This window comes from Hemibagrus wyckioides, linkage group LG28 (genome assembly GCF_019097595.1).
Source record: "Hemibagrus wyckioides isolate EC202008001 linkage group LG28, SWU_Hwy_1.0, whole genome shotgun sequence".
Taxonomy (NCBI): Eukaryota; Metazoa; Chordata; class Actinopteri; order Siluriformes; family Bagridae; genus Hemibagrus; species Hemibagrus wyckioides.
In genome coordinates this window covers 6,499,403-6,569,889 of record NC_080737.1, presented here as the reverse complement: position 1 = coordinate 6,569,889, position 70,487 = coordinate 6,499,403, and the positions used below count along the sequence as shown (strand labels likewise).

At 40.1% G+C, this 70,487-nt stretch overlaps 5 protein-coding genes and 2 long non-coding RNA genes across 13 annotated transcripts in view; 4 read left to right on the top strand and 3 right to left on the bottom strand.

Annotated features, from left to right (window-relative positions):
* The window catches only part of LOC131348349 (uncharacterized), a 5,432-nt gene extending 4,981 nt beyond the window's left edge, over positions 1–451 (top strand). For all 4 annotated transcript variants that reach the window (XR_009203929.1, XR_009203927.1, XR_009203928.1 and 1 more), the window contains exon 3: positions 1–451. This exon is cut by the window's left edge and continues 2,166 nt beyond it. This is a non-coding gene — a long non-coding RNA (uncharacterized LOC131348349).
* An 8,257-nt stretch (positions 452–8,708) lies between these two features.
* btg4 (B-cell translocation gene 4) lies at positions 8,709–13,097 on the bottom strand. The gene is made up of 5 exons (XM_058383708.1): positions 12,575–13,097; positions 10,112–10,619; positions 9,888–10,025; positions 9,474–9,717; positions 8,709–9,025 (listed from the first exon to the last, which is right to left on the bottom strand). The coding sequence occupies exons 2-5, from the start codon at positions 10,282–10,284 to the stop codon at positions 8,855–8,857; spliced, it is 726 nt and encodes a 241-aa protein (XP_058239691.1). The 5' UTR covers positions 10,285–10,619; positions 12,575–13,097; the 3' UTR covers positions 8,709–8,854.
* A 4,676-nt stretch (positions 13,098–17,773) lies between these two features.
* hoatz (HOATZ cilia and flagella associated protein) lies at positions 17,774–25,118 on the top strand. 2 transcript variants are annotated; one of them, XM_058382497.1, is made up of 6 exons: positions 17,774–18,131; positions 19,063–19,098; positions 19,173–19,243; positions 22,429–22,488; positions 23,249–23,301; positions 24,311–25,118. In XM_058382497.1, exons 1-6 carry the CDS (start codon positions 17,924–17,926, stop codon positions 24,375–24,377), a joined length of 495 nt encoding a protein of 164 aa, XP_058238480.1. In that variant the 5' UTR covers positions 17,774–17,923; the 3' UTR covers positions 24,378–25,118. The 2 variants fall into 2 exon arrangements, with proteins under 2 accessions (XP_058238480.1, XP_058238479.1); XM_058382496.1 differs by having other exon boundaries at positions 17,779–18,131; positions 19,170–19,243; positions 24,311–25,117.
* LOC131347988 (uncharacterized) lies at positions 22,157–45,451 on the bottom strand. 2 transcript variants are annotated; one of them, XR_009203870.1, is made up of 3 exons: positions 44,922–45,451; positions 44,664–44,786; positions 22,157–22,455 (listed from the first exon to the last, which is right to left on the bottom strand). It is a non-coding gene; the product is annotated as an uncharacterized LOC131347988 (long non-coding RNA). The 2 variants fall into 2 exon arrangements; XR_009203869.1 differs by lacking the exon at positions 22,157–22,455 and adding an exon at positions 34,028–34,162 and having other exon boundaries at positions 44,922–45,449.
* Positions 25,633–34,649, top strand: layna (layilin a). The gene is made up of 6 exons (XM_058382495.1): positions 25,633–25,856; positions 27,961–28,258; positions 28,862–29,019; positions 30,967–31,068; positions 31,578–31,680; positions 33,571–34,649. The coding sequence occupies exons 1-6, from the start codon at positions 25,781–25,783 to the stop codon at positions 33,923–33,925; spliced, it is 1,092 nt and encodes a 363-aa protein (XP_058238478.1). The 5' UTR covers positions 25,633–25,780; the 3' UTR covers positions 33,926–34,649.
* On the top strand, positions 36,655–54,663 carry sik2a (salt-inducible kinase 2a). Of its 2 annotated transcripts, XM_058382490.1 has the most exons (15): positions 36,655–37,079; positions 39,459–39,575; positions 42,857–42,920; positions 44,659–44,820; positions 47,267–47,391; positions 47,948–48,071; positions 48,191–48,393; positions 48,898–49,050; positions 49,222–49,365; positions 50,705–50,897; positions 51,492–51,776; positions 52,243–52,382; positions 52,526–52,645; positions 52,868–52,962; positions 53,085–54,663. In XM_058382490.1, exons 1-15 carry the CDS (start codon positions 36,948–36,950, stop codon positions 53,341–53,343), a joined length of 2,316 nt encoding a protein of 771 aa, XP_058238473.1. In that variant the 5' UTR covers positions 36,655–36,947; the 3' UTR covers positions 53,344–54,663. The 2 variants fall into 2 exon arrangements, with proteins under 2 accessions (XP_058238473.1, XP_058238474.1); XM_058382491.1 differs by lacking the exons at positions 36,655–37,079; positions 42,857–42,920.
* A 2,788-nt stretch (positions 54,664–57,451) lies between these two features.
* ppp2r1ba (protein phosphatase 2, regulatory subunit A, beta a) lies at positions 57,452–66,561 on the bottom strand. The gene is made up of 15 exons (XM_058382493.1): positions 66,420–66,561; positions 63,981–64,071; positions 63,722–63,822; positions 63,402–63,634; positions 63,007–63,154; positions 62,699–62,854; positions 62,377–62,491; positions 62,225–62,295; positions 61,231–61,365; positions 60,705–60,878; positions 60,371–60,431; positions 59,645–59,799; positions 59,231–59,373; positions 59,028–59,119; positions 57,452–58,683 (listed from the first exon to the last, which is right to left on the bottom strand). The coding sequence occupies exons 1-15, from the start codon at positions 66,495–66,497 to the stop codon at positions 58,667–58,669; spliced, it is 1,770 nt and encodes a 589-aa protein (XP_058238476.1). The 5' UTR covers positions 66,498–66,561; the 3' UTR covers positions 57,452–58,666.
* Between the last annotated feature and the right edge of the window lie 3,926 nt (positions 66,562–70,487).

Below are 70,487 nucleotides of genomic sequence, written 5' to 3'. Positions count from 1 at the left end.
AGACTGAGACGGCTAATCTCATTGGAAATTCTGCAAGAGCTAAAGCGCGTTCCAGGCTGGTCAAGAAACTGAACATCGCCTCGTCTGTCATTGGAATTGTTTTTATCATCCTTGTTATCATCATTGTTGTGAAAATGCCTCAATTCTTTAAACCATTTTTGCCATTAGACCAACTGAAACGACCCCATTAAGGTCACGAAAGTGTTCTTGTAATTGAAATCACTCTACATGCTTGTCTATAATCTCACAGGTTTTTGCTATTTTTATTCCATTTTATTCCATTTTTTCCACTTTTTTTTATTGTATTAAGTTAAATCTCATAATCATTCAACCACTGTTACTATATTATTATTTCTGTATGTGAATATTTTGTTATTCTTTTTTTTTTCTTTAAATACATTGTTTATATAAATGAATACATAATATTCCAAATAAATTTTGTTTGTATGTACACTCCCTTTTTGTTCTTTCCTTTTTTTTTTTTTTACCAAAAAATATAATGACATATTATCATTTTCACCAGTTAGTTGCATATAATGGTGGTATTTGTGAAGCAAGTTAGTTTCTGTTATCACTATAAACATGCATTTCCCTCATGAGCCTCTCTTTCCTGTCTTTCAAAGTTAATAAGCAAAAAAAAAAAAAAGTTTTTCTCAAAGTCTCTTACAAAGATAAGTGTAAATAAAGAACTTGACACGTTCCCATCATGGAAAACTGACGGTTAGACAGCACCCACACTGGAGAAAACTGCACCATACACATCTTTGTAGAACAGGTACAACACATTTTTTAAAATCTGTTTTTTAATATTATGTTTAGATTATGAAGAGGCAGTCCACCAGAAACAAAAAGTGTATTAATACGATCCTGCAATATAAACAGTTTAGGTTTCATATTGTGTTCTTAATGTCATTGAACAAACACAACAAGTGTTTTGCACATGTCAAGCTTGATACTATAATCAGCAGGCCTTAAAGTGAGTTCATATTAAGGGGATGACATAGAGCAAGTTATTTAGAGCCAAAACAACTCAGTCAGATCAGAGAGAGATGCTGTGAGTCATAGTTGCGGTCATAATAGGATGTAACGTATTATAATTCAGGCATTTCTGATTTCCTGCCTCTTATCTGAAGTTTTAAGTGCTTTCCTGATCATCTGAGGTTTATCTTTAATGATAGACTGATTCCTTTATGTTGGAATCAAATAAACAAAAACAAAATATTTCTCTTCAAACACCTCATGCTGCCCCACCTCCAATCCATCACAGACCCTTTCCTGAACCCCCTGCAGTTTGCCTATAGAGCCAAGAAGTCTGTAGATCACACAAATAACATTGCCCTCCACTTCATCCTCCAGCACCTGGACTCCCCAGTAACCTAATGCTAGGATCCTGTTTGTGGAATTCAGCTCTGCTTTCAATACCATCGTTCCAGCTCTACTACAGAACAAGCTCTCCCAGCTGAGTGTGCCTGATTCCACCTGTGAGTTGATCACAGACTTCCTGACTGACTGGAAGCAGCATGTGAAACTGGGAAATCATGTCTCTGACTCCCAGACCATCAATCCTGGTTCCCCACAAGGCTGTGTTCTTTCTCCTCTACTTTCTCCCTGTACACCAACAGCTGCATCCCCTCACAAGTTTGACAAACTCTTGAAATTTGTGGATGACACCACCCTCATTGAGCTCATCTCAGACAAGGATTCTGTCTACAGGAGAGAGATAATCATTTGGTAACCTGGTGTAGTCAGAACAACCTGGAGCTTAATGCTGTGAAAACAGTGGAGATCGTTGTTGTTGACTTTAGGAGGAACCCAGCACCACCTACACCAATAACACTACATGACTCCCCAGTCAATACTGTGGATTCCTTCCACTCCCTGGGAACCATCATCACCCAGGACCTCTCCCATGTGCTGCATACAGACTGCTTAATTAAAAGAAAGCTCCAGTGGTTGTACTTCCTGCGGCGGCTAAAGAAGTTCAGCCTACCAAAGACAGTGGTGGTGTACTTCTACACCTCCATTACTGAGTCTATACTCACCTCCTCCATCACCACCTGGTACACTGTTGTGACGACCAGGGAGAAAAACAGACTGTAGAGTGTCATTCACTCTGCTGAAAAGGTGTTTGACTGCAATTTACCACCTCTTTAGGACTTGTAAACTTCCAGGACCCTAAAGCGGGGCGTTAAGATTGTGGCTGACCCCTCTGTGCTTCATCAAGACAGTTTCTTTCCATCAGCAACTGGCCTCATCAACAACATGCAGGACCTACCATGGTCTCTTATCTGCCTCTTTGGACTTTAACACACAAATGCACAAAAACCCCTTTGTTGTGTTCATACACATAACATTAACGCACACGACTCAGACAGTCATACTGCACTTCCACCTTTATCTTACCTTCCTACCTCAAACTTGTAGTTTTGCAGTGGTCCACTTATATACAATTACAGCAGGTCCTCGGTTTATGACGTCCTTGACCTACGGCGTTTTGTGGTTACGTCGCCATCTCCCATAAATTTATTATAAAAGTCTTGTTCCATCATTCCAACGTACGCCATTTGCGACGTTAAAACAAATTTCACCCGGGAACTAGTTGGAGAGCGGAGCGGACGAATACGTTGTCACGCGACGCTATATGAGTAAGACGGCTTTGTTTATATTCGCTGGTTGTTACGCCGGTTTAGAAACTTTTTGCCACTTTTTTACCACTGTGTTAGCATAGGTGAGTGACATCGGTGGTTATGTACAGTATGTGAGTTCCGACTTATGGCGAAAATCGCGTTACGTCACGCCGTAGGAACGGAATTCCGACGTAAGTCGAGGACCTGCTGTACTGTTTCCATCTGCACTGACTGTAGCATAGATAATTTAATTGTTTGCACTGGTTCACTTTTTATACCATACTGCACTATTCCACAGTGTAAATATTTATTAAATAATAATAATAATAATAATAATAATAATAATAATAATAATAATAATAATAATAATAATAATAATAATAATAATAATATGTTTATCAGGTTATGCATTTTTACATTTGTTTGTTTTTTTCCATGATTCACTTACAGGAGAACTTTTAAAACAGATTTTGTTTTCACATGTGACTAAAATAATGACAGATTCATTTATTTTCACATTGTCAAATAATTTTTTTACATGTGATTTTTTTTTCCATTTTTGTTAAAAATGCAAGACCCTTTCTATATGAAGAACTCTTGCAAATAAAAGCAACTTTACAGCACTACAACATCTTATGCAATTCTGGAAACATCTGTCTGTTTTATGGGAAATTATGTGCAATAACGAGGTCTGGAAAGTGTTCCCATGACTCTTGTCTCTTTTCTTTAAACAGCACTTCTTCTTATCTATTGTTTCCTTGGAAAAAAAGGAGAAGAGGCACTGCAACGGGGTCAGTGGCTGGTGGTCAAGTGCTCATAAGCTCCTCCCAGGTTTGGGTGGTCAGGCAAAGTCATTTCTCATTGCTGCCCATGAGGTGAAAAAAAAAATCTGTTGACTTACAAGGCGATCCAGATGGAGAATGTTTCCAACAGGAAAAAGAAAAAGCTTCAGTGTTTATACAAAGTGCTCTGAGAACTTGAGTATGTGATTTCTGTGCACCTAAATGTAGCATGAATTGGGTTCACTGCTCCTCTAAAGTGCCCCAAGCAGCCCCTGGAACCCCCTCACATTCACCCAGACAGCCAATCAGAAGCTTTGTTTTAAAGAGCCCTGCATTTCTTTGTGAGTGAGAGAAGCACTGCAGATGTCTGTGCGGCACAAAAACACATTTTGTTTCGCAGTCCCGATCCGAGCCGTTTCCACAGATTCTTTCTGGCATAATCCGAATTGTGAGGTTGTGTACAAAAGTTTGTGTAGAAAACACATTTAAATTTAGACACATGTAAAAACAACAAAGGCGTTTAATGAGCATTTTTGTGTTGCTACTTCGGTTTAGTTGTTGGCACATCTATAATGTTCAGTGATATGCTGCACTGTATACTCTTGCTCATTAAAGGGAAGAAAAATGTATGTATTTCATTGTCTGAACATGATTCAAAATGTTCTCTAATAAAACTTCCCATGTGTTGCCTTTATAGTGGCCTCCTAACAACTACATGTTCCCCACCCACATTTCCTGTTTTAACTTTCCACCTTCTTGGCACATTCTTTCTGTATCTGTATATACATGCTCATGAAAGCACTTGAGGATTATGACCCAACCTTTATTTGTTTTTTCCCCTTGTATATTTGTATGCAGACTTTGCCTCATGTTTGTTGTAGTTGTCGCAGAATGCAGCCAAATAATTCTTTGTAAATAACATTCCTTCTACACATGGCCAAAATGGATGTGGGGATGCAAACTTTCGCACTGAACTGTATTTGTGCCGTGTCTCGCTCGGCTCCGGCAGCGTGCTTGCAGTAGTGAAAGGACTTCAATTGAAAGTCGTTTCCTAACAGTACATCTTTGTTAGCAGCAGTTCTTGGCATCTGCGCACCAGCACAACCACAACACATCTGCTCCATTTAACCCACAGCACACAACCGTCTCATGCCCAGTAACAAGAAACACATTTACATGTTTATTAAGGATTGCATTCTATGTACTATTTAACCACATATACAATGCCGAGCGAAAGTATTTACCACTTCTTTACGTTTCATAAAGTTACAATCAGGAACTCTGCTTTAGGTCATGTATCTACTCTTGAGTCTGCTATAAGTATTCATTCCCGTTGATGTGAAATCCTGCTGCGACTGTGTGCCTTCGGACGTCGAACAGAGTCCATCTGTGTTTAATCAAAGTGTAATCTGATCTCAATATAAATACACCATTTCCAGGAGCTTGTTAGAGTACACATCTGAACATCATGAAGAAACGAGAAGCTTTCAAAACAAGCTCTGACAAAAGTATTGGTCACAGTCTGGGTATTGGTTATATATATATATATATATATATATATACATATATATTTTAAAAAAAGAAAAAAAAGGTAAAACTCTATTACAAAGTCAGGGACTGGGTAAACAGACACCAGTGAGGGGAAGAATAACTTTAAAAGTGGTAGAAGCTGTATACAAGACTCTCACTGAGAAAGAAAAGCCACTTAACAAACAGGGAGGAGAAGACACTTAACATTTCGAAAAAAATAAAGTTCTCTGGACTTCAGTTTCAGATTAAAAACTTCCAATGCTGCTTATTATACTATAGACATCATGCACACTGACATCGTCAGCAACCTACTGATGACTGCAATCAAGTCTATTCGCATGCTTCTGAACAGCCAAAATGTAAATATGAAAACAATATGAATAAATACAGTCCATACTCAAATGTATTAGTTGTCAGTTTTCTGTTCCTCAGTCGTGGAATTTTCACGTTGCATCAAAGATATGTCAGCTTCTGACTCTCTGTATAAAACTTTCACGCTCATCCCAATGTTTAGACCACTGTAAAATAACATCATATATATTCATCTGTTGGTTTTATCCCAAGTCTCACCACCGCTTCATCTGATTATCTCATTACGAAACGAGACATGTATTTGTGCCGGGAAACTGGCCTGATGTTTTGCAATCTGCTCAGTGAGCCTTTCGCCACTTAGCACACTTCCTTGAGGTCTCAGGTGATTTTATTGTGCCTCTTTCAAGAGAACTGGTTGTGAAGATCTAAATTTACAGCCAGATTTCTGGAAATCTGTTTTGTACAGTGTATATCAGCTGACTGCAAAATCCAGTAAACCTGTTATTTTATAAAACCTACATACTTGATGTGTATTTGCAGATAAAAACAAAGATGACTCACAATTTGAATAATAACTTATACAAGGTTAGGAGCAAAGAAAGAGATATCTGAATACAGCTTTCATTTAAAAAGTAAAAAGAGCTAAAATGTTTCCTGCTGATTCCTGAGATTACAGATCAGATGTACTAGATGTTTCTAGTTACAATGATGTCAAAGAAAGTTCCTCATGAGGACATTAACCATGTGCACAGTTACAAAACACGTGTGTGTGTGTGTGCACTTTATGTAGCTAGGACAAACTTTCTGTCCGTAGCTGTGTTGTTTTGTAGCTATATGTTGTTGTCTTATGTAGCACCAGGGTCCTGGAGAAACGTTGTCTTATTTCACTATGTACTGCGTGAGCTATATGTGGTTGAAATAACAATAAAAGCTTCTTGACTCGACTTGGTGTGTGTGGATGTTTGTTTTTGTGTGTGTGTGTGTGCGTGTGTGTGAAAATGGAATGAAGGGGCACGGAATGTGGCATGCTGATAAAACTAGGATGAGAAATTATGGCTGGAATTCAGAAGTGCAACAGCTTCTCAGAAAGAGCCTTCGCTGATGCTGAACTTTTTACCGTAGCACGATTAATTAATATGTTGAGACCACAAGTTATAATTCCTGACCACGAATTGCATACTCACTGAAACTAGTGGATTTTTTAAAACTGAGTCAGACCTAGAAGTGAAGAAATAAAATTAGATCAGTGTGGCATGAAGATTTTTCATAATATTAAACAAATTAAAGAAATAATCTAGTTTTTCCTCGCCGTGTCATTAGCTGTAGACCCTGACTTAAGCATGAAGCTCAACATTACATTACGTTTGCTGTCTCGTGTAATTATACGTTGCCTGAATCAACACTCAGCAGCTACCTGTTATACAAATACACGACTTTCAGCTAAAGATTTTGATTTGAAAGAGTACAGTCATGCCTCCGCTGTGTGCCTTTGGATGTACAATCGCTTGTTACTACATGCGATGGCACAAATCCACACGATACTTGTACACATTTAGTAACCATCAGGATGTTTAAACTACACAGATGAAGAAATACAGGTTTCATTATATTTGCACTGTAAATTTGCACTCATCATGCTTAATCGCAGATTATGTCGGTTAAGGGCGATGGCTGTCATTTAATTGCCTCATACCACAAGAAAAAGGTCAGATGCAAGAGACGAGCTCCAACATGCTGACAGCTGAGTGGACAAAGAAAACAAACCTGCATCCTGTTAGACTGGGTTTTAAAATCAACTCTATTATACTCATGTCTCATGTTTAAAGTGCTGTGTAAATGGAAAGTACAGTTCGGGTGCCAGAGATCATAATATTTGCACTATTTTGCTTTTTTTTTTTTTTTTTTTTTACAGCTATGTTTATTTTCATTTAAAACTAAAAGGGCTATACGTTTGCGGCAGCTGTTTTGTCGTCATTTTTGTGAGAATGTTTAAGATATCAAGCCATACCTCTTTTTCAGCCTGAGATTCTTAAACGTTCTCGTCTAAAACATTGATAAACATCTCGCATCTGATAGGCGGAATGTAAACATCAGTTCTGAACAACGTCGTTGCTGTATGCTGGGGAGAAAACGCAATGAGAGCTAAAGGAGGAGACCCGAGTCTCCATTCCGAGCTCTGAAAGGGAGGTGAACTAACCAAATAAGAAGGCTGAGCTTTAAAAGACACTGTGTAAAGTGAAAGAAACCACACCAGCAGACTAGCACTCAGGTCTTTTCCATCAGCCAGGCACGCTCGTAGACCTCGTAGCAAAGTAGAGGACGTCACCTATAACCCTGACACCATCACAGGATGTCACAGTGTTAAGGTTAGTGTTCCTGCCAGTGACTGGGAAGGCATACCAGCACTGGTAGGCTTGGAAAAAGGATACAGATATCCCCAGAGGTCTGTAGCACACAGGAAGATATGTCTGTCATTGCTAGGCCAGTACTTCCTCTGATAGAGCCAAATAACTGGGAAATTAGATTAGCAAGGCATTGGGTGGAGGCTTAGAAATGAAAACAAAAACAGAAGAGATGCATTCCCTTACAGAGCTCACAAGCTTCACTGAATTTGTCTTCATTTATGGATGCATGCCGACTGGCTTTTTAACATTTTCCATTTCCATCGTGTTTCATATTTTTAGTTAATAGCATCAATATGAAATAACTAGGTTTGACAAAAGCTAATTTGATCAGGTTTCTTAAACAAAAGGCATAATTTTATTTGTTAGTACTATGCAAACAATTATAGAGCTCATCCAACAAAATCTAATTAGTGTAGATTAAGGATACAAGCCCAGTTAAATCCACTTCAGCACCAGGATTAAGAACCAACCAAGATAAGTGTACTAATTAGCAATAGTTGCCTTGCATTAGTTCTCAGGAAACTTGATGTACTGCCCTTAATTTTTACTACGTCCACCATTACCACATTTTTGCTAGTTATCAACACTTAAACATTCCTGGCAAACCTAGTAATTTGGCATAGGTAGAGTCCTGATCAGTGGAAACAATTCATAACCTAAATCATTAGGTTTCATCTTTATATGAATTAAATACAAAATTTAAATCCTGGACATAATGAACACAGCCACCTTGCTCTTAACTACAGCTATTTCAACCAAGCCTAAAGGGAGGAGAAAAATTCAGCCTTAAATGAACACGAGGTTTCTATACATTAAACATAACCCCAACACTTCAGATTTATTGTTACTGTTTGCTAGACCCATGCAGGCAAGACCATATTAAGGCATCAGGGCAACACAAGTATGGTAACCAACCTTAATGAGTCCAAAGTAGGACAGTAGAGGACAATACTGCCATCTAGTGCAAGCTACACCACTCAGAGCCAGTATTTTTTTTTTAAAAATCATTTTATTTTTGCCACTCAACTTGCAACATTTATTAAAAACCATTTTAAAAAAAAACAAACATGCCATTAATGGCAATTAGCAATAGATTTTCATAAATAATTCCTTTGAAGTATTAACATTGAAAAAAACAGCCATCAAGGCTGCACACCAACTAAACAGTGACACACCAGAACAGCTCAAAGCTCAATTCTCATGAGCGGCTCTTGCTAACCCAATGGTATTTGTCCACCCGTGGACCAGAGAAGGCATAAGATGGTCTGTAGTTTTTGAAGCCATTGTGTTGAGGGTATGGACCATTTGAATGCTGCTGATAGCCATCACCAGGATGAGGCTTCCTTTTCGGATAGACAAATTCACCGAACTGCAAGAATAATGTGGTATGGATGTTTAACAATATAATTCAAGACCAAGAACTTGCTGAGATGGACATTACATGGCTAACTGGACTGCTATAGACACAATCAACAGTGCAGGGGTCTTTAATCTTATCCAAAGTGTGGCTACAGGCCTTCATTACAGTACGATTAGAAGACTTGACATGATGGGAGACTGAACCAATTAACAAGTAATCAGGTACGGCTTGGTTGGGAACACTTGACCTTTGTGGATAAGATTGAAGATTTCTGGGCCAAGGAATACCATTAACAATCTTAGAGTACAGTATCCCAAACCTTGGTCCTGGAGAACTATTGTGCAGTCATTTAGCCAATTACACACCCTTTCCTAAATAGAAGCAGGCATGTTGGACAACTTATGCAAGACAGGAATTTCTACATGACCACAGGTTGGTAACCTGCCTTATGAAATACCTGATAAACACTGTTGGGATTGGACACAGTAGGGATGCACTTGGGCTTTGGCACAGATCGTGTACTGCTGCCACTGCTACTGCTGCTGATCATGCTGCTGTTAGGACCTTCTTCATCTGAAGACGTCCCAGAGTGGTAGTCTGAGGAAGCACGCTCCACAGCATTGTTAATCCTGCGCGAGAACTCACTGTCTTTTTGCCCCTCCAACAGAGTCACACAAAAAGGTGTGGTTCTCTCACCATACCTACAAGAGAAACAGCTTTACATGTACCAATAGTGTATGGCAGACAAATCTTACCAATTTTGACAAGGACATTTATTTTGCAAGATTTGCCCAGCCATCAGAAACCACATCATGGTACCATTACATCATACACAAATGCAAAGCCACCAAGATCTTATCAAGATTTTTACCGGCATGACACTTCACCAGGATCTACCCAGATGGTGATCTCTTTAGGCAAACCCAGGTCATCATAGTCAACACCACTCTGTTTGCAAGAACGGTCAATTATAGGATCCCTCAACTGGGCCTTGTTCATCCTCAGACACCTGAAAAACAAAGGAAGTTTAATGTATAGATCAATTCCTGCAATATTTAAATCAATTTCATGCTTCTTTACCACATTTCCCCTCACCGGAAAGCCTGTCCTTTGTATGGCTTTTCCGGGTACCAGTGGCTTTTGTACGTTTCAAAAAGGACCGAAGTAAAAGCCACGGCAAACCTCTCCCGGCACGAGCGCTCCAGCTTGCCATGCTTCTTTGCCAGTCTCGCCACAAAGAAAACCGTAGCAGCAATCTCTTCCTTCATTTTCTCTAGACACAAGTCTTTTTTTTGCTTTAAAAATGTAATTAAAATGTTCTAAAAACCCAAGCCTAGCACCCAGACTGCTGCTAAAAAGGACAAAAAGAAAAAAAAGCAAGTACTTACAAAGAATTTAAATCACAGCATGCTGTGAAAGGGAACTGATGCTTTTTAAAGGTCACATTAATGACCAATTAGATGTCTCAACAGGTGATTCATATTGGGGAAAGCCTCCACTTGACGAGCACGTGTTTTTGCTGATGTTGGCCACTAGATGGCATTACAGTTTTTTCTCCAGAGCTTGTGCCATATCTTATCAGGACCGCTAGGATGGAACGTGCCTAAAATTGACAAAGAATTTCATCATTTTTAATCTATAATGCAACAGGCCACTCATAAACTTGCAAAATTGTGTTTAACTAAAAGATTTGTATTGGAAATCTAAACTTTTCTTGGTTTTAAGCTTAACATTTTCTGCAAAAACAAACACTGCTATATCTATATTTCTAAATACACTCTTGTAATTACTAAGGAAAAAAAATGTGTCCACATTTTAGACGACTCAAAGACTTTTGAAGAAAAAGAAATTGAGAGCATTGTTAAATGGGCTGGAGTAGACAGAGTGTCCTATAAGCTGCTGATGGAACAGCAAGGGGCAAAAGCACAAGGCACTTTATAAATGCTGCCCCTTGCTTTAGATGGAAAGCTTTGACCGCTTAAGAAGTGGACTAGGTGTCAGGAATATGTGTTTAGTTTTGAGATTGAAAGCACAAAAATGTGGGGAAAAGTTCCAATCAAACCAGAATATAATTCATCGTTCAGATTTGATTGCCATCTCCTCACACAAGGAGAATATTATATTCAATATTTGTATCTAATACAGACTTTCTTGGAATTAAACTCCTATAAGGGAATGTACAAAACACTTTCTATACTCTTTTTTTTTGGGGGGGGGGCAGTTTGCAGCTTAAATCCTGTACTCACATTTCCAATTATAAATGAAATAGTGCCTTAATATAGTATTGAAGTAGGATCTGTGTATAAGTCTGAGATGATGCCATTAGATCTCTGAAGTCTGTTTTTTCCATTTTGTTTGGGAGAAATGTTCAGCCATGATGGGTCATGTTAATATGTAAGTATTTGTTCAACAGATGTTCAGAATTTAGTAGTTCAGCTTAAAATAATAAATCAGTAGGTCCGTCCATCACACCTATGGAAAGGAATGGCAGGTCCAGCTTGTTTTTAAGAAGTGAGAGGAATTTAAACAGTATTTATCCATATGACATGTCACTGAGTCATATGACACACAATCCACTTTAGCCATATTCAGAAATCCTGATCCTGAGTATAACAGGAAGTTAATTAGTAATTTGGACAATAATACCAAATCAGGTTTTCGGTTTATCAGTGTTAAATTTTTATTTCAAACATTTAAGGATGCAGTTTGGGGGTATATGACCTTGGACATCATGCCCTCGTGGATAATGTTTTGACTTCACAGCGGAATCATGAATTGTGTCATAGAAGCTATATGCCATGGATGAAAATAAATAGCCTGTGATGTCATTTGTTGTTGATATGTTTCTCATCCTTGTTTTGTTTTGCTCTAATTTCCATTCCGTATTCAATTTCTCTTCTAGGGACCAGATGATGGATTTATAAATTATTACAGATGTGGAAGTGGCCACTTTTTGTATTTGCCTTTTTAAAAAAATAAATAAATAAAAATAAATAAATAAATAAATATATATATTTATATATTTATATATATATATATATATATATATATATATATATATATATATATATATATATATATATATATAAATAAATGTGACATAATTAGTAATAAATAGCCCTTTCTTTTTTTTTCTCATGTCATTGTTTGTAGCATTTATTGCATTTATTTATAATTTACTAATTATAAAAAAGTCTTGTGTAGATGACATGTTGAATGCACTCAATGTTTCAAGAATAAAACAAGGATTCAAAAGTTGTCTAATACAAGTTGGTTGATTTTTCATGTCAGATTAGCTGTTTTGTGTACAGAGCAACCAGCAACGAATAAGATGCTAGATGTTATACTACAGGCAAGCCTGGGCCTGTCTTTAGAGAAATGTTCAATAAATAGTTTCTGTGGTGACCCTGAGTATCTATTGTCCACCATCGCCCCAATGTGTGGGTTATAGCACATACCCTACCAACTGAAAAACAATCCCAGCTCAGAGAAACATTAGTGCTCGGGTTTGGTCTGTATCTAAGGAGTGGATCAGCAGTTTTTGTTTTTGTTTCTTACCTCTGAATTGACAACGGTGGGCTGCGTTAAATGGTTGTCCATGTTAACAGCGGTTACTTTGATCCTCCATGTGACTCAGGTAAGGGGGTGATTATCTACATCATCAGAGTGAAAAATTAACTAGAGGGTGGAAATAAAGCAAAAGTGCATAAGAACAAATGATGGTGATGCAGAAAATAGAAAGTATAAAGGTATAAACCAATATACCTGGAATTATACTTATTATAGTAGTACTTTATATAGATTTTACACTAAAGACATTAAACTCCACCTCTGATTCTATAGATATACTATAAGAGGTAACTGCCAGCCTCATGAAGTGCAATTTAGTCACTGGGTCATCTGTTAAGCCTGGAGCCAAAATGTAGTCATACTTACGTGGCCTTAATAAATGCAGAGTTTCTGTTAGTATCATAACAACCACCATTAACAGTGATTACAGACGGTGTGCAGTCATGTTGGAACAGGAAGGGTCCATCCCCAAACTGTTCCCACAAAGTTGGGAGAATGAAATTGTCCAAAATGTCTTGGTATGAAGCTGGAGCATTAAGAGTTCCGAGCCCCCCAAAAAACAACAAAATTCAATGATTTGGAGGGGTGTGCCAAAACTTTTGCCAATATAGTGTACACTTGAAAAAATAACTGTTATGTTTTGTTTTTTAATGTTTTTATGTAATTAGCAGAAATACTGAGCATTTAAGATCATAGATAATTGTCTAAAAATAAGAAAAACCTAATGATTTTATTTTTAAATTTCGTATATAATATACTATATACAGCTCTGGAAAAAAAAAAAAAAGAGACCACTGCTCAATGTCCAGATTTGAACCCTGTTGAAAACCTCTGGAATGTCATGAAGAGGAAGATGGATGGTCATCAAGCAAAGCTGAGCTGTTTGCTTTTTTGCAAAAAGAGTGGTGTACAGTTCCCCAACAGCAATGTGAGAAACTGGTGGAGATCATGGAGCCAAAAACGCATGCCCATCGGGGTAATTCCACCAAATACTGATTTCTTAATGTTATTTAGCCAAAGCATTAACACAATTTGTTTACAAATGATTTGCATTTTGTTTTATTTGAGTTATTAAAGCTCCGCAAATATACTGCATGATCTTGGGTTATTTTGATGTGTTGTCATTTCCTTTAAATATACACTCTCAATAACAATAGCAATAATAATAGAAATGTTGTCACAAAAAATGAAACAAAACTGTTCATCTCACCAATACATGAACCTGGAAGAAAAAAACAGAAGAAACTGATTATTTTGCAATGGTCTCTTCTTCTTCTTCTTCTTCTTTTTCCAGAGCTGTATAAACTATAATATACAATATTTAAAAAGGAGGGGAATTTATTTGTACTATCGCGAACTTTCATTCTTTTTATATGTTTTTTTTTTTGTCAATTTATATCCATAATTTTCATGCCTTTTGACTATTAAAGGCTAATTAATGACAATGTTAAAGGTGTTAATTATACCCGCGCGTGCTTTCTTTTCTGCCGCACGCGCTCTGCTGCAGTTGTGAGGGTGACGTCGGGCCAGCGCGCGCTCTTTAGCGCCCTCGTTCCCGCCTCCGGCGTCTCGCGCCTCAAGAGCCGCTCAGTTTAAACGCGCAAAAGCGGCGTGCTATAAAAGCTGCGCGTGCGAGAGTGTGAGTTCACAGCCACAGAGAAACAGTTTCATCGAGTTCTTCCTGTGAAGCTTTCCTTCGGTAAGTAGGCCTGTCATTATGAGGGACACGAATAAGAGTGTTTTGGTCTCGAATTTGTGTAGAATAGATAGAATTTTCACCTCTTTCACCTGTGAAATAAAATCTGTAATGATATCTGCCAATAATTCTAAAAAATGTTAAGGAATCCTGGCAAAGATGCAACAACCATTCAAGATTACCACAGAAAGGAGAAAGGGTGCATGGTTTGCTCCAAAAACTTTTCCAATCCATGAAATTATTATTATTATTATTATTATTTGTTCAGGTGAAAGATGACGCCACTCATTCATTCATCTTCAGGAGACACTCTCCCAGGAACACCGTGCATGAGGTGGGAATCCACCCTGTATGGGATCCCAGTCCACTGGATGACCCTCATGCTCACTCATACACTCATTCACACCTCGGGCAGCCAGTTTATCTTCTGGCATGTTTATGGGAGGAAAGCAGTCAAACTTGGAGGAACCTTAGCAAAGACACTATCCTAAGCTCAGGATCGAATGAGGAGGCCAGAATCAATATAGAGACTTCACTGAACATTTCTAAAAGGCTTTAGAAAATAAAAGGGTTTACCTTCCGCAGGTGAAAGATAGATATTAAAGGAGCATGAAGGTACCATGCCAGTGGTACAGCAACTTAAAACTTATAACGGTTTTCAGGGTCCTTTGTAGCCCTGAGGAGCTTCTTAGGAAAACCTAAACCTATGAAAGACTTTTTAAATACATTTATACATATATATATGAAAATATATAAAATTACATGAGGGTGCAAAGTTTCATTAACGGCTTCCACTATGTACCAACCTTGAAATAAACCTAACTCTATCAGATCTCAGAGAGTGCATCAGTGTATCAGCAATCCATAGTTTTGATTTTGGAAAGCATTAGGATCTGCACAGTAGTCATAAAGTGAGCCTTGTTACATAGCTGGGTATATTTCTTAAGGAAACAAACCAAATGTAACTGATCTGTGTACTTCTGACCCAGCAGGTGTGACGTAGAGGTGCATGGCAACGACAGGTAAAGGCTACGATACACAGAAAACCAGAAGACACAGATATGATAGACGAGAAGAGTGTAAGGTGGCATTCCTTTAAACTGGACTGTGAAGGAAGAAGAAATGGTGTATGTTAAAGTAAGTATGTCACAGGTGAGTGGTGATCGATTATATGTAGACTTTTCTTACACATGTGCATTTTTTGTAACACGATCTAGTGATATTTCTTTAACCACATTGCCCGAATATCCTTTTTTTGTGTGGATATATTGCGAATTTGTGTCGCATAATGTATTAAAACAGCAGCAGTTACATGCAAAGCAATTTGTGAAATGTGAAATGTGCAAAATGTGAAAGTTCCGAACGATCTCGTTTTTAGTGGATTATATTATTTAAACCCAAAATCTGCAATATGTATACCAATTATTTTTGAATATGCTAATTTTAGCATTCTAGCTACTGATACCTAGATACCTTTCCTTCTCATTTCTAATTTCAGGTCTAAAGGTTAAGTGTTATTTGTCAGGGTATTCATTTAGCTATGTATGCATGTGATTGTGTCTTGAAAGCTTCCTATTCCATCTTCAGAGGTGAAAAGGTGTCATCGTCGTCGTGAACCGTTCACCAGGTTCTCCAGTTGGGGTTGGTTTGTAGGCAGTGTTGTTAGCTGATTGCTTTACACAGACTACAATCACTAACCATACTGCCAACACAACAGCCTGCAGTCAAGCACAAGTCACTGTGTACTTATTTCCCCTCATACTATCCAGCATTATATTATTTGTGCTTATGTAAGACATCGGTATAAACCTCTGATTTGCCATGCAGCCAAAAATCTGCTGCTGAGTGTTGTGTTATTGTGTTTGTGCCATGCTTGTGCTCGGGAACACATGCTGTTTGGTTATTTGGCAGTGTAGTTAGCTGATTACAATTTAGACCCACAGTAATCACTAACCTCACTACCAGTTGAACAACAGCTCTAAAACAACTCGTCTTATTATTCCCCTGCATCTTGAAAATGCTTACAGTGTAATGTATCTTCATAATAAATAAAGAAAAGGAATATTAATATGTCTGAGTGTCTGATTTACCCCAAGCTTAGATTGCCTAAGCCTTGCATTATGACTTTCAGGGTCTAAATCTACAGACAGCTTTTCACAAAAGTCTAGATAGCCCTATTACATTAATCTACTTAAACTTATAATTGATCTGTAATGCTTATGTGTTTTTGATTGGACTATAATTACACCGATCAGCCATAACGTTATAAGCAGTGAGAGGTGAAGTGAATAACACTGATGATCTCCTCATCATGGCACCTGTTAGTGGGTGGGATATATTAGGCAGCAAGTGAACATTTCATCCTCAGAGTTGATGTGTTAGAAGCAGGAAAAATGGACAAGCGTAAGGATGTGAGCGAGTTTGACGAAGGGCCAAATTGTGATGGCTAGAACACTGGATCAGAGCATCTCCAAAACTGCAGCTCTTGTGGGGTGTTCCCGGTCTGCAGTGGTCAGTATCTATCAAAAGTGGTCCAAGGAAGGAACAGTGGTAAACCGGCGACAGGGTCATGGGCGGCCAAGGCTCATTGATGCATGTGGGGAGTGAAGGCTGGCCCGTGTGATCCGATCCAACAGACAAGCTACTGTTGTTCAAATTACTGAAGAAGTTAATGCTGGTTCTGATAGAAAGGGGTCAGAATACACAGTGCAGGACGGGTCAGGGCTGTTTTGGCAGCAAAAGGGGAACCAATACAATATTAGGCAGATGGTCATAATGTTATGCCTGATCGGTGTACTGTAGCTTAGTTGTAGAGCTATGATGCATATACAGTAAAGTACCATGTGCGAAGTACAAAATGGCAAAGCAATAATAATAATAATAATAATAATAATAATAATAATAATAATTATTATTATTATTATTATTATTATTATTATTATTAAATAATAATCTTACATTAAATAGTTCCAAATTCTATATTTATGAAACAAAACTGAAATGAGGAAGAAGATGATAATGATTATGCTGCTGCTGCTGCTGCTGCTGCTGATGATGATGATGATGATGATAATGGTTGTTTGTTGCATCCTGTTTTATTTTATTTTTATATATAATCAACTAGGTTTGCATCAGTATAGTAAGAGGTTTAGTGATGTTTCAGATGTCAACATTCCCTTGATGTTATGGGAATGTTCTCCAAGTTAACATTATTCTAAGGTTCCTGGGAAACAAAAAAACAAACAGAACCACAGTAGATTACAGGCAGTTTCTGGAGTGGCTAATTTTTTTAAGATTTTGGGAGGTTAGTGGAACTGCAGCACGGTATGCTATAATGGCCATAATAATATAGTTTTCCTGGGAAACGTTTCGGAAACCAAAAACAAGCGTTAATAGAACGCTTTGGGAAACAATAAGGGTTAGCTGGAGGTCCAGGGGCTTGCTCAGGTGTGCAGGAATCACCATGAGTGTGCAGGATTGAGGAACATCGCTGAAATTTTCCGACATTTAGAATCATCCGTATTAAATTAAACGGGGAATTGTGTCGCGCGCCCTGAAAGCGTCTTTCTCCATGACAACCGCGACACGCGCCTCTGCCTCCACTTCCGGTAAACACACTCACGCCCTAGGCTAGTGTTATTATGAGCGAAGTGCGAGATCTAGACGCCGTGGAAACACTTTCAGATGTTGATGTGTGTTACACGGTGTTTGAAGGCTCGTCGCAAGAGGATGTAGCTTACGCCAAAGTTTTCTGGAGCTCCCTGTGTCTACAGCCACCCATCGAGTCCAGCTTAGTTTCAGTGGACATTAAGCAGCGTCTGAAGGTAGCCAAGGCCCCGCAAAGTAGGGGTAAGTGTGTGTGTGTGTGTGTGTGTGAGAGAGAGAGAGAGAGAGAAGGAGGAAATAATCAGTGTTTTACATTTATAGAAGACAGGTCATTTTTTATCCTTTTATAATTTCATTCCTGTTATCAGTTGCATTATAAGACAAAAATGTAGCTTGTCATGTTGTCCCTGCACCCTGAAAATGACAGCAACAGATTTACCTCCGATCAGCACAGATTTAAGGGCAGATTCTGGACACGCCTTCCATAACTGTGCACATTTTTTATTACTGAAGTGATAACATTAGTACATCTTCACTAAGTTCTTATATAATATACACCGATCAGGCATAACATTATGACCACCTGCCTAATATTGTGTTGGTCCCCCTTTTGCTGCCAAAACAGCCCTGACCCGTCATGCATTGTGTATTCTGACAGCTTTCTATCAGAACCAGCATTAACTTCTTCAGCAGTTTGAGCAGCAGTAGCTCGTCTGTTGGATCGGATCACACGGTCCAGCCTTCGCGTCCCACGTGCATCAGTGAGCCTTGGCCGTCCATGACCCTGTCACCGGTTCACCACTGTTCCTTCCTTGGACCACTTTTGATAGATACTGCAGACCGGGAACACCCCACAAGAGCTGCAGTTTTGGAGATGCTCTGATCCAGTGGTCTAGCCATCACAATTTGGCCCTTCGTCAAACTCGCTCAAATCCTTACGCTTGTCCATTTTTCCTGCTTCTAACACATCAACTTTGAGGACGAAATGTTCACTTGCTGCTTAATATATCCCACCCACTAACAGGTGCCATGATGAGGAGATCATCAGTCTTATTCACTTCACCTCTCACTGGTCATAATGTTATGCCTGATCGGTGTGTAGATATGCCAAAAATTCTCTAAATACTGTATAAAGAAAACAGTCTTAGTAATATTGTTTCATCTTTCCTTTCAGTCAGCAATAATGTGCTCAAGCAGCCACCCTGGGCGAGTAAGTAGTCTTTCATTCATTTGAATAATTTCACACTGAATTCCAGCCGGACTGAAAATAAGATCTTACAGCAGAAAATGAAGAGATCTTACAAAAGGCTTACCAGCTACAGATGCAAGATGAGAAGCAGAGTTACCTGGAAATGGTGAGGACATGTTAAGCTGCATTATAAGCTATGCAAATTCCTTGTCATGATGGCTCACACAGAATAAAAGCTGTAAAGGGGGAAGTGCAAGAGGAAATGTTTCACATAGCCTTTGTTTAAGTATTGATAGATGGGGAAGATGGCTCATCCTCTCAGAACAGCTCGATTCTGCACTCTGTGATCTATGACGCTGCTGTTTTCCGGTGTGTGTGTGTGTGATGTACTGCATTATCTATTCCACCGTTATTTATTTATTTATTTTCAGATTTAGTGCTTGTGTTTAAAGCCAGTTAAATGCCGCTACTACTCAAGAAAAATCTTGCAACCTAGCAGGTGCAGATGAAGCTCATAAAATGTACTTATGCCCATCTGTAGTTTCGCTGAAGAGGAGCAATTTTCCCTGTGTAAATATTTCAGTGAAATTTTTGGATGCTGCCTGAATTAAATGAGGAGATTCTGTACAGTATGTCTGTTCAGAACAGATTCAGATTCTTGTGGGGGTATTTGGGCAAATATTACATTTTCACAGACATTCTTATATAGAGATTATATATATTGTACCATCTGCCGGTCAGTTATTTAGCTTAAATAATAAAGTGTGCAGTGAGAGGTTGATCAAAATATCTCTAATATCACTTTTACTGCAAGGTACAAATATACTGAAATACTGAAAGCAATTTTTCCATTGTTCTGTGTTACTGTGCCGGAGCCAGAAATACAGGGCTGTAATGAGCAATGAATCGAGATCAGATGAGTTTTTGCAGCGTGAGGATCTGGCAGCCAGAATCTGCTGTCTTTAAGCAAAAAAAAAAAAAATGCCTCGGCACACTGCATTAAGGAAATGAAGCTCCTACTTACATAATGGTGCACTTAAGATGTAAAGCGAATCAGGCGTATGCTGCAATCACACACCACTGCAAGCTAAACTGGGCCTTAATTGTGGCAGTTGTAATGATAGTCGGTGTTACAAACCCTTAACAGGAATATGAGACCGGGTGACAAGACACTGGCACACGCTACGAATTAGCAACGTCAGCAATTGGCTTCATCCGCCGTTTTAATATCGTGTGCACTACGGCCCATCTACAGAAATCAATAAACCTGCAGCCCACAAAATTAAGAGTCCAGATGGGAGTGTGTTTAAATACATAGCGGAATTCCTGTGAAGCATTAAATGGTTTATGGTCCCGGATGTGTTGTACGCTTCATATTACATCCTCATAAAACTCTCGTGAGTAATTGGCCATTTTTCTAATGTGTAAAGTAGCCTGTAGTACTTTTGATTTAGCGCCGGAGTTCCCCACTGCAGAGCACCAGAGAGCCAATCGGGGTAATGCGATCCCAGAAGCTGCCACCTTTAACCAGCTCTTTGTATTTCTGTCATGATGGATGCATCTGCGGAGCCTCCGGTGCTTGCCGCAGCTCACCGAGCGCGGCTGCTAATCGGATTAGCGGGCCCACGGCTTGCGGTTTGCAGGCTGGTTGCAGATCAATTCATCTGAAAGCGGCTAGGAGGATTCGGGGAGCATTGATTCTTTTCTCTTTTCTTGCAGATTCTGCTTAAAGAGGTGCACGTCGTTCAGTGGGAGACAGGAGACTGGTTTTAAAATGCAGATTTTTACAAAGAAAGTTTCTTAGAGCTCTTACAAGCCCAGCCATTTCCGATTTGAAATTCAAATGGACCAATAGAAGATCATTATCCTTGTTATCCCTGACATTTAGTATGTGTTTGACCCAAGTTCAGAGAATTCCAGCACCGCTGACGTCCACAGTCTTGGGTGGATTTTCCATAGGCTCGTCTACGGCATTTACTATAGAACAGTTCTGACTTAGACAACATATATTTTTATCCATTTACAGTTACATTTAATGGAATGTTGAGTAAATTAATTAGTTTCTGTCATCACTTACATTATAAACAGCCTTTCCTTCATTTCCTCTTTGTTACAAAGAAACCAGAAAGCCAACCACCCTGAAGACATTTCCATCACAGACAACTTGAGTTACAGCTTCACATCTGACTGATACAAAGACACTGGACACTCCTTTCTATAACTGATTAATAAACAGCTGAAAGCTTTGTATTCAATGTAAATTCACAAGCCATTGTGAAATACTGTAACATAAACCTGTGATTTGCTTTACAGCCAAACTAGTGTAAATAAATTCTTTCTGATGAATCTGAATCAAGATTTCTGATGAATAAAAGTGTGTAACAGTTATATTACATATATATGTAATAATTTACCTTTCAGTCATGTTTCTAATTTTCAATTTTGACACTTTATCAGCCTGAAGCGCTGCAAATATAAACCAAACAGTATTATCATGATGGTGATGTTTCTCTTTAATCAAGTTCTTTGGTTTAACCTGAAAAGTCAATACATGCACCCAAACAAATGACAGAATCCTACCGTTATCGTTCTCCAGTGACTCACAGGCATGTTACTCACTCACTCATCTTTTTTATTTCCACCCCGGTCACAATACCCTCTTATCTCTCCACAGGCTACTGAGACCTCTTGAACTGAAAGCTGATGGATTCATAGTCCACCAGAGACCTGATAATTTTCATACAATTCCTATTTAGTAATTGGCTTTTCTTCCCAAGAAAAAGTTTTTTTTTTTTTTTTTTTCCAAAGCTGACAACTGGAGAGAAATGACTGTTTTTAGAAGAAATAAATATAGGATTTTCCATCATGTGCTTGATACTCAGCTTGACATTGAATCAAAAATATTCTGTTCAGTGCAGCATCCACAGAAATGGATATATTTTTTGGAGAGAAACTGCTTCTGATTTCACTTTGAGTGCTTTTGCAGGAACATGGCATGAGTAATGTTTATCGCTAATGATAATAATCATATTGCATTACATTACTGTAACTGACTAACCTGCTCTTAAACGATGTCTGCTTGATGAATGGCTAACGAGACCATATTCAGAATGAAATCAATCAAATGACGTTAATTACCAGCCAGCCATGTAGCCACGAAGCGGGAGTGTTAAATCAGAGTTATGAGGCTTGTTTAGTAGTTGCAGTTTCTCTTGCCAGCTGGCTGCTGCATTCTCAGCCTCGTGGCCATAACGTGCATAGATTACTACTGGTGGAGACAAAGCTGGTTAGTTCTCTAACATCACAGCTTGCTTTCTTCACGCATCAGCCTCTTGTGTCTTTTTCCCATAGGCCAAAAAGCGTGACGAGATCATGGCCCTGTTGAAGAAGCAGAGAGAAGATCGGATTAAGGTAGGCACCACGTGTCAATCTCCCTTATAAAAACCATACTGCTGCTTCATTTTCTCTTCATCAGCCGATACGTCCATGCAAATCGTCCAATAGGCAATTCATCATTACAACCCTTTGCGGATTTGGGCAGAAGAGGATTCTTGTAGACAGCCAAGTGTTTTATTTCTCTCCTATCCATTAGAGTGCCCTGTCTCTCTTATCAGCACTTTTTCCTCAAAGCCTCAGCATTTTAGCCACTGTCCAAGCCCTGCAGATGAACAGGAAGATTGGACTGGCCTGGAAAGCGGCTCATTATGGACTCGCACGTCTCTTGGTGAAAATGATGATGATTATGTGGTTAAGCTGTTTTACCAATCATGATTAATCATAACCAGTTCTATCTGACATCACTGCTTGAGGAAAATGTGCATTAAAACAGCCCTGTGCAGACATTTCACATATTTTTTAATTCTTTCAGCCTCAGTATGTATTTCAATTTGACCCTTATATTGCTCTCATGTAACTAGGTTACTACAGTGGAATGTCTGTTGATGTTATTTTGATGTATTAGTTATCTTAATCATAATCACACCAGCTACTGTATTTCTCTAATCTGCAAATTACAGATACAGGTCCCTTATTTCCTTGTTGTGCGACACATTATCCTATGAATACCATCGTAACCTATTTGTATGCGATACTGATCAAATATCTCATTTAAAACTTCTTAGTAATTGATAGCATCGTGATCATAAACTGTTAACTGTGTGTTCTTCCACAGAAAGAAATGGTATCCCGTGTGCACAAGCCAAGTAGAGCTGAGCTGAATGAGAGGTACAAATGAACATCCGTGCTGTCAAACGATAAATTAGTTTAGTGAAATATCTAGGTTTAAACTGCTTACTATAAGAAGCATGGTGCGCGATAGAGCCCTGCATCGACTTGTGTGGACGCAGAGGCAGTAACCCGACAGGGAGTAGAGGATTTACTGCTGTGGGAGGGGAAGCTGTTTCGCTGATGCTGCTGCCATAAATTCCTTCAAATTAAAAACAAGGCAAACAAATAATACTCCCTTTTAATTCTTGAGAGAGGTATTACACAACTTTACTGTTACAGGAAAAGAGAATGTGTGTGTGTGTGCTGTATCCTTTTTAAACCTGATGTTAAGAAATAAGCCACATAAACATACATTGCACAAATATACCTCACTTTTAATAAAACACTAATAGTTTGTGATGATTTAAGACATTTGAAGCACAATTTCTGCAGGTTTTTCTTTCAAATGGTAAACGATTCCTGATGTAACCCGGCACATTAAGTGCTCGCTAATTACACTACGAGTTAGTCAATTAATCCATGAATCGGCTGGCAAAAATGTGAACAGCATGACATCCTTAGCGCTGGGTTTGACCTCACTGTCTTCTGTTTATTGGTATTTGAACTGTATATAAATGGTACCAATAAAGGTACCAGTCTGTACTTTTACTTTTCTCTGGGGCATGATCATTAATTGTGCATCTTTTGTACCTTTTGTTTCTTGGAAATGTGAATATAGTTTGTCTTTAAAAATAATTAAAGGTACAAAATGGGACCACCCATGTAGCTTTAAAGCATTACTCTTAAATCTAACTAAACTAAAGGTACATGAATCTTCTCTATAAACAGATATAGGATTAAACAATACAAAATATAGTACCACTCCAGCAATAAAGAAGAGTACAGCTCGGAGATAAAACAGTATCAGTGACAAATAACTAAGCATTTTGAAGCATGTGTAGTATATAATTTCATTTCTATTTCATATCATTTGCTGATTCTGATCTATTATGCTGTGTCTCTGCAGGTTTTCTTGCAAGACTCCTCTCGAGGTTCTGGATCAAGACATAAAGGAAGTCCGAGAACTTGTATAAAGTGTGCCACCAGCCTTTGGAAACCTAATACTATTATTTTGTTTGAAGAATATATGAATATGAATGGTACTTTGTATTAAACCTTTCCTGTCCACTTCTTGTGTAAAGCAGAAAAAAGTGAAAAGTCCAGTGTGAAGTTCTTTTAAAGCACATAAATTTCACTGTACACTATACTGCCAAAAGTTTTGGGACACCCCTCCAAATCATTGAATTCGGGTGTTTCAGCATACCAAGACATTTTGGACAATTTCATGCTCCCAACTTTGTGGGAACAGTTTGGGGATGACCCCTTCCTGTTCCAACATGACTGCACACCAGTGACCAAAGCAAGGTCCATAAAGACATGGACGAGCGAGTTTGTTGTGGAGGAACTTGACTGACCTGTACAGAGTCCTGACCTCAACCCCATAGAACATCTTTGGGATGAATTAGAGTGGAGACTGTGAGCCAGACCTTCTCATCCAACATCAGTTCCTGACCTCACGAATGCATTTCTAGAGGAATGGTCAAGAATGCCCATGAACACACTCCTAAACCTTGTGGAAAGCCTTCCCAGAAGAGTAAACTGTTATAGCTGCAAAGGGTGGACCAACTCCATTTTACATTCATGTGCATGTAAAGGCAGACGTCCGAAAACCTTTGGCAATATAGTGTGTGTCCATTTGACTTTTCTGTATAGGAATATACAGGAAGCTATGTAAAGGAAGCTGCTTTGAGACAATGCTCTTTGTTAAAAGCGCTATACAAATAAAATTGAATTGAAAAAAAAAAGTTCATATTAATATACCAAAGGCTGCTACATAAATATTAACGTTAGCTTCTAGTTAATATATATATATATATATATCTATCTCACGTTTTGTTTATAACATCTCGGATTAACAGCAGTCTAGCAATGTTGTCATTTTTACCAACAAATTGGGTCTAAAAAAACAAGTAATGGGTCAATTCAATCAATTAATTCAAACTCGAATTGGCTATTCAAATTGACCCAAAATGTTTGTTTGTTTGTTTGTTTCTAACGTAACAGTTCTAAGAGTGCTTGCCAAATATAGTTATAAATATCTAATTTATATACTTGCATCCTTCCACTGCCAATTATCATATATATATATATATATATAATTTCTGACAATAATGCGTATGCTTGAAGAGATAAAAGAGACTCCGCCCACCAGCAGCAGGCTAATTGAATTAATCTGAAGCTAATTAACGCGCTCGCGAGACCAAAAACCTCTCACACACTCCTCCCTGTCTTTCCTGCGTGCAGTGTGTGGAGACAGCATACGGTCCCACACACACACACACACACACACACACACACACCTCGCTCAGGCTGAGGATTGTCCGTTTTACTGTAAAACACGCATTTTGTTCTGTAATGGAAGCCTGAAAGGGGAAAAATGGATGTAAGGAGAGTTTTGGCTTTTTCAGCGCTGATGCTCAGTGTACCGGCTTCAGCATCCAGAGTGCTGAGTGGTAAGTGCGCGATTTCGCATTAAAAAAAATGATTTCCTGATTTAATGTGTGTAAATCTTGATTTCTGGTTGTTTCTGTTGGTTTCCGGTTTTAGATGGCATGACAATCCTTAGATGCTTAGAAACATTTTGACTAACATGTGCTTTGATGTCATAGCAAGTTTATAGCAAGTTCATTCCAGATCATTTCTGACACTCAATTTAAGATATGCAGAAATCAATAAGATGTCATCTTAACTGGCTGAAGGTATCATACTTGTGTCATTTTGTAATCCAGTAAATGTTACATACATTTACATTTTTTTTAATAAGGGACAGATCAGCTTGATAGAAATCCGGGCGTGGATTGAGATCAGTACTGAAAATCTCTCTGCGATGAGCTGAGGAAGAAACTTTAAGAGGAAACAAATTCACTGGGAACCGATCCTTTTCTGGTGGACGCCGAATAACATGATTAAAAACCCTTTCAGAATCCAAGTGTAGACAAACTGTATGGTGGGTTGAAAATGATGGTCAGTATGAGTATATTGTGAATAAGACAATTATACACTGATCAGGCATAACATTATGACCACCTGCCTAATATTGTGTTAGTCCCTCTTTTGCTGCCAAAACAGCCCTGATTCATCATACACTGTGTATTCTGACCCCTTTCTATCAGAACCAGCATTAACTTCTTCAGCAGTTTGAGCATCAGTAGCTCGTCTGTTGGATCGGATCACACGTGCCAGCCTTCTCTCCCCATGTGCATCAGTGAGCCTTAACCGCCCATGACCCTGTCACCGGTTCACCACTGGACCACTTTTGATAGATACTGACCACTGCAGACCGGGAACACCCCACAAGAGCTGCAGTTTTGGAGATGCTCTGATCCAGTGGTCTAGCCATCACAATTTGGCCCTTCATCAAACTCGCTCACATCCTTACGCTTGTCCATTTTTCCTGCTTCTAACACATCAACTTTGAGGATAAAATGTTCACTTGCTGCCTAATATATCCCACCCACTAACAGGTGCCATGACGAGGAGATCATCAGTCTTATTCACTTCACCTCTCACTGCTCATAATGCTAAGTCTGATCAGTGTATGCACATTAGACAGTCTACTCTATCTAAATATGATTTATTAAGCAAGGATGAGACGGTTTCTGTGAAGCACAAATCTTTAGGGACCATCCATAAGCTCCAAACAGAAGTAGAGAAAACGTCAGGATGAATCAGGGAGGTCTGATCCACATCAGTGGCCTACAACAAAAAATATTTTTAGACATTTCAGTGCCACTAAGTCTACCTTTTCTGCAACACTAAGCGCTATTTCACTTCACGTCCCCTATGGACTTTTTATAATATCCGCATCCTCTTTGTACTCGTTTCCTTTCTAGGCTTCTTTTGATCATGATTAAAGCATTTCTTTACTTTCTTTCCTTTACTGCCTGTAAACCCGACAGGTGGCGTAGTGCATGCTATAGATGTTTTAACGAGACGACATTGCAAATTGAACTAGTGAACTAAATAGGACATGGAAACGACGGGTTTATGTGCACTTTAGTATGCGGTATGTGGGATGGGACATAGATTTCATGGTCAAAACCTTGCAGGATACTGGTCTAATTAGGAGCTGGGTCATAGTAGGTACCGAAAAGGGGCCTCTTTGGTAATGAGGAAAAAATGTTTAGCATGAGATGTTTGGACTTTACAGGGATGAGATCGTAGTTCTTTGATTGAAATGTTGAACTAATTTGGGGGTATAATTCTACCCTAGTACTTTTCAGAAGAAGTCTGAAGAAGTATTCGGTCTAATGCTTTAGTCTTAATAGTCGATCCTTACGTAAAACATTTTGTAAAACCAAATTGCTAGTTTTAAGGACAAAAATGTTCATGATTAATCCATATAAATTACAAATGTGAACAAAGATGGATTTTTATTCAATTTCATGAAAACAAAAATGAATGATAACCCTCTATTCTTTAATATCTTACAAGAAATATCTTTACTTTAATAATAGTACTGCTAAACATATTATAGAATAAGCATTTGGGTAACATGCCGCATTCCTTTAGTTACACCATCATGCACCTAATCTTGTTTCACTCCTCCCCCAAAAGGCCAACATATATGCAAGCGGGGCACCAACAAGCCCTGTTACAAAATCGGCTACTTCGAGGACGGCTGGCGCAAGCTAAACTTCGAGGAGGCCCAGCGGGCATGCCGGAGCGACGGAGGAGACCTGCTCAGCATCGAGTCAGCGGCTGAGCAGAGTCTCATTGAGGGATTTATTCATGAGCTGAAAGCTTCAGATGGTGACTTTTGGATCGGTCTACGCAGAGATCCGAACTATGAGGAGAGCAGCGTCGACTGCGAGTCTCAGTACTACTGGCTGGATGGCAGCCGATCAAATTTCAGGTCTGAAGCGATGAGTTTCCTTGTATTGCATATTCCATTATTTATAACAGTATTAGAAAACATAGCTCTGCTGATCTCTAGCATTATGTAGTACCATTTAATTTGGGGTTTATTTATTTATTTATGGAGTGGAATTCGAATTAGAGGTCTTAATTTATATGCTGCAATTATTTCATGTGTTCTTTTGTGTTCATCTTGTACTTCCTCTGAATCTATTTCATAATGAGATATTGTTTCATAACATGAGATATTGCCTAGATATTTATCTGCCTATAATATTGGGGCAGTGGTGGCTCAAGTGGTTAAGTCTCTGGGTTGTTGACCGGAAAATTCCAGGGTTCACCACCCAGCACTACTGAACTGCCACTCTGACCCCAACCCTCCAAGGATGGGATATGCAAAAAAAAAAAAAAAAAATTCACTGTGCAGTTACGTATATTTGACAAATAAAGGCTAAAGTTACTGTAGCTGAAATAAATAAACATGCTTGGAGGAGAGCACTAATTGCCCTGTACTGCATACTTAAAGCTTAAAGATTCCTGTGATTCCTGACCTTGAGGTGAAAAACAGATTTTTTTTTGCATTTTCCATGGATATGAACAGGAACTGGCACACAGACGAGCCGTCCTGTGGTTACGAGGTGTGTGTGGTGATGTACCACCAACCATCAGCTTCTTCAGATGAGGGAAACAGCTACATGTTCCAGTGGAATGACGACAACTGTGAGACGAAGAACAATTTCATCTGCAAGTATACCAAAGGTGAGAGAATTCAGTGTGGGTTATAAGCCAGTAAGGGCCTGGTTTTGTTGTTTTGTTTTTAAGTGAAGGTTACATTTCTCCTGAATTAGGGTTATGGGGATATTATGGATATTTCACCCCTTTGGTATCCATCTTGTGGCCTGTTATTTAAACCACAACAATTTGCCCAAGTTATAAATATTAACGAGCAATAGGGTGATGCAGTGGAACCTCAGCATACGAATACCCTCTCTTATAAATTTTCACCTTAAGAACTCGCCTCCAGAATGAATTAAATTTGTATGCCGTGGTTCCACTGTACTATAGAACAATTAATTCTTCGATAAATTTGCATGCAATACCCAAAACAAGTCAGTTCCTGTTTTTACTTATATTATAGCTAACTTATAATTATTAAAACTTATACCGCTGACCCTGGAGACTCCTTCCATAAATGTTAAATAAATGAATCGACATCCTGGCTATTCAGATTCAGTAAATTAATGGCGCTGTAGTGTGAATGTATGTAGAGAATATATGATCCCAGGTGGTGTTGAAGGAATGCTACACGAGAGAAAATCCGGACGTGTTCCAATCAGATCCGGCGTTTATATCTCTGACATGGCTCCTGACTGCATTACATCGATTCACTGATTTTGCTATTATGACATTATTCCGCCCCCATGAAAAGCGCGTTCGGCAGACTGAGTGGGCGGAAGGGAACAAAACACACACACACACGCACACACACACACACACACACACCCTAACTCCATCCATCATACGTGACATTCATAACAGATAGAGCAGAAGAAATTCTGATCTACTGATCACTAATGTGAAACAGAGCTTCACTTCACTCCTACTGCTCCAAACAACACACACACAGATAACGTATTCAGATTCATTTCGCAACAACCGTCTAAATGATTAAACATATAACAGACCGGACAGTTTACTGTAATTAAGTCGTCCAGCCAGATGGATGCCTGTTTGAAACTGTTTTGTTGGCAGACGAATCTAACATTTCGGTCATTGTACTAAAATATCTCGACTGCTTATATGGAGTATTTTCTTTGCTAACCCATGATTAGTTTTTTAGCAAGCTAGTGAGTAGGTTATAAAACCGTGAACTCATGACTTGCAACTATTTAGCAACCACAATATGAACCGTTTCTGAGAAAACAGTAAAAACATCTTAGTTTCTAATTCTAATACATTCTACCAAACATCGATCTATGCTGTAGCATCTACTGGCACATACTATTTGTGTTATTTTTGCTTTATTACATAAATAAAGCATATTACATGCTTTATTTAGCTCATACCTGCTGTAATTTAAATGAAATTAGTTTTTTTGCACAATATTAGAAGTTATAACAAGGATATTGTACTGTGTGTTCACTGCTCTGTGTATTTTGTTCTACTGTCTCGTGGCCGTCTGACACGGTTTCATTATTGCCTACTTATTCCAGCGATCCCATGATCCCATTTTTTTTTTTAATATTCCAGTGAGTACGTGTTGCACTGATGTACAACATTTGTGTTCAGAAGTGTGTAGAAAGCAAATTCAACACTATTGAGCTTCCGAAACTGGACCAGGGATATCAGATGTTCTTTGATTAACAGATTAAAGTTAGATTGATTTTTCATATCTGATTTATTTGTCAGATTTGATCCCGTTATACAATTTCACTCGTCTAGGGTTGGCCATTTCACTACAAGCCAGCTGAACCTGTATGCCAATTCTAATGAAAAGAATGGCATTGTTCCAAGTTTCATTTGATTACAAACAGCCTAAGCGGGCAGAAAGCAGCCCAATCTGGCAACTCAACAAGTTTTTTCCCGGGTTCTGTTATTTATAAAGAATCGCTCACTCGTGTAGCTTTCTACACCTTTTAGATTTTACACATTGCTTTCACCTTTAGATCCTCGTTTCCAAAGTAATTTATTTTGTTCTCGTTTCAGACGTTTTTACGACAAGAACGACGATGACGACAGAGGCAGCCAGGAAGCCATCATCGACGGTGCACAATGATGGGACGAGCGGTGTGGTTGTTCAACCTACAGGTAGACCACCAGGGTAGAATAAATGTTTCAATAAGTAATGAACATTAATCTCAGATGATGGTGTAAAAGTGTAGATGTAGCAGCAGTGATCTGCAAACCTCACCATGTTGTATTCTCATTTCTGATTGGTCAGAAGGTGTTAATTACATTCCTATAACAGGAGCTCTGATTACAGGATCTTATAGCTGTCATCAATTTGTCTTTGACGTACAGAATTTCCACGACATTATCCACAAACGGTTTATTCCATTCATAATATTGTATGCCTTCAGACAAAAAGCAACCTTTAAAATGGCTGTGTTCATTCAACCGAAAAATCTGTGCCTGATTTCTAATGTTTCTGATGTTAATTAGTGATTAAGTGAATTTTTTAATGCAAATAAATAAATACATACGACTGACAAAACCCTCAAGAAGATTATTAAAACTGGTCAATTATTAATTTGAACCGTAAACCAGAATGAGACTGTGCTAAACTGTTACATTACGTCTCGCTTGATGTTTTCCAGATAACGTAACGAACATCGTTTACATTATACTCCCTACGATACCTCTACTGCTGCTCCTGATCGTAGCAAATGGCGTTTTCTGCTTCAAGCTGTTCGCTAAAAGGTATGAAACAGAAAGATAAGCATACACTCCGTGGCTCTGTTAGGTACACTTACTTCTGGAAGCAGTTCTAAGAATGATTTAAGAATGGTAGCAGGAATACTCTATACAGTCAGAAGTTTGTGGACACCTGACCTTCTTCAAACTGTTGTAGAATTAAGATTTCCTTTCACTGCCATTAAACCTGTTCCGGCATGACCCCTGTGCAGTAGATGTTAATGCACATGGATTTAAAATGTGCCTGTGAGTGTTATGGTCAGGTGTCTATATACTTTTGGCCATACATTGTATATGTAATTATTGCTGTATAAATAGAATGCAAAATAAATTAATGATATTTTGTTATACATTCAGTAAAGAAATAAAGTCCAGGTGACATAGTGTGTGTTTGGTCCCTATGCCCTACATATGGGCATTTTATCTTCATTTTAACAATATTGAAAGATTCAAGGAACATAACTAAACAAATAAAACCAATCCTTTCTTTTAATGCAAGCTGTGAAATGTAATTTTAAAAGATCCAAATTTTTGTGAGGAAAACGTAAAGACACCCCCACATTTATTTGTGCTTAAAATGGATAAAATGACCTACAGGTGAATCACATCAGGTGCAAATGATCAGAACATTGTTCCAGAGCATTTTGAAGGAGGCTTGCCTTATTTAAACCTCAGACATTTGAAAAGCATGGTTTGGTCTTAATTGTTGAAGTGAGAGGTATCACCATGGTGAGATCCAAAGAGCTCTCTGAGGCCTTCAGAAGGGCGACTGTTGATGCTTAGGAGTCTGGTAAGGGATATAAAAAGATCCGAAAAGAATTTGTAATCAGCCATTCCACTGTCCAGAAGATCATTTACAAGTGGAGAATATTTAAAACAACTGCCAACATGGCCAGGTCAGGGCATCCAAGCAAATTCATCCCAAGAGCAGACCGCAAGATGCTTAAAAATGTCTCCAAAAACCCTAAAATATCATCACGGGATCTACAGCAAGCTTTTGCTAAAGTTTATGTCAAAGTGTATGAATCTACAGTCAGAAAGAGACTACACAACTTTAACTACTTTGGGAGTTGTGCAAGAAGGAAATCTTTGCTGTCTAAAACACACAAGGGCAAGACTTTCCCAAAGAACACAGAGACAAAGGCCAAGACTTCTGGAATTATGTGCCTCAGACAGATGTTTAAAATTGAGTTTAAAATTGAATTATTTGGACACCATAACAGGGCATGTTTGGCGTAAACCTAATGCAGCATTTCAGGAAATGAACCTCATAGCAACTACGAAACATGGAGGTGGAAGTGTTATGGTTTGGGGATGCTTTGCTGTAGCAGGACCTGGTCAGCTCACCATCATAGAATCCATGATGAATTCTTCATTGTATCAGAAGGCATTTGAGGAACATGTAATGGCCAAGTCAAATCCCAGATCTTAATCCTACTGAGATCCTGTGGGGTGATTTGAAATGGACTGTGCATGCAGTAAACCCCCCAAACAAAGAATTCTGCATTGAGGAGTGGGGGAAACTTTTTCCAGTCGATGTCAGAAACTGGTAGATGGCTATAATAAACGTCTTATTGAGGTTATTTCAACCCATGGGGGAAAACACTAGCTATTAGGGCACAGGGTGTTCCATTGGGTATTCTAACTTTTTCCGCAGATGAAATACTCATTTTTGTTGATTTCTTTTATTTAATGAAAAGTGAAAACAAAGTGATATTTTGTTGTTTACATGCAACTACATCACTTTCATCAAACAGGTACAAATTAAAACAAGATCAGAAATTGACATGTTGACATTTCTTAATAAAGAATTGAATATTCCATTTTTTCACATGACTGTATATATACAGTATATGTATGGTGCGTGTTGACATCGCATTCATTCCTTCTCTTTAGGCGAAGAAAGCAAACAGAGACTCCAGTAGATAAGCATGGAACCTGGGCCCCAGGAGAGCGATGTAACAGCCCGAGTCCAGATGTGTACAACGTGATCCGAAGGCAACATGAGATCGACCTGAGTGACACCCGGCCTCACACCAAGAACACCTCCTTCCTGGGCTCCTCTCCAGACACACCGACTGACGAGTATGACAACCTGGGAGGCCATGACACCGAGAGTGGCTTCGTCACACTGGCCAGCACAGAGAGTGGCTTCGTCACCAATGACATCTACGACTCCTACCAGAACCGTTCCAGCACCAGGTACAACAGAGAACACAGCTGGCTGGATAACGAGCTCTACAGCTACTGAACAAGACTCTGACAGACTAACAGAATATTTGGGACGTCTCAGATCTCGCATGTCCTCAGACATTTGAGTAGGACTGATTTCTTTTGTCCATGTAAATGGGCACTGAGATGACAAACAGCAGCGAGCTTGTCATCTTGTAAGCGGTTGAGAATTATTTCTGATTTAGTCTCCTATGGCAGGCGAAAACAAAAAAGGCTCCGAGTCTTAGATCATCTAAGATAGTGATCAGCTCCCTGTCTGTGGAAATACAAAGACATATCAGAAAATTAATACACTTGCTCAAGTGTGCACCCTTGTACTCGCATGGAATGACTGTTTACACATGAAAAATGACACAGATTTGCTTGAGAAATACATATTTCCTCTGATTTGCTTGTGGAAACTGGACTTTTATTGACTTTTTAATGTTATGCATTATAAAATATATGTACTGTCTGTCTTTTTTTTGTCTGGATTGGTTTACATGTCTCCTAGAGAAACAAGTGGAAGCTCTTCCATCACATCAATGTAATGTGACTTCTACTTTGTGCGTAAATTTGTTCTGTATCTGCTTGTGCCTCATCCTGTCGGGTTTGCATGGCCCAGTTATGCTGCTTTCCTTCATATTGCATATTCTCAGCTTTGGCCTTAAAAGGCATTAAAGGGTGATCTTACGATGCTGACTTGTAGGCCTGAAACCGGATCTAAATAAATGTCTTGCCTTTTTCTGTCCATTGACGTTTTACATGTTTTTGTAATTGTTTTAATGATGTTCCTTGAACTAGTGTTTTGATGAATGATTTGTCCTACAATAGTGCTATTGTGTTTCTTGTTCGACTTTATTTTGACATGTGGTTTCACATCAGATTGTTTCCTTTTTCACATTTATGGATGCACTTAAGTTGTTGTCTACTGTGTGCCCTTGGCATTGCTCATGTCTTCTGTTCTTGATTTAAAACAGGCTCCTAAATGATGCTTTCTGGTTGGGAGGGGCACACTTTCTTTGTCTCTCTCTTTCTCACTACCAATCATAGCAGCAGTAGCCAATCATAGGAATCCATGAGCTCATGTATGTGGAAGAGGGCAGACAGAGCTTTACCTTGTGTCTTACACAACACAAACAACACTCCAATTAGATACATCTAGCTGGCTTCATGTGTCTCAAAGGAAGTACACTATATTGCCAAAGGTCTTGGGACACCCCTCCAAATCATGGAATTCAGCTGTTGGGCTTGGGCCCCTTAGTTCTAGTGAAAGGAACTCTTTAATGCTTCAGCATACCAAGACATTTTGGACAATTTCATGCTCCCAACTTTGTGGGAACAGTTTGGGGATGGCCGCTTCCTGTTCCACCATGATTGTGCCCCAGTACACAAAGCAAGGTTTATAAAGACATGGTTGAGTGTGGAGGAACTTCACAGGGTCCTGACCTCAACCTGATAGAACACCTTTGGGATGAATTAGAGTGCAGACTGTGAGCCAGGGTTAGTGGCCATCCCCAAATTGTTCCCACAATGTTGGGAGTATGAAATTGTCCAAAATGTCTCGGTATGCTGAAGCATTAAGAGTTTATTTCACTGGAACTAAAGGGCCGAGTCCAATCTGTGAAAAACAACACCTGAATTCAATTATTTGTAGGGGTGTCCCAAAACTTTTGGCAATATAGTGTATCTTGGTAGTTGTAGTGTGATTGTGAGAGATTCCTGGTGGCTAAGAACAAATTAGGGAGGAATTGGTGCAGGAGATACCTGAAAAGCCACCAGTTTTTTTTCCACACTATTTATTTATTAATAATTTATCTTCCAAGTGAATGTTTCACGTGTAGGACGGTCAGATTTATTTTTGAAAACAAAGGCTGCGTTTAACAGCCTTTCAAACGAAGTATGTGGTTTACACACACACACACACACACACACACAGTAAAGAGTGGAAAGCGGTGAGAAATGTGTGTTTTCTGTGTTATACGGATGTGCACAGTAATTAAACCATTAGAATGAGGATGTGTGGAGCAATACCACCACTAACCAGCAGGTGGAGATATATTACACATTACATTCCCATACAATCGCGTGAGCTCAAATAGAACTTTTAGGCTCACTTCTACTGATGACACATGATAATGCGTGCTAATTACTATTTATAAAGCTAATGTTTTTAGTGTAAGTAGGTATATGGAGAATGGTAAATATGATCAGCAGTTACAGCTCGGGTTAATCATGAATGCAGAGACTGCAGTGAGTGAACACTGCTGAATGATGACTAACTGGTGGCTGTTGTTTTTGGAATTACGCTTAGCAACATCAGCATGTGTTAATGAGACAGTCTCACTGGCAGATCCAGGTTCTTTGAGGTGGGGTGGCAAAATAGTGGTAAGGGCACTTTAAGGGGTGTCTATGTATAGGACGGGATAAATTCCATTTGGGGGATTTTTTATTTATTTATTTATTGATTCATTAAATCTGCATGAAGACTCAGAGATGAGATCAGAGTTGAGATCTAGTCCAGTAATCCTGACTCTGCATGTTTGAGTCGTATAATAATATATAGATATATATCCAAGCTGGAAAATAGCCCAGGCGAAAAAAATGGAGCTTTAGTGCGCGCGCTGCAGGCACTGATTGACGTACGAAGCGGATAAGGTTGCCTTGGTTACGGACTGTGGACCGTACAGACCACGCCTACTCTACCCCCTCCCCTACGCCCCCCCCACCCATCTCTCGCACTGACGTCACCGCATGCGGAGCGCCAGAGACAGCGTGCTTCGCGCCGAGCGCGTGAGCCAACCGTTTCGCGGGCGAGCGGGACCCGCTAACGGGCAACGGACCGGAAACCATGTGAAGGAACCGAACCGAAACCGGGCGCGGCGCTTAAGTTAGCATGGGCGTCTGAAATAATTTTATGTATATATATATGTATATATATATATATATATATATACATATATTTTTTAAATCATTAAGCCGGTCACTACCTCTACCTTTCCGTCCGTTGAACGCACAGGTGCGCGCGCGCGCTGCCCGCGTCTTCGTTAAAAGCAACGGCCATGGCCGAGCTGGAGCGGAAACCCTGCCAACGGGCACCGGTTCGGGTCGGATTTTACGACATCGAGCGCACTTTGGGGAAAGGGAACTTCGCCGTGGTGAAGCTGGCGAGACACCGGATCACCAAGTCGGAGGTGTGTGAGTGGAAAAAACTCTAACAAGTAGCAAACTCTGAGAGCACACAAAGAAATAAACTGACCACACAATCTGGGCTTTCTGCAGGACAGGGAGGGCGACAGCTGTCCAGATTTTCGACCATATAATAATAATAATAATAATAATAATAATAATAATAATAATAATAATAATAATAATACACAAACAAACCGACAGATTTGCGCTATTTTATCGTCTTTTATATAATCTCAGAAATGTACCGAAGATGTTCCTAACTGGACTTTTCCTTGTTGCCTGGGTTCATCTTTTATTCATCTTTTAATATATCTTTTGTGCATATTTTATATATATATATATATATATATATATATATATATATATATATTTGCCATAAATATAGAGTAGATCTTAAGTCGCATACCTTTAAAAATAATTTAAGGCGCATAATTGGACTAGAGTCAATGTCTTTAACTGTTTCTGTATTGGGATTTTCTCTCATTCTTTCTTTAATTTTTTTTTTATAAAAGAAAACAGAGGTACAAATGTCAGAACTGGTCAGCATGGTGTGTCAATTCTGCTTCTGACATTTCCTCAGCCTCCAGTTCACAGTTGGTCGAAGACTAGAGCCCAAACTCTGCTGGGCACAAATTATTCTTATTCTTATTATTATTCCTGTTTGTTCCTGGCCACAATATTTTTTCGAAGGAATCGACAATTTCCGAACAATAGCTTAATTAAAACCACCCTGTCTGCCACCAGTTGCCAGTCGCTGTACTGGTATCAGATTTATGTTATTGGTCACTGTTTGTCCAGCCCACAGGATCCCAGTCCAGATGTAGACGTCTAATCTCAGCCAAATGTGTGGGGGAAAGTTTATTTAAAAAAAAAAAATAAATGCATGCCACATGTTCTTATCTATATTTGTGTATTCATTTAGAGTCCAAATGATTTCATTGTTAAGCTCGTTAACACTACACTACACGCACCTTCTCAGGTACATAAAGCTAGAAACGTTGGCTTCACCACAGCTACAAGGAAAAAGGTGCCTTTTTATTGGTACCTTTATTTCTGAGAGCGCACCATGAAAAGAAAGACCTCTGTATATATCTAAAGTAGATGAGTCATGTGGAGCCTGAAAAAAAATCAGAACACAACAGGACGTTCTAAGGAAAACCTCTCTTTCTGAGGCACCGCCCCCATGTCTGGGTAGCTCCTTTATGTGAGAAAACTTCAGTACATTCCAGTATTCAGTACAATGGGTTTCATCAGGATTTTGGCGTTCCTCAGAAGAAGCCCCGCCTCGTTCTTTTCATGCCAAAAATTGTAGCTTACGTTCACACACCTGAGATGGACGAGGCATCATTAAGGAGATTTTTAGCAGGATTACATCCAGGTGCAGTTTATACATGCATTTCTGGATAATAATGGTCAGGTGGATGTGCTAACTCACGAGTGGAAGGTTAGGAGTTCAAATCCCAGGTCCAACAAGCCTGGCCCTGAGCAAGGTCATTAACCCTCAATTGCTTAGTTGAATAAAATGAGATAAAATGTAAGTCACTCTGGATATGGGCGTCTACCAGATCAGATCATGGCTTTATCAGGTTTTGGGAAAATATTGAAATGACAGAAGAGCTGTATTGGGAAATATTGCATTAGTGGTATATCAGAGCTTCTAAAAGCAGTCTTGTTCTACACTGTATAAGGGGTTAATAGTGGTACCATTAGGGATGCAGTTATTTAATACTTGTCCAGTCAATTTTGGTGTAAACTGAATTGGATTTATTGTCCAGTCCAGTTGCCTGATCCATTTTCATGCCATGATACCAAGCTTGGACGTGGAAATAAAATGTCCATGCATGTTTCAGTCGCATCTCTGTTTTTGTGCAGAAAACAGGAGGTTTAATTCCTTGTTGGGAGTAGTATGGTCTGAACTTTTCACTGGATGATGGCATGTTGCTGTGAAAATGACACCATAAAATTTACATTTACAGATTTGTATGGCTTTAGGACACATTAATTCAAAAAGAAACTAAAAAAAAAAAAAAATCATATCCTGTAATTGTTCTTTCTTAGAAAGATATATTTGAGAATGATGCTTTCGTCAAAATCTCTTAATCTCAGGGGAGAAAAAAACCCCAAAACACCACCCTGAACTACTTCACGTCTTTCTTTATGGACATAGTGTGTTTGTCTTGGTGATTCTGTGGTCTTGTATTTTTGAAGAATTACTTTAAAGAATTTGTCAAATAAATCATGTCAGTTATATTAGTACTAGACCATAATGTGTCTAAATAAAGAAATAACATGGTTCTTTCCAGATTCTGAACAACTCAAAATGAGACGTAAAGTGTATGTCCAACACCATAATAGTAATTAACATCTGCATTAAAATGCAGGTTGCCATAAAGATCATAGATAAGACCCAGCTGGATGCTGCAAACCTGGAGAAGATCTACAGGGAGGTGGAGATCATGAAGCTGCTGGACCATCCGCACATCATTAAGCTTTACCAGGTGCGAAAGGTTTTATTTGTTTTCCTCTGTAATTATTATATATCCAAAAGTCATCTTTGGTCATCTTGTCCATAGCCTCATGCAGTTTGTCTTGGATTTCAATCACAGTGGTGAACCTTTTCCTTTTCAGGCTCATTTTTTATTAATTTTGGACACGAAAAGAAGTCACAAGGAGCGAGACCTGGTGAATACCACAGTAGATGTGAAGTGATAATCGCCAGGTTAAAAACTCAGAGCAGTGTCTAATTCTAATTTTCCCATAAGCACTTCAGGGTAAAATTGCCGATTAAAGATGTGTCCAGGGAAACAACCTCCAGGGAAGATCAAAAACGTGATCTTCATTGTCATGTGCTCTCATATTTATTTACCTTTTTCTTTTCTTTTCTTTTCTTTTCTTTTCTTTTCTTTTCTTTTCTTTTCTTTTCTTTTCTTTTCTTTTCTTTTCTTTTCTTTTCTTTTCTTTTCTTTTCTTTTCTTTTCTTTTCTTTTCTTTTCTTTTCTTTTCTTTTCTTTTCTTTTCTTTTCTTTTCTTTTCTCGATTCTTTCTCCAAATGTTATGTCATTAGCAGAGACCAGGATCATTACTGGAAGTCAGAGATTCAGCATCCCATTTGTTTTATGATATGAAGAAATTTGCCCAATTAGGCCACAGCATGGTCCATTATGTTAACAGCCTAACAATGGCTTTTGGAGGAACACCACATTAAGGTGACAATTATTTTATGTAAAAAAAAAAAAAAAAAAAGACTTCCAAAGGAGCAAAATTGGTTCCGTTTAAGGGAAAGATGAAACTGCTTCTCCTACCCAGTCATAAAATTATGGGCATTTGTGAGTTCATATACACCGATCAGGCACAACATTATGAACAGTGAGAGGTGATGTAACACTGATGATCTCCTCATCATGGCACCTGTTAGTGGGTGGGATATATTAGGCAGCAAGTGAACATTTTGTCCTCAGAGTTGATGTGTTAGAAGCAGGAAAAATGGACAAGTGTAAGGATTTGAGCGAGTTTGACGAAGGGCCAAATTGTGATGGCTAGACCACTGGATCAGAGCATCTCCAAAACTGCAGCTCTTGTGGGGTGTTCCCAGTCTGCAGTGGTCAGTATCTATCAAAAGTGGTCCAAGGAAGGAACAGTGGTGAATGGTCAGCCATGGCTCATTGATGCACGTGGGGAGAGAAGGCTGGCCCGTGTGATCCGATCCAACAGACGAGCTACTGTTGCTCAGATTGCTGAAGAAGTTAATGCTGGTTCTGTTAGAAAGGTCTCAGAATACACAGCGCATGACGGGTCAGGGCTGTTTTGGCAGCAAAAGGGGGACCACCACAATATTGTTGGGATTAGGTGGTCATAATGTTATGCCTGATCGGTGTACATTGTTCCTCTGAGAGTGTTTAGCTGATCCATGACGTAGCATGAGTGGAAGTTTGAAGAGATAGCTGGCATCATGTGTGTCTGAGGAAGCATGTGTTTGGCTTCACCCTCAGCTCTAATGTGATAGGAGAGATATGACGACTGGGTAGTAATTAGCAAATTACCAAATTGGAAGAGAAAAAATTCATAAAAAGACAATTCAGGAAAAAAAAAACAGTTGAAGTTTAAGCTTGGTGGTTAAGGTATTGGACTACTGAGTGGAAGGTTGTGAGCTTGAATCCCAGGTCGACCCAGCCGCCACTTTATACAACCTTAATTGTATAAAAATGAGATAAAATGTAAGTCACTCTGGATAAGGGTGTCTGCCAAACACCAGAAATGTAAATGTACAGTAAATGAAAGGTTACTATCTGACATACCAGCTATGCACGCATTACGTCTATATAAGTAGTCGTAATCACTTTCCGGGAAACCAAAGGCAGTGCGAGTCCAGCTGTTGTGCTGGTTTGCTTATAGGGTTAGTGTTGTTCAGTTATATAACACTGATAAGGACTGGATACCGCGAGTCTCAGCGGCAGCGTGTAGCTGCGGGAAGTCCGGCGCTAACCCTCGTTAAATCTGTGTTCAGCTACAATTCAGTCATCGCGCGATTCATCAAGATTTCATAAAACGCATTACATTCTTCGACAAGGCTCTGCAAAGTCTGCTGCTGCTGCGGATGAAAGCAGCCTGCTGTCTCTAAGCCTGCAAAGAGGCTTATGATGGATTCATGGTTTTTACAGGTCTTTTGTTCAAATATTTTGGAATTTGGGCAGGCCTTAGCAGTCACAACCAATATAATGAGACAAATGACTATAAAAGACGTTAGCTCTGTTATGTGAAGTGGGGGGGAGGGGGTTGGTCATGTATTTATTTTGCTGGCATGGTTTGTCTCCACTTGTCTCCTTTAGAGGGACGTGTCACTGCAAATCTATACAAATTTCCTGTGAGTGATCACCTTTATACTGTGATGAAACATTTCTATCCTGATGACTGCGATCTATTCCAGACTGACTCCATCCACAAGGTTATTACAGCTGGGGGATATGACAATTTAATATCATTATTCTGATAGATTGTCACAATGCCCTTTCTTCCTGAGATATCATGATAGATTCTCTTTTATTTGTACAACAAAAAAATCTTTAAGATTGTTAACATTTCAGATCTCTGTGGGAGATTTTGGAGCAATGTGTTAGACTGCGCTCTCCACCATCTTCATCAAAACACAAACTGAGGGAATATCCTTTGGACCAACCATGTTTCTGATATCAGTACAGTTCCAGAGATGTGTAGATTGTATGCCAAGCTGTTCTGGTGAAATTTCTCGTTTTGTTTGTGAATTTGTGCTTTGAAAGTGTCACAGTTCCAACATACCACTGAGGAGCCTTAGTGCAGAATGTCTTTTTGTATTGCTTGGCCACCAGTTGTGGCCATGTGCTGTTTTTTTAAAACAGTACATATATGTTTATTAGCTACGAGAGGTTAAACTAAAGCTAGGATATGAGACATGACCCGATGCAGGCTTCATAAGGCATTACTGTTTTGAAGCGATATTGACCCAAAACATTTAAAATTGTAATACAACTGTTTTGAAATGGCAACAGATCAAACCACTGCAATATCAATACAGCAAATTGTGTTAGGAATTCAAAGTGATTTATTGAATCTGCAGTCAGGATCCCATTCACAAACTCCATGCTACGATAACAATATGAACTGAAGATTCATCTGAGGTGTTTCCTTGAGGATCGGCACTCTTTTATTACGAGTCATCTTTGCCTTGACACTGACATGAAATGAAGTTAATTTCTTTTCTCCAAGCACTCTATTCACACAAGTTGTGTTTCTTCCCTTCCAACAGGTCATGGAGACCAAGAACATGCTCTACTTGGTCACTGAGTATGCCAAAAACGGAGAGATCTTCGGTGAGCACTTCTGCAAAAATCTGCTCAGACATTCCTGGAAATCTTTTATCATGTTTGCGTGTGCATAATTTTGTAGCTGCACCAGACTGTACATGCAGTCACTTCCACCATCTGCTTGTGCTGGGTGTTGATCCTTCTACAGGTCTTTCGATATTATAATGGGCACCGAACAGATGCCGTTTGTTTATCTCCGTTAATTAGCCGTGGCACCCATTATGGAAAAAGGGACAATGCTTTTGGGCTTCTCACTCTTTGCTTAGCCATCTATGCTAACCGGCATGATGGCATGGCATCCAAAGACTGAAATGCAAAGTGTACTCTCACCCTAGACTTAGTCAGCAGATTCGCACATTAAGGCACTAGACTGTTTGAGGGTAAAAGGTTGCTTTCATTTTACAGCACTGTCAGAGGGTGATTGTTGCAATATAATACAACAAAATCACGTTGAGACGTTATCCACCAAATGGTAGACAGTAGAGCCAACCAGTTCACCGCCAAACCGAAGAAAAATACACCTAGAGATCAAGGTCTTGGTGGTCTTGTACTGGTTCAGGGTTTAACGCAAGTGTGTGTCATGTTAGAACCAGTGCTAACATCAAAGCAAAAGCATGCTCTTGGCACACTTCCCGAACGCGAGCACAATAAGCCTGCCTATGAACAGGGCGCCAGGAGGGCAGATCATTATCAAAGCCACGTTTTGTAATGTTTCAGCAGGTGAGAGCTGAAGGGGATAAAAAAGGTTATCCAGCAAGGCTTTAACTCACCATTTGCCTTATATATGACACACTGAGAAGAACACGAGCGAAAGGGAACTGAAATGGCAAGTATAAGGTCAGAGTCCAAAAATAAGCCGGTAGTGGTTTCAGAACTGTTTGATTTGACTAAGCATGGATTTGGGTTGCCCTGTAATCGACGTATCTTTAGCCTCAGGGATTCCTGTATCACGTGAAGACGACTAGGATTTAGACGCCCCCTCCAGTTTTTCTCGATGTCCACAAACTTGTTTTGAGCCTCAGGCATCCCACTCTATCAATGTCACCTAATTTCCAGCTTCTACTGTATGTCCAGTATGTACGAGGTGACACTTCACAAAGCTGCTTGTAGTCTCAGGGCCTAAACCCCCTCATAATCCAGACCAGCTGCTCTGTACTTGGCTGATAAGTGCAATAAGAACCACGTTTTGTCATCAGATACTTATATAATACAGGTGTCTGTCAGCGGATTTACCAATCTGGTTTAGGTAATCTTGCCTGAAAATCAAAATGAACATTCTTCTAAACTCTGTCCACCACCAAAGCCTGTGTAAAGCATTAATGAAGCACATAATCAACTTCCCCAGCAAGAACATTATAAAATTCCCCAAAGCTGTCAGGTGTAGCAGATGTTTGACCGGACAAACGTGTGACCACATAGGTGGCACTGGGTGAAAATTAAAACTTCGCACCCTGGTTGCCATCAGACTGTCACCTGAAATCACATCAGAAATTGTTTATAGGTTTATACTATTATGTTTAAAATGAATGATTTATTTCACTATAGATCTCATATTGACTTGAAACGAAGCACTGTGCTCAGGAGGTGCTCTTGAATAGTTTTTTCTTGGTCCTTTATGGGTCTAAAATCAGATATTCAGCAAATGCAACACGCATCACAAATACATTTTGCCAGTCTGGCTTTAAAAAGAAACACCACTCCAACTGGCATGCCATAACACCTGTCTCTGTGACTGCATTTCCAGATTACCTGGCTAGCCATGGGCGCTTGAGTGAGGCAGAAGCACGGAGAAAGTTCTGGCAGATCCTGTCAGCTGTGGAGTACTGCCACGAGCGCAGCATCGTCCATCGAGACCTGAAGGCTGAGAACCTGCTGCTGGATGCAAACATGAACATCAAGATCGCAGGCGAGTCCACAAATGACTTCATTCAATTAGTACAGAATGAACAAAGTGATATTTTTGGTAAATAATTAAAAGAAGTGTATTGATATAAAGTGGTTTCCCACCATTATCCATTGCCATTGCCAGGAAGCTCCCCTAGAGTGACTAGCTGTGGCTTAATAAAGTGTTATTATTGGATGTTTCTGTGGTGTAGTCTGCTTGCTGCAGTATCTGTTAAAACCAAAACCCAGCCTTCAGCTTCCTTCAGGCATTCCACAGTTCAAACCAGATAACACACATAAGCACACACACAGTGCAGTCAGTCTCTCAGCCACTCCGGGATAACATATTTACCCAGTGACGTCAAGTGGAAGCGAGGCCAGTAGCACCGAGGAATGAACTAATATGCTCTGACATCAAACACACGCACACGTACACCCGGGGCTGTAAAACCGACAGAGACTGGTGAATCACCAGGCATCTCGCAGTTTATGTAAAGACAGAAAAGACTGGAGGAAATGAGTTATTACACTTACTTCCAAGCAGCTCGGGTAACGGATTAGACTAAATCATATGGAACCAGAAGACTGCTCTGAGATCAGTCATCATGCACTGGCAGATTTTTTGAGCAAGGTGGCATGATTGGATCTACTTCTAAATAATATTCTTTCCATGTAAATGGTTGTGCATCAAATAGTGCAGAGATTACAGGTTTACGTGAGTGATTACACATTACAGAGATTGCACATTGGCAGATATGCGTATGTTACAGCAGTGGCTTTGAAACACCTTTGGCACAGGTCCCATGCATCTGGTAGATTTCCATACTCCCACGATCCCCCATCTCCCCATCAGATATCACCTCGTCCTAGAACATGCTATGTAGAACAAATCGCATAATACCTCTCAGTAAGAACTGCCAATATTATCTTGCTCACTTGATATACATATTAAAAAACCCCCAGTGTATAATCCTTGATGTTTTAAGGATATATTGCTTGTAATGTAACTTATTCAAAAACTTATTCATACAATAGCTTCACTGACACATTCATATCTTATCATGTTATGACATGGCTAGACATGATCATTTCAGCTTCACTTTGTAACCTGGATTTATACTTGTGATAGAGTTGAAACTGAAAGTGCAGTAAGAAGCTATTTCTGTATTCTTATTCTGCATAAACAGCAACTTTTAAAGTCATCAATACCCGTGAAGAGATATGAATAAGGTCATGAAGGTTATCAGCCCCAACCGCAGTTTTATCAGTTATATTATTATTTTATAGCCTTCAATAGCCAGTCATTCCACCGGTGGTTTATTCAGTTTATTTCACACTGTATTCTCTCACACCACTGCGCCCTAAGTGCAGATAAAACTTGTCGACTCAGGGTGCAGTGACCTTTGCGGTCTTATTCCAAGTAGTAATATCCCCCCCACTGACTTTCACTTGGCTGCCCTTTACTTCCTCTCTCCCACATCTTCACTTGTTACATAACAGAGGCAGGCTCTGAATTGGCTTCAGGAACTCAACATAATTGCATAATGTCCATATTATACCTTTTCAGCATTTGTTCATTCATCTTCATCTTCATTTAAATGCTTTACTCTGGTCAGGGGGATGCGGCCTATCACAGGAACAATAAGCATGAGGAATGAATATGCCCTAGATAGCATGCAGGTCCGTTTTTTAAATTCTTATCACATAATTATTTTACACAATCCAGGTCTATAATGCCATCCACTAAGTATTGAAATGTTTGTCTTCAAATTGTAGGCGGTAAGGGGGAAAAAACCAAAGGGACTACTCACAGGCTAGCTATCTTATTAAAACTAATCTTGCATTTTTTTATTCTACAGATTTAGGCCAGCAAACTGATAGTTGGAGTTATATTATATTGCCAAAAGTTTTGGGGTGTCTGCCTTTACATGCACATGAAAGTAATATGGAGTTGGCCCGTCCTTTGCAGCTATAACAGCTTCAACTCTTCTGGGAGCGCTTTCCACAAAGTTTAGGAGTGTGTTTATGGGAATTTTTGACCATTCCTCTAGAAGCACATTTGTGAGGTCAGGTACTGATGTTGGATGGGAAGGCCTGGCTCGCAGTCTCTGCTCTAATTCATCCCAAAAGGTGTTCTATCGGGTTGAGGTCAGGCCAGTCAAGTTCCTCCACACCAAACTCACTCATCCATGTCTTTATGGACTTTGCTTTGTGTACTGGTGTGCAGTCATGCTGGAACAGGAAGGGACTATCCCCAAACTGTTCCCACAAAGTTAGGAGCATGAAATTGTCCAAAATGACTTGATTCGCTGAAGCATTAAGGGTTCCTTTCAGTGGAACTAAGGGGTCAAGGCCAACCCTTGAATTCAGTGATTTGGAGGGGTGTCCCAAAACCTTTGGCAATATACTGTATATCGAAGAAAATATTGTGAACAATGAGATTTTACATTCTTCACCTTCACCTGCAGACTTTGGCTTTGGGAACTTCTTCCAGCCAGGGCAGCCTCTAGCCACATGGTGTGGCAGTCCACCTTACGCTGCTCCTGAGGTGTTTGAAGGACAGAAATATGAAGGTCCACAGCTAGACATTTGGGTAAGAGAATCTTATCTTAATCTTATTCATCTAAGTTGTGACATTCCAGCATGCCTAATGCACAGGCCACACAACATGATTCCTAATTAATGTTGAAAATTAGACACCTCAGTATGGTTAAAACACCAGTATGTTGGATGATTTCTGGAAACAGAACTCTTCAATGCAGAGTCACACAAGGATTACAGGGAGCAGCTATGAAATTTTAAATCTCATTAAAATTTAATTTGTCCAACTCGGCTGGATGTGACCAGTTACCAAAAAAATTCAATTCACATTTAATTCAACTCATATTTTAGAAGTTATCAGTGGGAAAAGCTATTCAAAATTTTTTGTAGCAATCTAGCTAGCTAGGGTTTTTCATAACTAGCTAACTACAAATCAGTTTTTAGCCCATCTGCGACCAGTCACAGTATCTACTAGCAAGCAATATGTAAACTATCACCACTGACAGAATTCCAACCATGGTATGTAGGGTTTTTTTTGCAGTGAAAAGGCGGCATTATGAGTAATATGAGTGATGCGATAGATTTGTGCGTGTGTGTGTGTTATGCAGAGTATGGGGGTAGTCTTATATGTGCTGGTGTGTGGTGCATTACCGTTTGATGGTCCCAGCCTACCTGTTTTGAGACAGAGGGTCCTTGAAGGCCGTTTCCGCATCCCTTACTTCATGACCGAGGGTAAGAAGGTTACTATACAGCAAGGAAGCTAAGACTTTAATTATCACTCAGTCTACTGTGCTATGTTAATAGTGTTAAAGTTAGGATGAATGGATCGTCATTGATAAAACTGTCCCCAGACTGCGAACATCTGATCCGGAGGATGTTGGTCCTTGACCCGGCCAAGAGGTTGGCCCTAAGCCAGATTCGTCTGCACCGCTGGATGGTGCAGGAGGTACCATCACCAAAGCCCCATCTCAACCAGCAGAGCGTGGGAGAACATAGCGAGCAGGTCCTTCGTCTCATGCACAACCTTGGCATCGACCAGCACAAGACCGTCGAGGTGAGGATGACTTTTAACTGGCCAGAGCATTGCATTAATGGAATTAATGGAAGAGAATAATTATAGTTTGCAGTTAGACACTTAAAAAAGGAAATACAGAATTAACATTCTCAAGCTGTACAGTGGACTAAGCATTAGAGGTCACAAGCGGAAATTTCAAAAAATGCCACAGAATATAATATGCACTGTGCACTGGGTGTGAAGGATGGCCTACTGATTATAAAGATGCCAGCCAATTGTAGGCATATATATATATATATATATATATATATAGCATGTCCTGTTCTTTGGCTATATTTTCTATTTAGACTAATTTCGTGTTTCTCCTTGGAAAACAATTAATTTTGAGTGATCCCAAAGTTTTAAGCGGTAGTGTATATATATGGAAAGGAACAGAAAATGTGCTCTATAAAATTCTAAATGAAGAAAATATAATACTGAAGTACTTAATTTTATAAAATCATTGCCATAACCATATTTTCTTTGGTCCATCCTTCTCTGTAGTCTCTCCAGAACAAAAGTTACAATCATTTTGCTGCTATCTACTACCTGCTGGTGGAGCGACTCAAGGCCCACAGAAGCAGTTTCCCTGTGGAACAGAGGCTCAACGGTGCTCAGCGCCGGCCAAGCACTGTGGCTGAGCAGACCGTACTCAAGGTATTTAAATGTAACGCAATTAAATCATCCAAAGCAAAAACTACATTCCTGTGGTCCCCTATTGGAAACATTCTGCTGCTGTTTAAGAGTGCGCATATTTGTTTAAGAATGTCTAAAAGTTATATCATTAATGTCTACGATATAAAAACGAAGACCATCCTTCATCCACAGGCTTCTGTTCCAGCTCTGCAAGCCACACGCCACCTGCGCTCACCCATTCTCCTGCAGACCTCCACTGAGACTTTCAGCTTCACACAAAGCACTGCTTCTCCAGAGCAAGCCCTAATGGAGGAGGAGGAGGTGGCTATTCCCAAGGTCAGTGAGAACTTTCCAGAAGGGCAGCCATCTACTGCAATAAGCAAGGGCAGCAACAGCAGAAGGCTATGCTAGTGCACGAGTTAGGTTTTTTAATAGCCATGTTACTCATTTGGGCACCGCTGGATGACGCCAGCAAGGGCTGTTTTGTGTTCATAAAGTTCCTCTGCCACTGAACCACCCTCAACTCTTCCTCATGACTCATCATCAGTGGAGCCCTGAACAGACGTCCTAAAATAACAGCAGCATGGTGACGGCAGCTAATGAAAAGCCCTTGCCTTCTCTCCCTCGCTCTGTTTCTACCTTGCTTTATATTTCATTGCAGCCAGCAAGGTATTTAAGTCTGGATTGCGAGACGAATCCAGACATAAGAGCTTCTTCTGCAGGGTAAAGGACACTGAAGAGGCACGTAGGGCATATGTCTGAGTAGAGTAATTCTAAGCAGGAAATAACAGTGTTAGACAGCAGTAGGATCTGATCTGAGTGGCTCTCTCATTTGAGCTGGTCACTTAATTGCCACTCCTGTGCCAAGCCAGCTATACTAAGCATCTGCCAGCTGCTAAGACTAGCACTGGGCAGCCCACTGGCTATATCAAGGCACTTTTTTTCTCTGTATCTCCCTAGCCATCCGTTAGGAGGTGCGACTACACGCCACCTTTTCAGCTAAATCCGGTGGTCGCCATAGCTACCGGGTATTTCATTCCTAGCACCAGGGTTCAGCCTTTTCATGGGACTTATAAGCATCAGGCAGTTCTCCCTCAAATGAGTACACTCCTTATCACCTACCTTAATCAAGCCAACGTAGGTAATAAATCATAAAATCTACTAAGAGCCAGCCTCATGCAAAAGAATCTGGGTAATTTGCATTTGTATTTTTTATTAGCCAGATTAGCATATGAATTATGCAAGTGGAAAATGTGCTATGCATTTAAGGGGATTAATCCAGGTGTTCTACTGCCCACAGATGTGAAAGGTTAGCAGAGCAAGGGGTGTTCATCTCAAATGAAAAGTGATGTCTGTAAAAGCCCAGGCTGATAAACTAGAGCCAGTCATAAAACCTATTGGTTTTTTCCCCCACAGAAAGCTCAAATAGCTTGATTTCTTTTTCTTTAATTCTACTCTAATGCAGATAAAGGACATGTTTGCATTTTCCTTGCCTGTTCTGAATATAGCTCTTCATTTCTGACAACTCATCAATTCGTCGTATTTGCATAACATGCAAAAATAGCAAACAGCATCTTCTCCATCAAGCCACACACTCTGCGTTCCAGTGTTTTATTTTGTTTTCCGGCACTTGACTGTATTTTTTCCTCAGTATTGCATGTGTGTGTGTCTCCAGGTGGATGGCTGTCTGCTGGAACCTCTGCCCCCTGTCGTGGTACGTAATGCTAGTGGCTCGTTTCCAGGTACTGTTACAGAGTCATCCATAGACGAAGGAATTGAAGCTGAAGATGAACAGAGCATCCACTTAAGCCAGCATAGACAAACACTGTCAGAGGGCACCAACCAACTGGGCACAGTGTCTGCCTCAGGTGTGTGTGTGTGTACACAAATTTCACAAAGCCAAAAATAGGTCAGTGGATAGATAGAATGGTCAGATGATGGTTAGGTGGAAGAATAGATGGACAGGTGAAGATATAAATAGATGAATGAGTGTATGTAAATGTACAGCTAGATTCTAATGGTACAAGGATGGATGTGTGGATGGTTTAATGGGTTTGATAGATAAATGATGGCTAGTTAAATGAACATGAAGTTTGTAATAGGTTAGTAGACAGGCATGGATGGATGGATGGATGGATTGATGGATAGATTGATTGATGGATAGATGTCTGAATGGATGGATGGATGGATGGATGAATGGATGGATAATGAATAATTAAATGCACAACAGATGAACAATACAGCATATGGGTGAAAAGATAAATAAATGGATGGAAAGATGTCAGAATGGGATGATGTCTAAGTAAATGGACAGTTAGATGATAAAGATGAACATAGATAGGATGTACTAACACATTTGAAGTGGAGAAATAGTATTATAGATGGATAGTCTGAGAAATAAGGAGAACTGATACTGGAATGGTATTGTAATAAAAAAAAATAATGGTGTATTATTTCAATAGGGAAGCTTCTCTCCATGGCTTTGAACCCATCTCTGGGCAGCATGGACTCAGAGTATGATTTGGGCTCCACAAACAGTGACCTCAGCCTGGCTGAAGACCCTCCACCCCATGGAGGAGGCATGCTAACATCCACGCCTGTCAGTCAAGCAGACCCCACCTTCCCCTGCTTGCAACCTTCTAACGCCAGCCCACAGAGCCTGATCTCAGAGGAACGTAAGGCACATAATCATTCATTGGTCAGCTTTCGTGAAGGACGACGAGCGTCAGACACTTCTCTCACGCAAGGTGCTAACTTTTTTCCTTTTCACTTATGTTGGATCTTTACAGGTTCTGCATTAATTTCTTGATTGCTGGTGTTATTAAAACCCATTTGTGTCAGTCTGCCCAAATTCATATGTTCAGCCCATTGTCAGATTGTATGAAGGACCATGTTGTGCCTCAGTTTCTCAGCCCACACCACATTTACTTTAGATCTCCAATTAATGATGAATAAGTACAAATACTTAAGAAAAAAAACATTGATGAATTAATTCTTCCTTTGTCATTGTATGAATCAGTCCAGTTGAAAGGACAGTAATCAACTGCCATTTAGTTCATATAACCTGCTGCTATAGAGGAGAAATCAAAGAGAACAAGGACCTTGTTCTCCTTGTTTTCTAGGTCTGTAAGCTCAAGTTCATGCAGTGTTCTTTTTGTTTCTAGGTCAGATGGCTGTTATTTAGTTTCTATAACTTTTCGTTTTCTTTTCTAGGTCTGGTAGTTTTCCGGCAGCACCTCCAAAATCTTGCCAGGACCAAAGGAATTCTAGAGCTGAACAAAGCCCAAGTGGTTCTGGGATCTGGAGATGGTGACACCAGCTTTCAGCCTAAAAATCTGGATCTTCAACAGCAGGTTCAAACAAGTAGCACAATCCAGTTATCCTACAAATGGGATCAGAAAAATACGAGTTTACCGGTAGATAATTATGGAAAATGAACTACAACCTTTTGGCTGCTTTATAACCAGTGAATTGGTTTTTTTTGCTTGGTTCACAGGGAGAAGCACATCAATGTCGTAGTGGAAAGGACACAGCAGTGTTCTCAACTAAAATGCACCCCTATCTGCTGTCTAGACGGCAGTCACTGGAAACCCAGTGTCTTGCTCAGAGGCTGCAGGTATCATCACTAAAGATTTACCTGCCTAACTGGCCTTCTATACAAAATTAAATGATCAGAATTTGCATTGTTATGCATTGTAGTCATAATGACTCTTGTAGGTTCTAAAACATACCTTTTTTGAAACTCACCTGAGTATAAACCATAAGATAAAATGAAGTGCTCGTGTTGGACTGATGTATTGGAGAAGAGCTTAAAGTGATAATGTGTGTGTTTTACCAGAGAGCTAGTCTGCTGGCCAGTGGTGCTGGCAGTGGGCAAATGTTCTGCAAAGATCCTCTGCCTCGTACACTGGAGCAGCAACTACAGGAATACAGGTGAGTAATGCCATGAGTTTTTCCCCTTAATATACAATCTCCTATGCAAAATGACTTTCCTACACAAAAGTGTAAATTGTGGAATTCAGGTACACTCATTGCAAAAACATTGGCATCCTTAGACTCCAGCAGAAGAGGCTCCATCTACAGAAGCAGTCTCATCTGCAAGCCTACTTCCACCAGTCTCAGCTGGCAGACGACCGGTACCCACCCGTGCAGGATCACGCCGATACCGCCCTCGCCAGCCCAACATTCTCTCGTACACCTCAGACCCTCAGTCCACTCTTGGAGCCTGGTAGCCCCTACCCAGAGATGCACTCTGTTCCCTCAGACTGTGAGACGACGGAGGCTCAACAAGGAGGCTGTGTTCTGGTGAAGTGAAGCTCTTCCCTTTGCAGCCAGACACACTGAGGCTGGATCTCAGAAATACAAATAGGAGAACAGCACCAAGTTCTCACGGACAAGCAAAATAGTATGTCGGTTGTGAATCTTAATGAGACACACATCCCATTGTGATCCCAGTTCCAGAGTATGGACTATGAAGGATTTTTGTTTTGTCAACTGTAAAAGTGGTATTTCTTTGCTAAATTAGCTAGAAAAGCACAATAGGAACACATGTTCTAGCAAAGATTCAGATTTGTGTCAGTATAAAAGCAATATGTTTTCCCAGAAAAAGACAGTTTTATGGTTATTTCATTTTATTACATTTTTAAACTTGATCAAATCCTATTTGTAAAATGGAAAAGTCATCTTGAGAAGCAGAAAAAGCAGTTATGAAGTCCTACGGCTCTAATATTTGGATCTACTTAAAGGCTTGTTATACTTCATCACAACTGCTTCTGACAGCCAACTGAAACAAACCTCGGAGAGCCAAAAGCTTTTAGTCTTTCAGAACAGTGGGAGGACCCTAGCTGTCCATCCATCATGATTTTTAGCAAACAGCAAAGCGTGATATGAGAGCCTTCGCATTTTATCGCTGTCCATTTAACTAAAACGGTGGCATGTTTCGTCTGATGCCGTTTCTGCTGCGCTCTATCCGTAGTGCCTTTCCACGGCTCAGAAGGCATCGGAAGCCTGTTCGGATGAAAGTATAAGTGAGCCTTTAGGCACGTCTGTCAAATCAGGCGATGTTAAATAGACTAGTCACTCCAAATGACAACAATGTTGGTTCATTTAAGTGGTATTAAAAATGTAATGCACTTTCTAGTTTATTCAGTAGGCTTACCCTGTTTCTACACCCATTGGATGTTCTAGTAGGTACCCCACTGAGTAGTTACACACTTATTGACTGTAGCCCACATGATGCTGTGATCATGTGACCATCATAAGCACAACTTACCACGTATTTTTTTTTTGGTGGTTGATCCTCCTCAGCTTAGAAGTGACACTGATGTGGTAGTGCATGTTTCACTGCCATAGGAATAGCCAACACCGCAGCATTGCTGGGGATCCCCCCCCCCATCGATGCACTGGATAGAAGTGGGGTGACATTATGCATAGAAATAAAGTCAGTAATTGTTTACCAAGAAATCAACCATAAGGCCAAGGAGTCTAACAGGAGGTCATTTCAGATTCTGAGCTGTATCAATTTAGTCAGGAAGTACAGTACTATAATTATAGTCATGGGCCTTTATTTCCATGAAATGTTCTGTCCAGGAATAATAAGGGTTTTTTTTTTTTTTTTTTTTTTTAAAAAAGAGAGAATTAAAGTCCTCTATGTATGTTTTAGTGGATTGATGACAAATGATACATGGGCTGAATCCCTAATGGCATCCTGTTCTACCCCTAAATTCCTGCTCCCTATATATTTAAACTGCATATTTTATGAATGAATGGCTTCTATACCCTAATTATACTTTAAACTTAGGGCCTTTTATTGTTACTGTACACGAATATTTACCATCCCAAAGTATAATAGCAATACAGAACCTTTCAGTAATAGTCCCGACACCTAATATAGGTGTTTGTAGTGAATGTGTTTACTTTTTGCCAGTTTACAAACCACAGATCTCACCAAGACTTGGTAGAATTTGTAGTCAATCTTTTTGTTGACTTTCACTCTGTTTGAATTAAATGTGAAAGACACTTAAAGAGAACTGGTAATTTTTTTTTGTTCTCTACATTTCCTTCCACTATTCACCATATTTATCGTGATAAATTGTGTATTCATTGGGCCGGCGTAAACAATAGCTTGCATATCAAATCTCGACAAGCGACCCAGTCACTGCACAGCGGAGAACTCATTGGATTTTCCTCCTTAAGCTCTGACTGACCCCAGACCTGATTATAGCAACAAACCCCCGGACAATACCATGACGGAGGGCAACCCGCTACGAAGCTGCTCCTTTAAATAACCCGTGTGCCGTTATTATACTGCAGGGGTTGTATTTCTTTCATTGTTTTTCAATTAAATTCTGTTATTGCAGTGTTCCTATATTCTACTTAGGTGAATCACTCAGTCTGTTTTCATATGTATTCCATGAATCAATGCGATGAGACAACTGGGTTCCTTCCCTAAATCAGTGTGAGGTCATTGTAAACCTGCTTTCAGTAGTGATTACTTAACTGCAAGCATTTCACACTCCCATACTAGACCCTCAAATATCTAGCGACTGGAAGAACTTCTTACTAAAATGTGAAAGTGCCAGATAAAATCAGAATATCTCAATTTCTCATCTAGAAAAACCTCTAGAATGTCTGGCCTCAAAGAGGGTACTGCTTTTGTGGCTCTTACTGAGAAGTTTCACACCACCACATCAGACAGACTATCATCAGTTCTAATCTTTTGTAGCCTCTCAGCTTCCTACTGCATGGCCAATCACAAGACTCTCCCGTCCTTCCTCATGTGAATTAGAACTAGTGGCCCAGCTCTGTAGTGGTTTGCGTCCTACCTGGAGGGGAGTCACATTTGCTTCATACAGATTTTTCACTTTTCCCTCCAAAGGCTCAGGGTCCTTTTCACCTTCAGCCTCAGTGAAGTAATATCCTCATGTAGTTGGCATTACTACGCCAATGATACTCAACAAGAGATTTTTTCCTTCATCAGACCCTGGGGTTTCAGCTTGCATTTCAGCATGCTTGGCAGCCATCTATCATAGATGGTAGTCCCATAGGATTGAGTTGCTGTATTATCCACGGAGATGCATCCCCATTTCAACATCTTGTGATCTCCCTGCAGATCTAGCCAACTCTCACCCAAATGCTGCGACCCTCCACTAGCTTCCTGAAGTTGCCTGTATCAAAATGTTAAAACAGCAATGCTCATTTAAGCCAAAGATAGTGTCTACCTGTAGGCACTTTAAATTACAATCTGCAACATGGTCAGTTCAAGAATGACACATGGAACAACTTGGCCCAGCATTTCTGTCTTCATTTGAAACACTGGAAGTTCATTACAGGTTAGGGTTATAGGGTTATCCTTAACCTGAAATGAACTCAAATGGAGCCCCACATATTCATGATACACTTAACTGAGAACTAAACCCAAAATGCAGTTGTTTTTTATTACACTGCATGAGCATTAGCGTTGAAGGTCCTATTTCTATATAACCTTCTCCTGACCAGCTGCAGACATGCTTAACAAGTTGTTTGCGTGATGCATCAAAGGCAAAACATGATCAAATAACTATATTAATCGAAAAAAGACGGGGGAAAAAATAACATCTGTTTTGTTTTAAATCACAACCCAAAAAAAAATATCTTTTTAGGAGGCTTAAATGGAGCCGTGGTTGCATCAGTAAATTCATTTCCAATTCCAACCAGCAGGCTAGTTAGTGACTGGCTGTGTGCAGGAAAAGGTTACCTGCTTCTTTTTTTTTTCCCTCCATCTGTACCTCCAATTTTCGCAAAGAAAGGCTTTTCTGAATGCATCATTAAATGTGCACGAATCGCATGGCCAAACACACCGTCAGATCCAACAGTTTTCTTTAAATAGACACACAGAGTGACACTCCAAAAGGAGAGTCGTGATGCACCGGCAGCTGGCTGTTCATCCACACGTCTGAACATACAATGGCCTCGGCAGAACAAAAGCTTGGAAGCGTTCATTTCAATTGCTGCTGAAAAAAAGCATCTCTGAAAATAAATTGTTACTGTATATCATGATGACCTTTTTTTCTATAATACTCATCGGAAATTAAACAGCAGGTTTCCAATTTAGGCTGAGGAATTTAAATCCATTATTAAATCCTGGCACAGTGACAGAGGTCCAAAGGGGGAAATAAACCGACAAACTCAAAACTGGCAACACTGATAGTGTAATCCGAATTAATAAAGTGGTGCATTTACGTCATAGCTCTTATAGTGGAAGTGAAATGGAATATTCCCATCAGCGGGCAAACATTGCCACTTGAGTGAGAAAAATGCAAGTGATCAAAAAGTAAATAAAGACAAGCTTCTAAAATCCATTTTCATATTTGGATGATAATATTTCCCAAATTCCAAGTATGAAATCTGATGAAAACCTGGAAGAAATGGAAAATTAAACAGGTTTGTGTCAGATTCTTTATTGATTCTGCGCTGTTAAAGGACAGCGCGAGTTCACGTTCATATAAAACCAAAAGCACATTCTGACGACAATCACAACGACGAAAGGGAACTGCAGACCGCGTTTTCTGAAGCTGAGGAGGAACATTTCATTGGCAGGATAGAGTGCTGTTGCATGAAAGTAGACTTGACCCATAACATTTATCCTGTTGCTAATGAATCTCTCCCTACTGTGGAGCAAGGTTCACCTTTTGAGCAAGGAGGGTCATGCAGAAGCTTAGGAATAAAGGATCAAAGTATTACACAGATCGGTTTAATATAAACACACAAGGGGGACCTTTTTCTTTTTGTGTGTGTGTGATGGCACAGAATAGCAGAGAATGTTCCGATTCATACATTGGGAACTATTGTCCTCTGGATTTACTGCTACAAGAGGAGAATATTTATAATGGTCCCTTTTAAAAGGATAAGCAATAAATCTTTCTGAAAGTTCTGACGGAGCTGGAATACGACAGCACATGGCGTAGTATGGAAACATAACGTTCAGCCAAAGCTTTGAGGATCCAGGGCTTGAGAATTATTAGCAGCTAAGTGAGACACAGACTCTAAATGCTAACAGCGGTTCTATCGGTCCAGATATTGACATGCACAGGGCTAGGCTCAAAGCAAGCCATGCAAGCTCAGAATCACTACTGCCCTGTATGCTCGCGCACGGAAACTAAGAAGGATATAGAGTTATTACTGGGACTTCTAGGTCATTGTCGTCATCATCATAAGTTCCTCCTAAACGACAACCAGGTACACAGTCTGGTAAGTATTTGTCACAACAGTTCATTTAGTAGGACAACATCGAAAAGTGCTGAAAGTGAGGGGAGATTAGCACATAAAGAAAGGCAAGCTAATTAACTGTCACCAATACTGTGAGGTGTTTGTGTGTGTGATGTGTACATCCCACCTCCAACCACCTCCAAACTGTAGTCAGAATGAAGGGTAAGAGAATGAGATGTTCAGGATCATTCGAGGCTGACAGAGAAACACTCGATTCAAAATAGCGAGAAAAGCACAGCTTCTTCTCCAGCACTTCCACACCAGAGAGACAGAACAGGCCTCCTATCTTTTAACAGTCCATTGAATGATCCTGGAAGAAGAAGATGATGATGATGATGATGGCGGTGGTGGTGGAGGTCAGCTTGAAATGGGGAGTTCAGCAAGGGCTCCATTAAGCCAGAGCAAGAACTAAAGAAAGGAAATGAAAGAAATAATCATATAAATAAGTAAAAATAACATTCAAATTTGACGATTCACAAATTACAAGAAAAAAATTAAGCCACTTGCCACTAAAACATAACAGATCTGGCCGAGTCAAGCATGTCAAACATTCGCTTTTTTTTTTTAAATGCTGGAGCTATAGCTAATTTACCTCTGAATCACTAAAGATTGAACTATTTTGCTTAGTAATCACAAACTCATTGACTTATAAGAATTTCAGCGCCAAATACGCCTTTTATGGCTGATCGCACACTTGGGGAAAGTAAGACAAGTCTCCAAACTAATCATAGAAATCCATATTTGAAGCCTACCACTTATAGCCTCTTGGGCAAAGTATTTGACGTCGATGTCTTGGTCGGCAGCCAGTTTCTCCAGAACAGGCTTTACCTCAGTCTGCAGAGAGCTGCCAAAAGACAAACGGCAAGTAAAATGAGTTTTTAAAAGGTGTCACTTTAAGTAATTTCCACAAAAAAAACACACACAAAGAAACGCATTCATGTACAAGTCAACGTACTTGCTGTCTAGAACAGGGCCGATCTTTTGCAGAGACTTAGCCACATTGAAGCGCACGTTAGCCACCTGATCATTGGACATTTTCAGGACCACGGGGAGCATGTGCTTGGTGGTGATCTCCTGACCACACGCCTCCGACAGAGCCTGAATAAAACACACGTTAGTGCTTACGTAAACCGGCTGTATGTGTCGTATCCTGTAAGGGGTTAGTCACTGGGCACTCTACTGTGGCAACGGCACTAACCAATGAGTCACAAACAGACTACAGGAGAGCTAAGACCTACTCATTTAAACAGACAACACAGATTCCTAGCACAGATACAAAGTCCTGTTTCGCAAAGGTGCTAAAGCCTCGGGGCAGTTGCTATAGCAACCAAAGGTGAGTCAGTGAGCGATTGTGTTTGCATATACGCACGTTGATACAGAAGAGCGTGGTCATACGATGCAGGTAGTTGGGGTCGTTGGCCATTCCTAGCACTTTAGGTATGATAGTGTTCTGAGCCCACTCTGCGCCAAACTTCTCCACCAGCTTCGTCAGGTTGCAGGTTGCTGCCTCTCGGATGGCATATACTGTTGCACACAAGTAACGTTATGAAGACAGAGTCTCAAAGCTTTAACATATACACCTCAAATCATGGTAAATGTGTTACAGAAAGCCGTAACAGTGAATCTTTCGGTTGGTTTTTTTTTTTTTTTTTTTTTTTTTTAACATTTATGGAAGGACTTTCCATCGTCAGCACATTATAATGGTTTGTTTTCTGCTAAAGAAGCATCTTCAGGGCAGTGATTATTGTGCTTTGTATTCAGCCAGCAGAACCCCATTTTCCTCACCACACCTGTCCCGCCACTTGTAAATAAAATGTGTTACTCACTACAATTACATATTTTTAATATGGCCTGGTAACACAAAACATCAGTTCGAATAAAAGCAGCTCTATGAAAGAGTAAAATTAATACATGACTGAAGACATTTTTAAAATAAAAGGCTTTAGAGGTGCTCACTGTACTAGAATGCTAATATGATAGGAACATGGACCTCATGAGGCATGTGGGTATTTAGATAGCCATAAAGCAGCAGGCAGAGCTCATTAAAACAAATGGATATGGATATGTATTCAAAGGTCACTCAGGGTTTACATACCATGGTCGACAAGCCACGCCATGCACAGGGAATTCAGTTTCTCGTCAAAGAACTCCACACCCTAAAGGCACAAGTGATCAGCATCACTGGCATAATCAACTGACACTAAACAGAGAGGTCCAAAAAAGTTTAACTGCCTTTCTACAATCAAGCATGGCCAAAGACTAGTCTTAATCAGGTCAGGCAAAGCCATTTCTTGTGTGTGTGCTTGATTGTTTCCAGTCAGTTAACATAAATCACCATTAAAGTTACCATTAATGGTAAATGGCTGCATAAAAATGCAGTAGACACTTTGGAATCAATGTTAGTCATCATGAGAGAAACTGAGACTCACCAGCTGGCCAGCCAGAAGAGGCATGTATTCAATGATGGCCAGCCGCACCCTCCACTTGGCATCTTCTGCTAGCTCTACAATAGCAGGGAGGAGAGACTGGGAGAGCTGGCGGATCCCAATGACCTCATTCACACAGTCCAGGTTAGAGATTATGTTCAGACGCACTTCTGGACACTGGAAGAGAGAGAAAAGGATGCATGTAATCTCTGGCTGTAAAAAAAAAATAACTGGATTGAATGGGTGGGGGACGAGGTATGTTCAAAGACCCGGCTAAGGAGGATGTGTACAATGCAAACACTGCAGTGGGCAATAAAAGATGAAACAAGAGAAAACTGTGCAGCACTCATCCATTCATCCCTCACTTCAAGGCTCCCTGCAGGCCTGTGGGATCAAAGTGGCCAGTTATACAGGACGCTCGTCTGTGGTTAAAAGATGACGCAGATCTCCTCATTGAGGTCTGGTCTAGGGCAACTACACACACACACAAACACAGGCAAGCTGTAGCACTCTGATCTGAAGTCCTTACCTCATCTTTAAGCTGGGCCAGGAAGAGAGGAAGCAGGTGCTCAATAGTGTTGTCCTTGCCCAGAATGGTCGACAAACCCATGATCACAGAGGCCAGAGCAGATTTGACGTGCTGATTTGTGTCTGAAACCAGTTCCTACAGAGGTACACTAAGTGTTAATGATGTTTGACAGCTGTAAAATCAAACATTCACATCCCCCACATCTCAAGCCACATCAGTAATTAGGACTAAATGAAATAATACCCCTGCAATTAGAAATGTTCAGGATTTAATTGAAATTATAGAGGACACCGGAACACAGCCCACATTAAAGGGCGTCAGGGAAGCTGCAAAGCCACTTAGCAATGACGCATTTATTTCAACTTTGTTCAAACTTCAGAGATGAGTGCAATTCATGTTATTACCCCTCTTATATAATGATATGAGTCTTATTTTTTGTTTTCAGCTTTACATTTTACAGTCATCTTAATGCTGAATCATCCGACTGGCCAGTGCCTCTTGCAATCCCTTTCTTGAATTCACCCAAAACATCATTATCAGTTTGTTGCAATGGGTTAAGCCTGGTCCAGGCTTCATCAGAAATGCTTCTAAGGAGAGTCAAAAATAAAATTTATACTCTTTCAAAACTCTAGAATGTCCTTGAAGGTGTTTAACTAACAAAGAAGCAAGAGACAATATGGATTTGACTCGGATCTCATTTAAAGTGGACACTATAAGGCTGCAGGATTCGAAAACATCAGCCAAATCCTTATTCTGTTAATCCAAAGGTCAAGGTTAAGTCACCAGTGACCAGGCTAATTTGATCTCATTTACGTCTTAGATGCTTTACCCTACTAGTCAGTGTCACTCTGAATGTGACATCTTGGGAAAATTACACTGGCTGTCCATCAGCATATACGAGCTACACGTAAACAAATGTTTAATCTGGTAGCACATAACCTACAGAGACTTTAGTCTAGTGACCCAGACACTGGTGATTGGATAAGTAACGTACCTTGACACAGGGAAGAATATGATTCATGATGATCGTCTCTCGGCTATCTTCAGGTAGATTCTCACAGAATTCTGATGACCAAAGTATAAAATGGATGAATGACTGCATCTGTGTAGGAGTGTAACTAACAGTTCCGAGTGAAGGAACCATACCTTTGACCTTATTGGCAGCAGCCGCACGTACTTCAGCCTCACAGTCTTTGAGAAGGTTCTGGAAGGCTGGCACAAGATCATTCTTTGTGATTTCTGGACCAACTGCCTTTTGTAACTACAGGTACAAAAAATATACAATTACATGTAACAGTAACAATAACAAATAGAAATCACAGCGATGTCAGTTCTGAATATCAGATTCAAGTCAGTTCAGTATCTTAAATTATGCATAAAAATAAGCCTTGTACCAGACCATCCATCAGCCCCTTATTTAAATCAGCTAAAAAAGCTAAAGATGATGTTAGATTACTTTCACGCTCACCTCAGAGAACTTGTCTGCCACCATGTAGCGAACCCTCCAGGACTTGTCCTCGGCGGCTTGCCGCAGAGTGGGCATGACCAGAGACTCGAGGTCCTCCTGGGGCAGCAGCGTGGCGATGCTGACACACGCCTCCACAGCCAGGAGACGCACAGAGTCCTGCAGAACGCATTCATGAGGAAAGCAAGCACATATTTAGCACATTACTTTTTCTGAGTTCAAGAGTTTCAACCAAGTCTATACTTATAAACCGGGAACTTCACACATCTGAAGACACACATTTAAAGACACACGTTTTATTACAAATTCACCTGCTCATCAGAAGCCAGTGCAGTGAACAGAGAGATGATGTCGCTCTTGACGTAATCCAGCTCCAACACTTTGGCGAACTCTCCCAGCTTAGACGCAGCAGCGCGGCGGACCATTGGAGTATCATCAGAGCAAAGGTTACGAAAGTGCCTAAAAACAGTTTAAAACGATTATGTCTTTATATCTTAAAAGCAGATATACCGATTATAGTGAACAAACAAAATCTGAGACTTTGTATTTATTCAACTGAACACACTATTCATCTGTTCAGCAAACCTGCTGAACCAGGACTGAACATATTAAAGTCACCTTAATAGTAACACTATAGGTGTCTACAACATATATAATAATAAGAAAGAAAAGAAAAGAAAAGAAAGGGAAAAGCCTAGAGACTGACTGGCGAATCTCGGCTTTGACGGTGCTGGAGACTCGTGGGTAGCAGACACTGAAAAGACCACAAGCTGAAGTGCGTGAGGTGAACCAGTCGCCACTGGCCAGTCGTTTCACCAGGGGCTCGAAGTGGACCTCCAGGTCAACAGGTGAGTGCTCATGGGAGATCTTCCGCAGTGATTCCACGGCTTTGTCCCTCACCACAGTCTCCTCCACTGTGGCAAGGCTCTCCAGCGGTGGCTGAGGACAAGAGGGGAAAGTATTGATGGCTATGATGAGTTATTCAATAATGAGAAGAGAAAGATATCGATTTGTTTTAGCACCTACAAGGAGACAGTGCACGTAATCAGGGCCTCCGACCAGCATGGTGAAGTTGCCCAGCTGTTCAGCGAGGGCAAGGAGCACTTCGTCCTCATCGTAAATAGTATCTAGAAAATAAAACAAATTTAATAAGAATGTATAGCAAGGTTCGGACAAGTTCCATACTCTGAATGTTTAAGTGTATTTTGTTTCAGTTACAACTCTTCAACTTTGGCTGTGGCTTATATTTAAAAATCTCAAACAACTGAGTGCACTAGACAGTTACCTGTGAGGAAAGGGAGAAGTTCAGTGCGTGTCCTCTCAACACCCAAAGCCAAGGCGATGGTGGAGAGCTTCTTAATGCTGTTCAGCCGCAACTGTTTCCAAAAACAGATGTTCGGTTACTGATTTATGAAGAAACTGCTGAACAAAATGACCTGATGACAGAGATAAATATTCATTTCCTACAACATACAAATCTCACTGAAACTTCTGAAAGGACAAAATGTCAAAGGTTTCTCAGTTACATGACAAACTGTTTTTTATTTTATTGTGACTATGCGTAGTAAGCAGGAGCGTTATACTCTGGATATTAATTTGCTTGGTATCCTCTGTATTTCCACATAACTCCTAAATCACAAAATTAACAATAATAATAATCCTAAATAATTTCTAAAGTCAGTCAGGAGTCGTCTTTGCCAATGTCAAAAAGCAGTCTTTTTTTCCACTACCAATCCAGAAGGAAGAACTATCCAATAGGCTAACACTTCCTTCACGTCACATGAAAGCCAGTCGGCTGCATCTTTCCAACATGTTACCCGAACTCTTCAGCATGCTCGAGCTCACAGACACCCATGATTGGCTATTGTTGCAGTGATTGATGGGGGAGAGAGAGAGAATGTTGCCCCTCCCACAGGCAGGTGAAATTGTGTGGAAAATGCCATCACACACTATACTGCCAAAAGTTTTGGGACACCCCTCCAAACCATTGAATTCAGGTGTTATTTTTCAGGGGTTAGGCTCGGTTCCTTAGTTCCAGTGAAAGGAACTCTTAATGGTTCAGCATACCTGCACAGAGTCCTGACCTTAACCCGATAGAACACCTTTGGGATGAATTAGAGTGGAGACTGCGAGCCATTCCAAAACTGGGACGTCTGCCTTTACATGAAAGTGAATGTAATATGGAGTTGTTCCGCCCTTTGCAGCTATAACAGCTTCAACTCTTCTGGAAAGGCTTTCCACAAGGTTTAGGAGTGTGTTTATGGGATTTTTGACCATTGCTGTAGTGAGGTCAGGCACTGATGCTGGACGAGAAGTCTCGCAGTCTCTACTCTAATTCATCCCAAAGATGTCCTATCGGGTTGAGGTCAGAACTCTGTGCAGGCGAGTCGAGCTCCTCCATGCCAAACTCACTCATCCATGTCTTTATGGACCTTGCTTTGTGCACTAGTGTGCAGTCATGTTGGAACAGGAAGGGGCCATCACCAAACTGTTCCCACAAAGTTGGGAGCATGAAATTGTCCAAAATGTCTTGGTATGAAGCTGAAGCATTAAGAGTTCCTTTCACTGGAACTAAGGGTCCAAGCACAACACCTGTATTCAATTATTTGGAGGGGTGTCCCAAAACTTTTGACAAAATAAGTGTATCTTGCTTCCTAACCATTGCCCGACAGACGAGAGTATAATCTGAGCGTGACCATACATATGTTTTCTGACATTTGAATCATCACAACAGTTAAGATCTACCTGCGAATCCTGATACTGTCACCAATTTCCCCAAACTTTTGGACTCCTGGCAGTTCCATCAACAGGTTTTTGAACACTCGATCTCAATCACACACTAATCTGCTCTCTGTGATTCTGATTTATCCGACAATTCTGTAACGAAAGTGGCTTTAAAAGAGTGGAGTAAATTGTGCCTCGTGGAAAGATCTCTGGCCATTTGGTCCACTCTGAGTTTCTGGAGCTCTAGTGAAGCTGAGACGTCACATTGACAGCATGTCCATGGCATGGATTTGATGCTATCCATAGAACTTCACTCTCAAGTAGGAAAATCACTCCGGTTGATGGCTGAAAAACCCTGGCTGGATTAATGAGCTCTATGCACGTGATTCAATACCTCAAACCAAGTTGATGGACTTGTGTTTATGAAGTAAAGGCGTGGGTGGACACTCCCATTATTTATAACAGCCTTTTATAGCGTGGTAAGACACAGCATCTGTACATGAGGCGCACTCTACAGACTTATAGATTGCTGTGTTGCTGATGCATGCCTCTGCTTGTCCTGGAGCTGAAATTGCGACATCAATCTCTGCAGTAATTCAATGGCTTCCGATAATCTGGGTGCTGCACGGGATGTTCACTGGGCTGCCCATATTTATATAACACATTGCATCATTCAAATTTATGAGTCAAAGTGTGAGCTAGTTTCATATCTAAGGAAGCTAATTTTTTAATACAATCTGACCACATTATAGAGTTAAACACATTAGCAATAGGTTAATAAAACAGTCACATTACGTTATTGCTCCTATGTTGTCATCTATGTAGTTACGTAAACTGGTTGTATTTACGACACGCGCTAGGTTAGCCTTAAGCTAACCGGCTCACTAGCTAGCCCTGTTAGCTAGCAGGGGCTTACTCTTTTTCTTTCTTTTTTTACCATTCTTTCACTCACGTTCCCTAAAATATCAATCTTGAATTTTTTTTTTTACAAATACCCTACCTGAACGTCTTCATTTCTTAATTCGTCAATAAGCACCGCAATAGGGTAAAGAGAATCATCGCCGTCGGCACCCGCCATCTTGTATTATGGTTGTTATGGACGGTGCTGGCTCGTGCTACGGGGTTTCCGCACAGGGGCATTGCACAGACCCGCATTCTACCGTACTAAAAAGTATGTAAAAAAAAAAAAGTAGTACGTAAAGCGACGGGGATCCACACTAGGTAGTACGTTAGTATGCGGTTTTGGGCGAAGCTAAGCGCAAAGTGAAGCGATTGGTGCGCGAGCGAGTGCGCTCCCTCGCAACAGCGCTCTAAATAAACTTGAGAATGTTTTTAAAATAGTAGAAAAAATAAGTAAACCTCCAAAAGTCCAGTCAAGAGTTGTGCTTATAATGTATAAACGAACTAGGTTTACAGCGAATGAGTAATCAGCTAAAGTGCGCGCGCAGCAAAACAAACAAACACACTGAACAAAGCTAAACACTTTGTGTGAGGGCTGTGCATGATAATGTTGGTTTTGGGGTCAAACAAGAAAAACAGTAAAGAAGAAGACACTTGAGGGTGTGTTGTTTTCAAAAAATAATTCATTATAGTGTGGCGTAACAAGTCGTGTTGCTGTTATCAAGAAGAATTTGTTTATTTTTCCAGAAACAAGAAGTTGTTGCATGTTTTTATTCCTCTTAAAGGATTGCAATTTCTCAACAAAACAAACAAAAACCAGGCTTAGTGGTTAGCGCTGCTGCCTCACAGCAAGAAGGTCCTGGGTTTGAATCCCGGGTTCGAACAGGCAGGGGCCTTTCTGTGTGAAGTTTGCATGTTCTCCCCGTGCCTGTGTGGGTTTCCTCCCACAGTCCAAAGACATGCTTCTAGGCTGATTGAAGTCTCTAAACTGCCCGTAGTGTGTGATTGAGTGTGTGTGCCCTGCGATGGGTTGGCACTCCATCCAGGGTGTATCCTGCCTTGATGCCCGATGACGCCTGAGATAGGCACAGGCTCCCCGTGACCTGAGGATAGATCGGATAAGCAGTACAGACAATGAAAAAAAAATCTCAACACGTTCATGGTACTTTTTATCCATTTATAGTATCATTTAATGTTGTGAAACGCGTTAGCGGTAGCCACTTACACACCAGCTTCCCTTTCCCCTCTCTCTTGAAGTTAAGACGACGACAAAAACAATGCAACTTGTCATATTGCAGAGAAACCAGGATGTCCATGGTGCTCTGTCCTAATGACTTTCACTAGTTCGCTTTCAGGAACCATTTTATCTTGATTAGGATCATGGTCATCATGGATGTAGGGAGAAACAGCGCACTGGAGATTCCTTCTATGAAAGGAAAATGAAAATCAAAAATCTGTTTACATGACAATGATGAATGAGAATTTCAAAGCAAACTGCAATACTAATGTGTTATGCCTCTATTTTCCAGATTGAACAGGCTCTTTTGGTGGTTCACAGGTTCTACTCACACACAGACTGTTTAAAAATCAGGTCAAAAATCACTATTGAACCCTTCAGTTCAAAAGACTGTTGCATGTTTATTCGTGCTCAAGCGTCAGAAGAAACATTACATGCATGTGATTAATTATCTCAATATTATGCCCACAAATCGGCTCATTTTCCAGCCGAAACCATGATACGCACCTGAACACATCACAGACCCATTGAAAAGGCCAAATAAAATATCCTACTGCATGAGCAAAATATGCATGGGCCATCTGTCACACCATTCATTTGCTAATTCATGCTGAATGAAAATACATCAGGCTTCATTATTCAGATTACCGTACCCTCTTTCACTGGAATAGATTTTTTCTTTTTTATAATCGCAGCATTATTACACACTGCTCTAGAATGACCTGGTGTTTGTCCTGATACTTATGTTTATGCTTATATTGGTGAATAATGAAAGAAGAAAGTAAGAAAAAAGATCTCAATTGCTTACACTGGACTCACAGCAACCTACATATAACACACAAGAAGAAGCCTTTATTATCGCCATACATACGTTACAGCACAGTGGAATTCTTGTCTTCGCTTATCCCAGCTGAGGAAGTTGGGGTCAGAGCACAGGGGCAGCTATGATGCAGCGCCCCTGGAGCAGAGAGGGTTAAGGGCCTTGCTCAATTGCCCAACAGTGGCAGCTTGGCACTGGGGCTTGAATCCTGACCTTCCGATCAACAACCCAGAGCCTTAAACACTTGAACCACTACTGCACAAGCAGGAAGTATTGTATAGCTTTGACATACATTATATTGCCAAAAGTTTTGGGACGTCTGCCTTTACATGCACAAGAATGCAATATGGAGTTGTCCCGCCCTTTGCAGCTATAACAGCTTCAACTCTTCTGGGAAGGCTTTCCACATGGTTTAGGAGTGTGATTATGGGAATTTTTGACCATTCCGCTAGAAGCGCATTTGTGAGGTCAGGCACTGATGTTGGATGAGAAGGCCGGGCTCGCAGTCTCCGCTCTGATTCATCGCAAAGGTGTTCTATTGGTTTGAGGTCAGGACTCTGTCTTGAAATGTCTTAAAAGCATGTAATATGCTAGTGTTTACTCTCTTTGGCTGGAAACTGTTGTTTAGATAGTTATTGGGTGAACATTAGTAAAATTTGAGATAATAATAATAATAATAATAATAATAATAATAATAATAATAAAAATGTTAATGTTGTATGTTTGCCTTGTAACCAGTAGGGGGCTCCAAAAACTAACTTGCTCCTTCAAGTCCTTTGAATAATAAAAATAATAATAATTAAAAAAGCATTTACAATACAGGCAGAGAGTGAATCAAAATGATAAGAGTATAAGAAAGGAGGAAAGTGTCCTATATAAACATCCAGATTACAGATTTAAATGCGTGGGTAATTCCGGTTGCTTGTGCTGACGCATACTGACAGGTGGCTGATCCTGACCTGTAAATACAGCCGAGGCAACACACTTGAATCGCCTCGATTCCAGGGCTAAGCAAAGCAAAGGACAAATGACCTACTAATACCATATAATGCTGAACTTGGCCTCAGGTATGCAGTGACGTCTCTTATTTCCTGTTCTCGAAACATCCAGAAAGAACGAAAATGTAATGATGGTGTGTCTTACATCTATTTTAGAATACGTATCCTCTCCTTCCTACTCTGTCTACCTTCAAGATCGTCTTTTGCACTGTCAGAAATCATATCTTGAGTCCGTAAAGCATGCGCGATAAACATCTGGAATGCATCCTGACGCCTCGAGACACCCAGCTGTGCACAGAGAATACAGAGATTGCATAAATAAGATCGCTTGCAGTAAATGAAACATTTGACCTCGTTCCTTTGGGTTATGAAACATCTGTCGAGAGTGTCTCTCAGCAGTTAATAAGGTTCGCAGTAATAACAAGAGGGGTGAAGGACCCGAGGGGCAAAAGACCGGGGGAATTATTCGTATTTCACAGAAGCTCCTGCGTCACCAGCGGTAGCATCAATGCCAGGATTTAAAAAGGATCAGAGTTCCCTGTGGTGTCACGGGGCTTAACGCATCATCAATAATCCCCCAACACACACACACACACACACACACACACAGACTGAGGTCTGTACATGTTTAGTAAAACATACCCTTCATGGTGCAGAGGTTTTGCACAACAGCAGTGAATCTTTAGGGTTAATTGCCCCGCCTCCACCACTTAATTCCACAGAATTAGCTTCAAGACTCATAGAGAAAAAGCAATACAAATATGTTGTTAAAGAACACTACACGCAAACATACTAATAATGTTAATTGCTAATGTTTAATAGGAGGAGCCAGTAGCACAAATTATTTTGACGCTCGTATTTACGAGTTGGGACGTCGTAATTACGACAAGTGCGTTAACCGGTCGGAGCAAGATGCAGGTATACCTTTTCTTAATTGACTACAAAAAATGAAATAAACAATGTTTTTGGAAAAATGAAAAGCAAAAATGCGCATTAGGTGTTTTTAATCAATCAATCAATCAATCAATCAATCAATCAATTAATTAATTAATTAATTAAGCCACTGTAAAAATGTAATCGCTGTAGTTGCTTAAATGTGAAACAATTTGCTTG

Excerpts from the sequence above, each read along its gene's own strand:
- btg4 (XM_058383708.1), bottom strand. The coding sequence starts at position 10,284 with ATGAAGGAAGAGATTGCTGCTACGGTTTTCTTTGTGGCGAGACTGGCA. Across the intron at positions 9,718-9,887 it reads CCTGGTGAAGTGTCATGCCG|GTATGGTGAGAGAACCACAC; the intron begins GTAAAAATCTTG and ends TTTCTCTTGTAG. Across the intron at positions 9,026-9,473 it reads ATCCCAACAGTGTTTATCAG|TTCGGTGAATTTGTCTATCC; the intron begins GTATTTCATAAG and ends TTATTCTTGCAG.
- hoatz (XM_058382496.1), top strand. The coding sequence starts at position 17,924 with ATGAGCGAAGTGCGAGATCTAGACGCCGTGGAAACACTTTCAGATGTT. Across the intron at positions 18,132-19,062 it reads CAAGGCCCCGCAAAGTAGGG|TCAGCAATAATGTGCTCAAG; the intron begins GTAAGTGTGTGT and ends CTTTCCTTTCAG. Across the intron at positions 19,099-19,169 it reads CAAGCAGCCACCCTGGGCGA|CAGAAAATGAAGAGATCTTA; the intron begins GTAAGTAGTCTT and ends AAGATCTTACAG.
- layna (XM_058382495.1), top strand. The coding sequence starts at position 25,781 with ATGGATGTAAGGAGAGTTTTGGCTTTTTCAGCGCTGATGCTCAGTGTA. Across the intron at positions 28,259-28,861 it reads GGCAGCCGATCAAATTTCAG|GAACTGGCACACAGACGAGC; the intron begins GTCTGAAGCGAT and ends GGATATGAACAG. Across the intron at positions 29,020-30,966 it reads CATCTGCAAGTATACCAAAG|ACGTTTTTACGACAAGAACG; the intron begins GTGAGAGAATTC and ends TTCTCGTTTCAG.
- sik2a (XM_058382490.1), top strand. The coding sequence starts at position 36,948 with ATGGCCGAGCTGGAGCGGAAACCCTGCCAACGGGCACCGGTTCGGGTC. Across the intron at positions 37,080-39,458 it reads ACCGGATCACCAAGTCGGAG|GTTGCCATAAAGATCATAGA; the intron begins GTGTGTGAGTGG and ends ATTAAAATGCAG. Across the intron at positions 48,072-48,190 it reads CCCTTACTTCATGACCGAGG|ACTGCGAACATCTGATCCGG; the intron begins GTAAGAAGGTTA and ends AACTGTCCCCAG.
- ppp2r1ba (XM_058382493.1), bottom strand. The coding sequence starts at position 66,497 with ATGGCGGGTGCCGACGGCGATGATTCTCTTTACCCTATTGCGGTGCTT. Across the intron at positions 63,823-63,980 it reads ACTTCTCCCTTTCCTCACAG|ATACTATTTACGATGAGGAC; the intron begins GTAACTGTCTAG and ends TTTATTTTCTAG. Across the intron at positions 59,800-60,370 it reads GGCGTGGCTTGTCGACCATG|TATATGCCATCCGAGAGGCA; the intron begins GTATGTAAACCC and ends TGTGTGCAACAG.